Consider the following 72,089-nt stretch of genomic DNA (forward strand, 5'->3'; position numbering starts at 1 on the left):
CTACAGGACAGCAGCTTAAAGCTACAGTCTGGGATCTGGGAATAATGGTCATTTCAATTATTCAACCACTGAATATATTATTGGATAATATAATGTGTAAATGTACACCAAGGTAATTCTTTGTCATGCCTCATTTAAGGAGGTTCAGATGGTGACGGGTCTCAGCAGGGTCAGGCAGCCAGGGAAGACCAGTCTGTGACGGAGGTGAGGTGAATGTTTGCAGATACAATATTTTATTGTCTCTGTGCAGTAAACATTGGACAAGCCAGATGCTATTTTAAGGCAGCCTGACAAAACCTCCAAAGTTGATTTCCAAATTGTATCCAGTGTTGATAGAGGTGATAACACAAACCAGGAAGACCTGGTAGAAGCTATTGATGATGAGTAGATACAGATATGTTTGAAGGCCCAGTCATGTTCGTATCATCTCAGACATAAATTACTGCAGTTTAAGGCCATCCATAGAACGTACTATATGCCAGTGAAACTACATGTACTCAGAAGTGTCAGTCCTCTGCTGGAGGTGTTGTCACAGCCTGATCTGTTTCACCTGACTTGTGCTGGTCTCCACCCCCTACCAGGTGTCTCCCATTTGTCCCCATTATCTCCTGTGTATTTATACCTGCGCTTTCTGTTTGTCTATTGCCAGTTTGTCTTGTCCCACCAGCGTGTTCCCGTGCAGTAGTTTTTTCCCCCCCTAGTCTTCCCAGTTTTGACAATTCTGCCTGCCCTGAGCCTGCCTGCAGTTCTGTACCATTTTGACACTGCCCTGGATTACTGACCTCTGCTTGCCCTGACCCTGAGCATGCCTGCTGTTCTGTACCTTTCTGACACTGCCCTGAATTACTGACCACTGCCTGCCCATGACCTGTCATTTGCCTGCCCGCTGTCTGCATCTGGGTCTTATCCTGATTCCTGATAGGTGAAAAACACAAACGGGACATTTTTGCATATGTATGTTCTTGTGAAGGCTGGCTGAATTCTGGAAGAGAGTATGTTATTTTATTTCAGCATGTGTACAGATTCTCCCTTCTCCCTGTTTTTTTTGCCATGAAATGTTGATACTGGAGACTGTTATATTAAAAACTGACTAACCAAGCATTTATAGTGGCTAAGAAATGCATTGCCATTAATTGGAAGGTTGGTTATCCTCCCACAATGTCAAGTTATGTATCACTAGATTTGATTTATTACAAGGTATACTGGGCAACTTTAATAAAGTCTGGATGCCTTACATGGAATACAGTATGACTAAAGGAGTCTGTATTGAAAACATGCCCACGTCAGAAGAGATAACTATTTAGGCAATCCCTAGCTGCTGGGCTGCTCAGTCCTGGCCTTGGGGATTCTGCTGTCCTGTAGGTTGTCACTATGTGTTTTTTTTGTTTCCAAACCTTTCCCTTGGGAATTATATTTTTAAAAGTGTGAACTGGAAAGGAAATTGTTTTGGGGGAGAGTTGAATTATTGACTAGACTGTTCGGGGTCGGGCGTGCAGGTGGCTTGGGCTGACTGGTCGGTCAAATATGGCTATTTAAGAGATAGGAGGGAGGGATAGAATGGAGCTGAAGGTTGGGACTAATAACTAATAAGAACAAGATAACTGAAACATACTGTGACCGTAAAACGTACAGTTGAAGTCGGAAGTTTACATACACCTTAGCCAAATACATTTAAACTCAGTTATCACAATTCCTGACATTTAATCCTAGTAAAAATTCCCTGTTTTAGGCCAGTTAGGATCACCACTTTATTTTAGGAATGTGAAATGTCAGAATAATAGTAGAGAGAATTATTTATTTAAGCTTTTATTACTTTCATCACATTCCCAGTGGGTCAGAAGTTTACATACACTCAATTAGTATTTGGTAGCATTGCCTTTAAATTGTTTAACTTGGGTCAAATGTTTCGGGTAGCCTTCCACAAGCTTCCCACAATAAGTTGGGTGAATTTTGGCCCATTCCTCCTGACAGAGCTGGTGTAACTGAGTCAGGTTTGTAGGCCTCTTTGCTCACACATGCTTTTTCAGTTCTGCCCACACATTTTCTATGGGATTGAGGTCAGGGCTTTGTGATGTCCACTCCAATACCTTGACTTTGTTGTCCTTAAGCCATTTTGCCACAACTTTGGAAGTATGGTTGGGGTCATTGTCCATTTGGAAGACCCATTTGCGACCAAGCTTTAACTTCCTGGCTGATGTCTTGACATGTTGCTTCAATATATCCACAATGTTCCTACCTCATGATGCCATCTATTTTGTGAAGTGCACCAGTCCATCCTGCAGCAAAGCACCCCCATGTTTGATGCTGTCACCCCCGTGCTTTGCGGTTGGGATGGTGTTCTTCGGCTAACAAGCCTCCCCTTTTTCCTCATAACATAACGATGGGCATTATGGCCAAACAGTTTTATTTTTGTTTCATCAGACCAGAGGACATTTCTCCAAAAAGTACGATCTTTTCCCCATGTGCAGTTGCAAACCGTAGTCTGGCTTTTTTATGGTGGTTTTGGAGCAGTGGCTTCTTCCTTGCTGAGCGGTCTTTCAGCTAATGTCGAAATAGGACTCGGTTTACTGTAATACCTTTGTACCCGTTTCCTCAAGCATCTTCACAAGGTCCTTTGCTGTTCTGGGATTGATTTGCACTTTTCGCATAAAAGTACGTTCATCTCTAGGGGACAGAATGCATCTCCTTCCTGAGCGGTATGACGGCTGCGTGGTCCCATGGTGTTTAAACTTGCGTACTGTTGTTTGTACAGATGAACGTGGTACCTTCAGGCGTTTGGAAATTGCTCCCAACGATGAACCAGACTTGTGGAGGTCTGCAATTTATTTCTGAGGTCTTGGCTGATTTCTTTTGATTTTCCCATGATGTCAAGCAAAGAGGCACTGAGTTTGAAGGTAGGCCCTGAAATACATCCACAGGTACACCTCCAATTGACTCAAATTATGTCAATTAGCCTATCAGAAGCTTCTAAAGTCATGACATCATTTTCTGGAATTTTCCAAGCTGTTTAAAGGTCACATACAGTCAACTTAGTGTATGTAATCTTCTGACCCACTGGAATTGTGATACAGTGAATTATACGTGAAATAATCTGTCTGTAAACAATTGTTGGAAAATGTACTTGTCATGCACAAAGTAGATGTCCTTTAACGACTTGCCTAGTCTATAATTTGTTAACATGAAATTTGTGGAGTGTTTGAAAAACGAGTTTTAATGACTCCAACCTAAGTGTATGCAAACTTCTGACCTCAACTGTATATGTTAAGAACTTTTGTGAAAGAGCACACTTTGAAAGATATGTAAGATAGAAAATCAGAAATAGATGGGAGAGGTTGAGGGTAGAGGAAGGACAGGGGTAAAAATAAACAAAATATAACTATTGTAAAATAGACTGTGTCCAATAAATGTATATAGTATCTATAAACTGGAAATACAGGCCAAAGTGTTTTGCTCCAATTGGGGGAGGGATGGTAGGGTTGGAGGGTAATAAAGGATTTCCTTTATTTATTTATATATTTAAAAAAAGATATGTATGCATATGCTTTTAAATGTATGTACAGTGAGGGAAAAAAGTATTTGATCCCCTGCTGATTTTGTATGTTTGCCGACTGACAAAGAAATTATCAGTCTATAATTTTAATGGCAGGTTTATTTGAACAGTGAGAGACAGAATAACAACAAAAACATACATACGCATTAAACCGCTCTGCCAGACCAAATATATACCCACCTTTCTTGAAACAATATCTTAACAGCCTTTATATATATTATAGACATGTTTGCGCAGTGGCAAACCTATAGGCTTTCGGTATGTGACAGGTTAATGAATCTGAAAGGACAGCAACCGTTATACCAGCGCACTCATGTAGGATAGTGCACTTTTTGTAAAACCCAAAGGGACAGTGGTGTAGTGGAGGCTATACGCAGGTATAAACTGTATACCCAGTTATTGTTTTCAGTGGGCATTGCTTCATTTCTTAATCCCTACTGATGCGTATCAACGTAGTGTAGTGGAGGTATACGACTTATCAATTATGTAGTACAATGGAGAAATAATGCACAAAGTAGCCTACACAATCGCAAAGCAGCTTAAATATATTCACATGCGCCGCACACAGCCTAGTTTCAGCTAAATATCATCTGCAGGCAGCACGAGTGTGCAGCTGTCAACTGGTTTTGGCATGGAGCAGCTCACAGAAGAATGGCATTGGTAGCCGGTAGGGTAGGAAAGACGTTTCATCTTATGATATCTACCAGTAAATGCTAACTAAAGCAACAATGGATATGCAAACCAGGTATTGAAAAAGTTTAGTCAGAAATGTTGGTTAGTAGGCTGTTTGTGTTGAGCAATTGTCATCATGCACTATTTTCATCAGGGGTGTAGACATGGATGGGCCTGGGTGGACAGAGGCCCAACCACTTGGGAGCCAGGCCCTGAAAGGCCCACCCAATCAGATTGATGTGGTTTAAGAATTGTTTTGGACTTACACCATCAAATGTTTTTTATTTTTTCTATTAAAAAAAAGTGTGTTTTTGAGAGTGAATCTGAAGAAAAAAAACAGGATAGATAAACAGGATTTTTTACACATGGTGCCTTTACTTCGCTGGGTGGTCGGTTTTGGGAACTTTGGGGCAAATTTAGACGATACCCACTTCCACAGGCACCACTACACCACGGCATAGGGCCGATGGAAAGACAGCAGTCACACACAACATGATGTTAAAGGATAAGCAGCCCATAAACTCTGAAATAATAAGCCAGTTGGTCCCAATCGTAAAAATACAAAAACTTAAGCATTTCCCAGAAATGTACTACTATTACTTCCCACTGCACACAAAGTAACCAGTTACCTAAAGTTTAAAGTGGACTAGAATTACAGATGTTGTGTTTTGTGCTCGTGCACATAATTACATTACCCGACCTCCCCCACTTAAACGAATCCTGTCCGAATAATGCTTTTGTTGTTGTTTTTTGAAGGGATGGGCCCTAGACCGTCCTATTAGCAAACCAGGGCTGTGTGTGAAAATATCTAATTTCATGTTAAAATTATCAAAAATATATTTTGTATTTATATTTAAAAAATGTATTACACATAAAATGATTTAAAAATACTATTAAAAGGACTGCAAGTGGGCTTTAAAATCCAGGTAATTTGGCATGATTTACCAAAACACAGGGCCCTACATACCGTGCATTCGGAAAGTATTCAGACCCCTTGATTTTTCCCAGATTTTATTCTAAAACGGATGAAATAGTTTTTTCCCTCATCAATCTCCACAAAATACCCCATAATGATAAAGCAAAAACATTTGTTTAGATTTTATTGCAAATGTAAAAAAAAAAACTAAAATATGACATTAACATAAGTATAGAGACCCTTTACTCAATGCTTTGTTGGAGCACCTTTGACAGCGATTACAGCCTCGAGGCTTCTTGGGTATGACGCTACAAGCTTGGCACACCTGTATATGGGGAGTTTTTCCCATTCTTCTCTGCAGAGCCCCTCAAACTCTGTCAGGTTGGATGTGGAGCGTCGCTGCACAGCTATTTTCAGGTCTCTCCAGAGATGTTCGATCGGGTTCAAGTCCGGGCTCTGGCTGGGCCACTCAAGGACATTCAGAGACTTGTCCCAAAGTCACTCCTGTGTTGTCTTGGCTGTGTGCTTATGGTTGTTGTCCTGTTGGAAGTTAAATCTTTGCCCCAGTCTGAGGTCCTGAGCACTCTGGAACAGGTTTTCCTCAAGGATCTCTCTGTACTTTGCTCCGTTCTTTCCCTCGATCTTTCATCTTTCCCTCGATCCTGACTAGTCTCCCAGTCCCTGCCGCTGAAAAACATCCCCACAGCATGATGCTGCCACCATGCTTCACCGTAGGGATGGTGCCAGGTGTCCTCCAGACGTGACGCTTGACATTCAGGCCAAAGAGTTCAATCTTGGTTTCATCAGCCCAGAGACTCTTGTTTCTCATGGTCTGAGAATCTTTAGGTGCCTTTTGGCAAACTCCAAGCGGGCTGTCATGTACCTCTTACTGGGGAGTGGCTTCCATATGGCCACTCTACCATAAAGGCCTGATCGGTGGAGAGCTGCAGAGATGGTTGTCCTTCTGGAAGGTTCTCCCATCTCCACAGAGGAACTCTAGAGCTCCTTCAGAGTGACCATCATAGGTTCATAGTCACCTCCCTGACCAAGGTCCTTCTCCCCCAATTGCTCAGTTTGGCCGGGCGGCCAGCTCCAGTCTTGGTGGTTCCAAACTTCTTCCATTTATGTCACACCCTGATCTGTTTCACCTGCCTTTGTGCTTGTCACCACCCCCCTGCATGTGTCACCCATCTTCCTCATTATCCCCAGTGTATATATACACCTGTGTACTCTGTTTGTCTGTTGCCAGTTCGTCTTGTCTTGTCAGGTCTTACGAGCGTGTTCTCCCGTCTCTCTGCTTTCTCAAGTTCTGTTTCCTAGTTTCCCCGGGTCTGACCATTCTGCCTGCCCTCACTCCGAGCCTGCCTGCCATTCTGTACCTGCCCGACTCTGACCTGTTTATGGACCTCTGCCTGCCCTGACCCCTCTGATGTCCGGGACGGCACTCGCCTTGTGGGTGCAACAATCCACTGTCTGCATCAGTCTGGAGGAGTTCATGGAGGAAGTTCGGGAAAGTGTTTGATTCTCCGTTGTCCGGGAGAGACTCCTGTAGTGTGGGAGACTACGCGGTGGATTTTCGCACGTTGGCGTCTGATAGTGCCTGGAACCCGGAAGCATTGTTCAACATGTTCCTTCACGGATTATCAGAGGGGATCAGAAGATGAGCTGCCCATGGACCTTGACTCCCTCATAGCCTTGACCATCCAGATCGATGGGTGGCTTCGAGAACGTAGGAGGGAATCTGTGCCCTGTCGCCCTCGATTCCCACCTCGCCTCCGAAGAATCCTGGAGACCCCCGAAGTCTACATGTCTGAGTGAACCCGACGTCACCCGAGTTCTCTCGGGAATCACCTAGGGCTGCCGACTCGCCTCCTTCGGAGTCCATGCACCTGGGCAGGGCTAGCTTGACTCCACACACAGAGCTGTCAATATTGTGGAGCTACAGGACATTTCGTAGCTATATTCCCATTAAAAACCCAGGCTCTTCAGGAAAGGGCGAGTACTCTGGTGGGCCTTATGGAGAACTTTTCCTCTCCCCTTACTCGCACCCCTTTCCATGCCATCCTGCTGGGGGGAACCAGTCGAAATCTCTCCGGGTACTCATCGACTCTGGGGCCGATGAGAGCTTTTTGGACCCTACCCTGGCGTCAGAGCTGGGCATCCCCACTCAGCCCCTCTCCATTACCATGGATGTTAGAGCGCTGGACGGGCGCTCTATAGGCCAGGTCACTCACAATAACACTCCCATCAACCTACGAGTTGTAGAAACATCTCCAGGATGATCAATGTAAACATGATGCACCTGAGCTCAATTTCGAGTCTCATAGCAAAGGGTCTGAATAGTAATGTAAATAAGGGTTTTCTGTTTTTTCTGTTTAATAAATGTGGTAAAATTTCTAAAAAACCCATTTCTGCTTTGTTGTTATGGGGTATTGTGTGTAGATTGATATTTAAAAAAAATCCATTTTAGAATAAGGCTGTAAGGTAACAAAATGTGGAAAAAGCCAAGGGGTCTGAATACTTTCCAAATGCACTGTAGGGCTCTAGCCAAAAATAATGGCTATATAGGAAATTAGGGTGCCATTTAGATTGAGCTTGGCAATGACACAAGTAACTATGAAATGATGGTGTATGAATCTGATAATACAGTGTTATCATTGGTCAGAATATACTGAACATACTCTATATATAGGCCAATTCTGGATGTATTAGGCTAATAAACCTACACAAACTGTTTTGTCATTTGGGTCATTGTCAGCTACCTAGGTCATGTTCAGTATCCACAAAACTAAAGAAAGTGTTCCGAAGCGAGGAGGTACGATCTCAACGTCTCTAATAAGATACACACATTTTAATTTTCCATTGCAAAACCATTTAAATATTCCATTCCAAAACATTGTGATACAGTGTTCGCTAATGAACCAAACCCCCTCTAGATGTTTGATTTCCATGACATCATAGAAGTGTGCAAAATGCTGAGTTTGAAAACGTGGTAAGGGCAGGTGAGTACTCTGTCTCTGGTTGTGTCCCAATTGGCACCCTGTTCCCTATGGGCCCTTATCAACATTAGTGCACTAAATAGGAAATAGGATTCCATTTTGGATGTAGCCTCTGTGTGTCCATATGTCTGGCAGAGGGTTGGGGTGCCTGAGTAGCCTGGTTGGCAGACCTTGATAAAAAGATATACTGTTCATCGTAACGGCATGCGTAGTTTGGACTGGGCTCAGGACGGTGCTCACGCACGCACACGTAAACACACGCGCACACACACGCGCACACACACAGTCTCTCTCTCTGGCCCTCTTTCTCAGTTTTTTTCCGTCTCTGTCTCTACTTCTGTTGATCTTTCTTTCTTTCCTTCCATCTCACTCCCTCCTATCAGTTTGTGATGACGCAAAAGTCAAGTTGTGTGGGAGTCGTGCTTGTGCATAAATCAGTCTGGAAATTTGGGATGGCCCCAAAGAAGTGGTGCATGATCTGCAATGTAATGTAGCTGTTCACCATGGTCCATGGACACACACACACTGCGGTTGCTGTGTTTGGTCAGGAAAAGTGACACATCTGTAAACAACCAGAGGGACCCCTAGGGACAGTGTTGTCGTAGCCAGGGTTCAGGTGAGGATCCTTAAAACTGTGGTATCACAAGTTAATCAATGACTGAAATACTACAGTGTTTTATTCATAAAGTAGAAGTGTGTGTAATCTGTTTACTGTGACAATTAAAAAAAAAATGTAATTTACCAAAGTTTACCAGTAAGGCTGGTCTGAATGTCTCGTCACTTTTACATGTATCTAGTAAACACAATATAATTCACATTGTGTCCTATCTCACAGGCATAGCAGGTATTCATATGGTAGCATATATAATGTTACCTCATTAGCAGAGCAGGTATTTATATGGTAGTGTTTATAATGCTACCTCATCAGCGTAGCAGGTATTTATATGGTAGTGTAGGCTCGGCCCTAATTTATGTGTTCTCTGTCACCTGGAGCTGCATGGCAAATGGTCCAGGAACAAGGGACATTGCCCAAGGACTAGTCAGCCCCCCTCTGAGGGGCCAACATGTATCTCTTTGTTACAGTATCCAGAGGACTGACTATTGAATGTGATAGAATAATACTATATTATCCATGTCTGGTATCTATCTGAAACTTGTTCTTAGAGGATAACTGCTATCTATATGGATCTATTATCTCTGTGGTTACTTGTATCTGTACAAGGTGAACTATGAATTACTCTGTCTTCTCAGGAATTCTGTCTTATTTGCATTTGTCTCATCCCAAAAGTTGCCTTTAAATGCTGTGACACCCTGTGTAGATTGGGCCTGTGAGTGTTAGGTTACCGTAAACTTGGGATCGTTTGATTGGTCAATGGTGGATAGTTTGGTTGCACCTTAAGATGTTATAAATTGAATTAAATGCCTTTGTTCTCTCTCTTATCCTGTATCCAGTCTGTGGAGGAAGGTTGTATGATCAATTCTCATTTACTAGGCTTCTGGGCCTCTGATCTAGCCTAGCAAGCCGCTAGGGATCGCTATTTAACAGTCTGATGGTCTTGAGATAGAAGCTGTTTTTCAGTCTCTCGGTCCCAGCTTTGATGTACCTGTACTGACATCACCTTCTGGATGATAGCGGGGTTAACAGGCTGTGGCTCAGGTGGTTGATGTCCTTGATATTTTTGGCCTTCCTGTGACATCGGGTGCTGTAGGTGTCCTGGAGGGCAGGCAGTTTGCCCCCAGTTTGCCCCCCATCTCGACAGCCCTGTGGTCGCGAGCGGTGCAGTTCCTGTACCAGGCGGTGATACAGCCCGAGAGGATGCTTTCAATTGTGCATCTGTAAAAGTTTGTGAGGGTCTAATGGGCCAAGCCAAATTTCTTCAGCCTCCTGAGGTTGAAGAAGCGCTGTTGCGCCTTCTTCACCACACTGTCTGTGTGGGTGGACCATTTCAGATTGTCAGTGATGTGTACTCCGAGGAAATTGAAGCTTTTCACTTTCTCCTCTGCAGTCCCGTCGATGTGGATAGGGGCGTGCTCCCTCTGCTGTCTCATGAAGTCCACAATCAGCTCCTTCGTTTTTTTTTATGTTGAGGGAATGGTTATTTTCCTGGCACCACTCCGCCAGGGCCCTCACCTCCTCCCTGTAGGCTGTCTCGTCATTGTTGATAATCAGGCCTACTACTGTTGTGTCATCTGCAAACTTGATGATTGAGTTGGAGGAGTGCGTGGCCACACAGTCATTGGTGAACAGGGAGTACAGGAGGGGGCTGAGCACACACACTTGTGTGTTGAGGATCAGCGTAGTGGAGGTGTTGTTTCCAACCTTCAACAACTGGGAACGGCCCGTCAGGAAGTCCAGGACCCAGTTGCAAGGGCGGGGTTCAGACCCAGGGCCCGAGTTTGATGATGAGCTTGGAGGGTACTATGGTGTTGAAGGCTGAGCTATAGTCAATGAACAGCATTCTTACATAGGTATTCCTCTTGTCCAGATGGGAAAGGGCAGTGTGCAGTGCGATGGCGATTGCATTGTCTGTGGATCTATTGGGGAGGAATGCAAATTTTACTAACCTCTCAAAGTGCTTCATGATGACAGAAGTGAGTGCTACGGGGTGATAGTCATTTAGTTCAGTTACCTTTGCTTTCTTGGGTACAGGAACAATGTTGGACATCTTGAAGCAAGTGGGGACAGCAGACTGGGATAGGGAGAGATTGAATATGTCCGTAAACACTCCAGCCAGTTGGTCTGCGCATGCTCTGAGGAAGCAGCTAGGGATACCGTCTGGGCCGGCAGCCTTGCGAGTGTTAACACGCTTAAAACCTCTTTGTGCTAGGGGGCAGTATTTTGACGTCCGGATGAAAAGCGTGCCCAAAGTAAACTGCCTGTTACTCAGGCCCAGAAGCTAGGATGTGCATATAATTGGTATAGAAAACACTCTAAAGTTTCTAAAACTGTTAAAATAATGTCTGTGAGTATAGCAGAACTGATATGGCAGGCGAAACCCCGAGGACAAACCATCAAAAAAAAAGAATGTTCAGCCTACCACTGTTTTCAATGGCTGTCATGTTTATTATAAGGCGACATCCTCCCAGATTGCAGTTCCTAGGGCTTCCACTAGATGTCAGTCTTTAGAAAGCGTTTCAGGCTTGTTTTTGGAAAAATTTGCTAGAATCTGTAGTTTTTCTAAGTGGCTCCCATTTTGGCTGTAGTGTTTTCATGCGTGTGGATGAGAGCGCGTTCTTTGTTGTTTATCTCCTGTAAAGACAATTACGATTCTCCGTCTTAACCTCTCTGGGCCAGAGGGACGCTTGCGTCCCACCTACTCAACAGCCAGTGTAATCCCGTGGCGCGATATTCAAATACCTTAGAAATGCTATTACTTCAATTTCTCAAACATATGACTATTTTACACCATTTTAAAGACAAGACTCTCGTTAATCTAACCACACTGTCCGATTTCAAAAAGGCTTTACAACGATAGCAAAACATTAGATTATGTCAGCAGAGGACCCAGCCAGAAATAATCAGACACCCATTTTTCAAGCTAGCTAAATGCAGCACTAACCTTTGATGATCTTCATCAGATGACAATCCTAGGACATTATGTTATACAATACATGCATGTTTTGTTCAATCAAGTTCATATTTATATCAAAAACCAGCTTTTTACATTAGCATGTGACTAGCATGTGACTAGCATGTGACTAGCATTCCCACCGAACACTTCCGGTGAATTTACTAAATTACTCACGATAAACGTTCACAAAAAACATAACAATTATTTTAAGAATTATAGATACAGAACTCCTTTATGCACTCGCTATATCCGATTTTAAAATAGCTTTTCGGTGAAAGCACATTTTGCAATATTCTGAGTAGATAGCATCACAGGCTAGCTATTTTGACACCCACCAAGTGTGGTACTCACCAAACTCCGATTTACTATTAGAAAAGTTTGATTACCTTTGCTGTTCTTCGTCAGAATGCACTCCCAGGACTTCTACTTCAATAACAAATGTTGGTTTGGTTCCAAATAATCCATAGTTATATCCAAATAGCGGCGTTTTGTTCGTGCATCAAGACACTATCCGAAGGGTAAAGAAGGGTGACGCGCCCGACGCGTTTCGTGACAAAAATTTTCAAAATATTCCATTACCGTACTTCGAAGCATGTCAAACGCTGTTTAAAATTAATTTTTATGCTATTTTTTTCGTAAAAAAGCGATAATATTCCGACTGGGAGTCGTTGTTTTCGTTCAAAGAGAGAGAAAGTAAACATGGTGTCGGCTCGTGCACGCGCCTCCAGTCTCATCGTCCTCAGATCGACCACTTACTAAATGCGCTAATGTTTTTCAGCCATGGCCTGCAAAGCCACCATTCATCGTTCTGGCGCCTTCTGAGAGCCTATGGGAGCGTTAAAAAATGTCACGTTATGCCAGAGATCCCCTGTTTTGGTTAGAGATGATCAAGAAGGCCAAGATGTAGTCAGAGAGCGCTTCCTGTTTGGAATCTTCTCAGGTTTTGGCCTGCCAAATGAGTTCTGTTATACTCACAGACACCATTCAAACAGTTTTAGAAACTTCAGGGTGTTTTCTATCCAAATCAAACAATTATATGCATATTCTAGTTACTGGGCAGGAGTAGTAACCAGATTAAATCGGGTACGTTTTTTATCCGGCCGTGCAAATACTGCCCCCTATCCCCAACAGGTTAAATTGTATCGTTTATTTACGTATTAGGGTAGCTGAGGTTTGATTATAAACGTTGTTTGACTTGTTTGGAGAAGTTTATTGGTAACGTTTGGGATTCATTTTGTATGCATTTTGAAGGAGGGAAACTGGTGGATTATTGAATGAAGCGCGCCAGCTAAACTGAGTTTTTGGGGTTATAAAGAAGGACTTTATCGTAGTTGGGACGTTTTGGAGTGCCAACAGAAGATCTTCAAAGGTAAAGCTTTTATTATATTCCTCTTTCTGACTTTCGTGGTGCACTTGCCTGGTTTAAAAATGTTTTTCATGCTTTTGTATGTGGGGCGCTGTCCTCAGATAATCGCATGGTGTGCTTTCGCCATAAAGCCTTTTTGAAATCTGACACAGCGGCTGGATTAACAAGACGTTAAGCTTTATTTTGACGTATGACACTTGTATTTTCATGAATGTTAAACATTTCTATTTCTGTAATTTCAATTTTGCGCTCTGCAATTTCACCGGATGTTGTCGAGGTGGCACTAGCGGAACGCCTGCGCCAGAAAGGTTAAATGTCTTACCCACGTCAGCCACAGAGAACGAGAGCCCACAGTCCTTGGGAGCGGGCTGCATCGGTGGCACTGTGTTAAGTGGGCGTAGAAGGTGTTTAGCTTGTCCGGGAGCAAGTCACTCACCCACCATTGCACATTGTACCAAATGGTAGGTTGGACCTCACTTTATATGCGCAGAAAGATACATACATTTGTATGTGTTCATCAACAAAGCCCTTTGGGTAAACTCGCTCTTTACCTCTGTAGTCTGGTCTCCTTCACCACCAGCAGTTACCATACCCGGTCTGTTAGGTGGTTGCTACTTAAAGTCCCCAGGACATTCACAGTATTAAGCAAGACTGCCTTCTCTTCTTGTGCACCAGTAGCATTGAATAATCTACAATCCATGCTTCATCTAGATATGTTAGTGCCACTGAATGAATTTAACATATTGATGGGAGACTCTGTTACAGAGGAGTGTAAATGCTTTTTTAGGCTGGATCATGTTGTTGTATTGTATTGTTGTATGTTTTAATTGTATTAATGATTGCTGCCTTCTTTGCCAGGTCTCACTTGAAAAAAGAGACTCTGGGTCTCAATGGGATTTCCTGGTTAAATAAAGGTTAAATTAAAAAAAAGGAGGTCGGTGTCCGCGACGTGGCTGGTTTTCCCTTTGTAATCCGTGATTGTCTGTAGAACCTGACACATATGTCTTGTGTCTGAGCCGTTGAATTGCGACTCCACTTTATTTCTGTGCTGACGTTTTGCCTGTTTGATTGCCTTATGGAGGGAATAACTACATTGTTTGTATTATGCGCGAATGCTGCCATCTATCCACGGTTTTTGGTTTGGGTAGGTTTTAATAGTCACAGTGGGAACAACATCCCCTATACACTTCCTGATGAACTCAGTCACCGTGTCAGTGTATATGTCAATGATATTCTCAGAGGCAATTCGGAACATATCTCAGTCCACGTGATCAAAACAATCTTGAAGCATAGATTTTGATTGGTCAGACCAGCCTTGAATAGAACTTAGCACGGGTACTTCCTGTTTGAGTTTCTACCTATTGGAAGGGAGGAGCTGGATGGAGTCATGATCTGATTTGCCAAAGGGTGGGCGGGGGAGGGCCTTGTTGCCATCCCGGAAGGGGGAGTAACAATGGTCGAGAGTTCCTGATGCGTGAGTTCTACAGGCATCCCTAATTTGCTTTGTTATAATCCCCAGCTACAATAAATACGGCCTCAGGATATGCGATTTCCAGTTTGCACAAAGTTCAGTGTAGCTCCTTGAGGGCCGTCATGGTATCGGCTTGAGGGAGAATATAAATGGCTGTGACTATAACCAAATACAATTATCTTGGGAGGTACTATGGTCGACATTTGATTGTGAGGTATTCTAGGTCGGGTGAACAAAAGGACTTTAGTTATTGTACGTTATCACAATCACTCCATGAGTAGTTAATCATGAAACAAACACCACCGCTTTTCTTCTTCCCGGAGAGTTCTTTATTTCTGTCTGCGTGATGTACTGAGATCCTGGCTGTATGGACGGGGAAAGTATATCCAGAGAGAGCCATGATTCCGTGAAACAGAGTATGTTACAGTCCCTGATGTCTCTCTGGAAGGAGATCCTCGAATTGCTCTTCTCCACCGGCGACATCTTGGAGAAGCCTTCAGGATAAGTTCAATTGCCCTGGGGGATACGAACAAAGGATCCAATTCGGGAAGGTCATATTTCTGGTCATAATGCTGGCGAGTTACCGCTGCTCAGACATCCAAAGGTTATTTTGGACTGTATATAATAAACACAAAAACCGTTCTGGGCTATTAAGCCTGTACTCGATTGAAGTGAATTTAATGAAAGTAGCTTAATTTTAGAATGTATGTGTCACAGGCGTCGTAGAGAATAGACCAAGGCGCAGCGTGTTGAGTGCTTATCTTTTACTTTTAATGAAGGCACTTCACAAAGTAAAAAACAAACGACAGCCAAACAGTTCTGTCAGGTATACTAACATACTAAACAGAAAGCAACCATCCACAAAACCCAAAGGAAAACAGGCTGCCTAAGTATGGCTTCCAATCAGAGACAACGAAAGACACCTGCCTCTGATTGGAAACCATACTCGGCCAAACATGGAAAACGAAACATAGAAATAGAAAACTAGAACAAATTCCCCTAGAAAAAAACAAAAACAAAAAAAACACACAAAACAACCCCCTACCACGCCCTGACCATACTACTATGGCAAATGACCCTTTCTACTGGTCAGGACGTGACAGTATGTCAATGTTCACACATTTTCTGTTCACATATTTCCTTTCCAGTGGTTTGATGTTATTTGAAGCTGAGAGAGTTGCCTATTTCTCTTCTTCCCTATAGTGTAGTACTGTATAGTGATTTAGGGTAGTGAGGCTAATGTAAACCCTCTTCAGTTTGTCACCAAGGCTAAACACTGAGTGTACAAAACATTAGGAACACCTGCTGTTTCCTTGACATGCGTAGACTGACCAGGTGAATCCAGGTGAAAGCTATGATCCCATATTGGTGTCACCTGTTAAATCCACTTCAATCAGTGTAGATCAGTGGTCACCAACCTTTTCTGAGTCAAGACTACTTTCGCAGTCAAAAAGCAAGCCGAGATCTACTACTCAGAATAAAAATAAAAAAAACATGACATAAAAAGTCAACAACCTAATAAAAACAGTTCTGTAGGAATTAGGTTTGTGCAGTATATTGGCTATATGCCTGGTCTGCCAATATTGTTCTTCTCAGACCATATCATATTTTATTTCAAAACATAACCTTTGTAGCACTTGCAAGGCACAGCTGAGCATGAATTGAAATAATTAGCTTTTTTTATTTTACTAGACTGATGGTACATGCATCTCATTGTCATGGTGCTTTCAAGACAACTGTGAACTTCGATTTCTTTGGGGGTAAAATCATGCACAGGGATTCTGAATGAAGTGCACCTACCACCAACAGTGTAACCAATTTTTTTTTTTAAAGAGCTCAAGCCTTTTTCGTTTTTCTACAAAAAATGCCTTGAAGATCGACCAGTTGGTGACCACTGGTGTAGATGAAGGGGAGGAGACAGGTTAATTAAAGAACCATTTTTAAGCCTTGAGACAATTGAGAGATGGTATGTGTGCCATTGAGGGTGAATGAACAATAGCCAATTAAATGTTTGTATGTTGGTTTGAGCGTGTCAAGAAATGCAACGCTGCTGGGTTTTTCACATTCAACAGTTTCCCATGTGTATCAAGAATGGTCCACCACCCAAACAACAGCCAGCCAATTTGACACAACTGTGGGAAGCATTGGAGTCAACATGGGCCAGCATCCTTTTGGAACGCTTTCAACACCTTGTAGAGTCCATGCCCTGACGAATTGAGGCTGTTCTGAGGGCAAAAGGGGGTGCAACTCAATATTAGGTAGGTGTTCCTAATGTTTTGTATACTCCGTGTAACTCACCTGTCAGTTTACATATGGGCTTTTATAAACAAGCTTGGGTTTGCACACACATCTCCCCTCCACATACACATCCCCCCACACACAGTTACCTCAGCTTGGTCTCCTAGCAACCCACAGTGAGTGGTTCCACCTTGGGAGCGGTGCTCTTTTCACCTCCTCCATCAGGTGTTCTGTTCACGCACCAGGAAACGGAATTACCCCCCACTGACCCTGAACCCCCCCCCCCCCCCAAAACAACACACAGTGACCTTTAGACCTTCACCTGGTCATCCCAAGAAAGTTGTTAACAACCTGCAGCATAGCTGTTTCTTTCAACCCTCTCTTCTAGATCTGCCTTTTTCTCTCTCTCTTGCATTTCTTTGCCATACAGGATGAAGTGAAATTCCAAAGGCCACCCACCAAAAATGTGTTGTTTTGTGACCCAGAAAATGAAACTGATAAATTTCAGCAACATTATGAACATGAATACTGTGTGATAAAAAAAAGTAGCATATCATTTATTTAATCTTTAATCAAAGTTATGATATTCAGCATCGAAATCACAGTTCATCTTGGGTAATTTCCCAACAACATTCCAAGGTTTATTTATTTATTATTACTATAATTTTTTTATTGAATGTTTAAAACATACTTGCAGTGAAGCCGCTCAACACATTAGTCATCTAACAGACTCCCATCCAGGCGACACACAGAAGATAAGTGTCAATTCATATACCCTGTACCATGGAATCGGTACATCAAAAATCTCTTCCCAACTATTTTGCAATCTGAATGGCACAGCTGTCAACATCCTGGTCCTCAAATGAAACTGGTATACTTTCCTATTTATGCTATTTTTATTCCTCCGCCAGTTTTGATCCTTTATATCGGGCAGACAGACCAGTTCCCTTCCTCCTCCCGCTGCCACCTGCATCCTCCATTTTTGGGGTAATGCTGTAATTGTACTCTTGGATTGAGCAGACCTTCCCAAACAATTCTGATAACTCCACATTACACTACCATTCCAATATCATTAAAAAATAAAATACCATTTTCAAACATCTTTCCCATAAATACAGGTATTTTATCAACCAGCACATTTGAGTTCAGCCATAATATTTGTTCTATCTTTTCAGGGGGATGAAATGGAAATTGTAGCCAGCTCTGCAATGCTAGTTTGAAAAAGAGATACTTTGAAAAAAGTATAATTTCCATTAATCGAAAATGAGACATGGCAATCTGCACAAAGGCAAAAAGGCCATTTTTAAACAATGGACGAGTTTCTTAGAAATCTACATTAGAACCATTTAGGGTTCAAAGAAAACTTGAGTAAGTGAAACTTTTAGAGAGGTTTAGTGCTTTTATATTTAATAATCTCAACCCACCCAATTCATAATATAGATAGGCACGCTTAATTTTGCCTGGTTTAACATCCCAGATAAAGCAAAATATTTTTTTTTGAATCATCAGGAGTAGGCAGTGTCATAAGTAAACTGAGATATGACTAAGGAGTTAATCAAGGCAATTTTTCCATAAACAGACAGGTATTTACCTCTCCATTGTTGCAGAATCTTGTCTATTTTTACAAGTTTTCTATTGAAATTCATTATGGAGAGCACATTTATATATTTTGTGATATGAATACCAAGTATATCTACTTCACCATCAGCCATTTTGTGGGTAAACTGCAGGGTAATGTAAAAGTTGTATTTTTTTAAGATCCAATATATAATATTGTACACTTATCATAATTAGGTTTTAGTCCAGAGGTCCAGAAAAGTTATCTAGATCTTCAATGAGACATTGCAGGGATCTAGCTTGCGGACTTAATATAAGACATTGCCATACATGGACACCTTTTTTTTAAGCATTGAATTTCTAATCCTCCAATGTTGTTATTTGATCTGATTTTAAATAGCTAGCATTTCAATGGCCATTACAAATAGATATGGTGACAGCGAACACCCTTGTTTAACTCCTCTTGACAATTCAAAACTCTGAGAAGTAGCCGCTATTTACTCTTTTACACCTAGGGGTTGTTATACATTACTTTTACACAAAGGCCTTTTCAAAATCCACAATAAATACCAGGCCTGGCTTCTTAGATTTTTCATGATGTTCTATTATTTCTAGTAGTTGTCGTATATTATCTCCAATGTAATGTCCATGTAAAAAAACCTGTCTAATCAGGATGAACAATACCTGGTAAAACCGTTTTAATTCTGAGTGCAATGCATTTCACTAGTATTTTTGCATCACAACATTGAAGTGTACGAGGCCTCCAGATAGACTGGATCTTTATATGTGCAATCTGGGTCTTGTTTTAATAATAGTGAAATCAGACCTTCCTGCTGAGTACTTGACAGACTACCATTTATATAGGAGTCGTTAAAACAAGCTAGCAATGGAGCTTTGAGTATATCAAATAAAGCTTCATATATACTACCGTTCAAAAGTTTGGGGTGGGGATTTTAAAGCTGGCAAACTAAAATCCATTTTACCTCATTTCTACTAGCATGTCAAATGTGCAACTGGAGGGAAAAAGACTCTAGACCACCTTCACTCCACACACAGAGACGCATACAAAGCTCTCCCTCGCCTTCCATTTGGAAAATCTGACCATAATTCTATCCTCTTGATTCCTGCTTACAAGCAAAAACTAAAGCAGGAAGTACCAGTGACTCACTCAATACGGAACTGGTCAGATGATGCGACGCTACAGGACTGTTATGCTAGAACTGGAATATGTTTCGGGATTCATCCAATGGCATTGAGGAGTATACCACCTCAGTCACCAGCTTCATCAATAAATGCATCGATGCCGTCGTCCCCAGAGTGACCGTGCGTACATATCCAAACCAGAAGCCATGGATTACATGCAACATCTGCACCAAGCTAAAGGCTAGAGCTACTGCTTTCAAGGAGTGGGACACTAATCCGGACGCTTATAAGAAATCCTGCTATGCCCTCTGACGAACCATCAGACAGGCAATGCGTCAATACAGGACTAAGACTGAATCCTACGACACCGGCTCTGATGCTCGTCGGATGTGCCAGTACTTGAAAACTATTACGAACTACAAAAGGAAGCCCAGCTACGAGCTGCCCAGTGACACAAGCCTACCTTACAAGCGAAATGCCTTTTATGATTGCTTCGAGGCAAGCAACACAGAAGCATGCATGAGAGCACCAGCTGTTCCAAACGACTGTGTGATCATGGTCGCCGTAGCTGATGTGAGCGAGACCTTTAAAACGGGTCAACACAGACGAATTACCAGGACATTTTCAACCCCTCCCTGATCGAGTCTGTAATACCTACATGTTTCAAACAGACCAACATAGTCCCTGTGCACAAGAAAGCGAAGGTAAGCTGACTACTACCCTGTAGCACTCACGTCGGTAGCCATGAAGTGCTTTGAAAGGCTGGTCTCATGTCTCACATCAACACCATCATGCCGGAAACCTTAAATCCACCCCAATTCGCATACTGCCCCAACAGATCCACAGATGAGGCAATTTCAATCGCACTCCACACTGCCCTTTCCCACCTGGACAAAAGGAAAACCTATGTGAGAATGCTGTTCATTGACTACAGCTCAGCGTTCAACACCATAGTGCCCACAAAGCTCATCACTGAGCTAAGGACCCTGGGACTAAACTCCTCCCTCTGCAACTGGATCCTGGACTTCCTGACGGGCCACCCCCAGGTGGTAAAGGTAAGCAACAACACATCTGCCATGCTGATCCTCAACACAGGGGCTCCTCAGGGGTGTGTTCTTAGTCCCCTCCAGTACTCCCTGTTCCCCCATGACTGCGTGGCCAAGCATGACTCCAACACCATCATTAAGTTGCTGACGACACAACAGTAGTAGGCCAGATTACCGACAACAATGAGACAGCCTATAGGGAGGAGGTCAGAGACCTGGCAGTTTTGTTCGAGGACAACAACCTCTTCCTCAATGTCAGCAAGACAAAGGAGCTGATCGTGGACTACAGGAAAAGGAAGGCCGAACACACCCCCATTCACGTGGAGGAGGCTGTAATGGAGTGGGTCAAGAGCTTCAAGTTCCTTGGTGTCCACATCACCAACAAACTATTGTGGTCCAAACACACCAAGACAGTCGTGAAGAGGGCACAACACCTTTTCCCCCTCAGGAGACTGAAAAGATTTGGCATTGGTCCCCAGATCCTCAAAAAGTTCTAGAGCTGCACCATTGAGAGAATCTTGACCGGTTGCATCACCGCCTGGTATGGCAACTGCTCGGCATACAACCTTAACGCGCTACAGAGAGTAATGTGTATGGCCCAGTGCATCACTGGGGCCAAGCTTCCTGCCATCCAGGACCGAATCAGCTAGCATAGTGGATCTGGGCCAAATCCGGCAGAGAGTTGGGGCAGACTCAGAGTCTGAGAGTCAGACTCAGCTGATGTCATGTGGCTCGAGTCTGGCAAGCCTTCGGCAGTATTGCTTATGGCTAGGATGCGGGGATTGAGCTCGGGCCAATTGCTGTGGGAGTCATCTAGCCCAAATGTATTACTTGGGGCTCGGGCCGATTGAGGCTACTCTCTGGCAGATGATTACACGGACTGCGTGTAATTAACATTTCATTATTTTTCCATATTTTCTCATTGTTTTTGTGATCAAAAAATAAAATGTAACTCTTAGAATTTAATTTAAGAGTCTTTCCTTTTTAAGTAGTATTTTCGTATTTTGATACTTTGTGCAAGGTAATTGATCAGCAATAAAAACTTAGTGAATGGGGCCTCTCGAGTGGCGCATCGGTTTAAGACACTGCATTGCAAGCAGCGTTGCTACAGATGCTGGTTCGATACCCGTCTGTGTCACAGCCGGCCGTAACCGGGAGATCCATGAGGCGACGTACAATTGTCCCAACTTCGTCTGGGTTAGGGGAGGGTTTTGTCGGTCGGGATGTCCTTGTCCCATCACGTTGTTGCGACTCCTGTGGCTGGCCAAGCGAATATACGCTGACACGGTCGCCAGATGTACGGTATTTCCTCTGACACACTGGTGCTGCTGGCTCCGGGTTAAGCGCATTGTGTCAAGAAGCAGTATGGCTTGGCGGGGTTGTGTTTCGGGGAAACACGGCTCCCAACCTTCCGCTTCCACAGAGGCCATACATGAGTTTCAGTGATGGGACAAGACTGTAACTACCAATTGGATATGACGAAAAGGGGGTTAACTTCTATGGGAAACGTGGGACGTCAGCGTCCCACTCTATTCAACAGCCAGTGGAATCGCATGGCGCGAAATACAAATACCTCAAAAATGCAATAATTTCAATATCTCAAACATATGACTATTTTACACCATTTGAAAGATAAGACTCTCGTTAATCCAACCACGTTGTCCGATTTCAAAAAGGCTTTACAGCGAAAGCAAAGCATTAGATTATGTCAGGAGAGTACCCAGCCAGAAATAGTCACACAGCCATTTTCAAAGCGAGCATATATGTCACAAAAAACCAAACCACAGCTAAATGCAGCACTAACCTTTGATGATCTACATCAGATGACACTCCTAGGACATTATGTTATACAATACATGCATGTTTTGTTCAATCAAGTTCATATTTATATCAAAAACCAGCTTTTTACATTAGCATGTGATGTTCAGAACTAGCATACACACCGAAAACTTCCGGTGAATTTACTAAATTACTCAGCATAAACGTTCACAAAATACATAACAATTATTTTAAGAAATATAGATACAGAACTCCTTTATGCAATCGCGGTGTCAGATTTTAAAATAGCTTTTCGGCAAAAGCACATTTTGCAATATTCTGAGTACATAGCTCGGCCATCACGGCTAGCTATTCAGACACTCGCCAACGTCGAGGCTCAGTGAACTCAGAATTACTATTAGAAAAATTGGATTACCTTTGCTGTTCTTCGTCAGAATGCACTCCCAGGACTTCTACTTCAACAAATGTTGTTTTGGTTCCAAATAATCCATAGTTATTATCCGTTTTGTTCGTGCGTTCAGGTCACTATCCGAAGGGTGACGCGCGGGTGCATTTCGTGACAAAAAAAATCAAAATGTTCCTTTACCGTACTTAGAAGCATGTCAAACGCTGTTTAAAATCAATTTTTATGCGATTTTCCTCGTAAAAGAGCGATAATATTCCAACCGGACAACCTTGTATTCATTCAAACAGGTGAAGAAAAAAATGGAGTTGTCTCATGCCCGCGCATCTCCTGTCTCTGAGCCACTAGGCTGACCACTCACAAACAGAGCGCCTAAACCTTGCCCAGAGACAGCAGACGCCCCAATCCACTTTCTGGCGCCTTCAGAGAGCCAATGGAAGCCTTAGAAAGTGTCACGTAGCAGAGATACTGTATTTTCGATAGAGAGGCAACAGAAGGACCAGAAATTGTCAGACAGGCCACTTCCTGTATGGAATCTTCTCAGGTTTTGGCATGCCATATGAGTTCTGAGATAGTCACAGACACCATTCAAACAGTTTTAGAAACTTTAGAGTGTTTTCTATCCAAATATACTAATTATATGCATATTCTCATTTCTGGAAAAGAGTAGTAACCAGTTTAAATCGGGTACGTTTTTTATCCGGCCGTGAAAATACTGCCCCCTAGCCCCAACAGGTTAAAAAAATTATAATAAACTTGGTGGATGGGTATAATTTGTATGTATAAAATGTTGTACACATTTATTTACATCGGGCCGCTTCTGGGGGATTCTGGTAAAATGCCGGCAAAGTCGACTGAATTCCGGTAGACAGAAATGGCCCGATGTACTTGGGACGATTCTGGGCAGTCATTCATTTTGATTTCGGGCCGAGTCCGACACCCGATTCCGTGCCGATTCAATCAGTTCCGGCCCCCCGGAAGAGGGACGCTTCTGGGCCGATTCCTCATTGCTAGCTAGGTATATACTATGCGGTGTTAGAGGAAAGCGCAAAAAATTGTCAAAGACTCCAGTCACCCAAATCATAGACTCTTCTCTCTGCTACATGGCAAGCAGTACCGCCATGTAGCGCCAAGTCTAGATCCGAAAGACTCCTTAACAGCTTCTACCCTCAAGCCATAAGATTGCTGAACAATTAATAAAATGGCCACCCGGACGCAATCCAAGAGTGAGCCGAGCCGGAGATGCCCAACTTGGAGAGGAGGATCTGATGGTTCACAGTATCAAAGGCAGCAGATAGGTCTAGAAGGATGAGAGCACAGGAGAGAGAGTTAGCTTTAGCAGTGCGGAGAGCCTCCGTGACACAGAGAAGAGCAGTCTCAGTTGAATGACCAGTCTTGAAAACTGACTGAATTGGATCAAGAAGGTAATTCTGAGAGAGATAGCAAGAGAGCTGGCCAAGGATGGCACGCTCAAGAGTTTGAGAGGAAAGAAAGAAGGGACACTGGTCTGTAGTTGTTGACATCGGAGGGATCGAGTGTAGGTTTTTTGAGAAGGGGTGCAACTCTCGCTCTCTTGAAGACGGAAGGGACGTAGCCAGCGGTCAAGGATGAGTTGATGAGCGAGGTGAGGTAAGGGAGAAGGTCTCCGGAAATGTTCTGGAGAAGAGAGGAGGGGATAGGGTCAAGCGGGCAGGTTGTTGGGCGGCCGGCCGTCACAAGTCGCAAGATTTCATCTGGAGAGAGAGGGGAGAAAGAGGTCAAAGCATAGGGTAGGGCAATGTGAGCAGGACCAGCGGTGTCATTTGACTTAACAAACGAGGATCGGATGTCGTCAACATTCTTTTCAAAATGGTTGACAAAGTTATCCGCAGAGAGGGAGGAGTGGGAGGAGGATTCAGGAGGGAGGGGAAGGTGGCAAAGAGCTTCCTAGGGTTAGAGGCAGATGCTTGGAATTTAGAGTGGTAGAAAGTGGCTTTAGCAGCAGAAACAGAGGAAGAAAATGTGGAGAGGAGGGAGTGAAAAGATGCCAGGTCCGCAGGGAGGCTAGTTTTCCTCCATTTCTGCTCGACTGCCCGGAGCCCTGTTCTGTGAGCTCGCAATGAGTCGTCAAGCCACGGAGCAGGAGGGGAGGACCGAGCCGGCCGGGAGGATAGGAGACATAGAGAGTCAAAGGATGCAGAAAGGGAGGAGAGGAGGGTTGAGGAGGCAGAATCAGGAGATTGGTTGGAGAAGGTTTGAGCAGAGGGAAGAGATGATAGGATGGAAGAGGAGAGAGTAGCAGGAGAGAGAGAGCGAAGGTTGCGACGGCGCAATACCATCTGAGTAGGGGCAGAGTGAGTAGTGTTGGAGGAGAGCGAGAGGGAAAAGGATACAAGGTAGTGGTCGGAGACTTGGAGGGGAGTTGCAGTGAGATTAGTAGAAGAACAGCATCTAGTAAAGATGAGGTCAAGCGTATTGCCTGCCTTGTGAGTAGGGGGGGGACGGTGAGAGGGTGAGGCCAAAAGAGGAGAGGAGTGGAAAGAAGGAGGCAGAGAGAAATGAGTCAAAGGTAGACGTAGGGAGGTTAAAGTCACCCAGAATTGTGAGGGGTGAGCCATCCTCAGGAAAGGAACTTATCAAGGCGTCAAGCTCATTGATGAACTCTCCAAGGGAACCTGGAGGGCGATAAATGATAAGGATGTTAAGCTTGAATGGGCTAGTGACTGTGACAGCATGGAATTCAAAGGAGGAGATAGACAGATGGGTCAGGAGAGAAAGAGAGAATGTCCACTTGGGAGAGATGAGGATTCCAGTCCCACCACCCCGCTGACCAGATGATCTCGGGGTATGCGAGAACACGTGGTCAGACGAGGAGAGAGCAGTAGGAGTAGCAGTGTTTTCTGTGGTAATCCATGTTTCCGTCAGCGCCAAGAAGTCGAGGGACTGGAGGGTAGCATAGGCTGAGATGAACTCTGCCTTGTTGGCCGCAGACCGGCAGTTCCAGAGGCTGCCGGAGACCTGGAACTCCACGTGGGTCGTGCGCACTGGGACCACCAGGTTAGAGTGGCAGCGGCCATGCGGTGTGAAGCGTTTGTGTGGCCTGTGCAGAGAGGAGAGAACGGTGATAGACAGACACATAGTTGACAGGCTACAGGAGAGGCTACGCTAATGCAAAGGGGAAGCGAGAGAGCAGGGCCTCCCTCACTAACCATTCGCTGAAACACTCAAATATAACTATTCCAACTTCCACTTAGAAATTATAATTGATGTAAACTACAGTGGTTCAATGTTTCCAGGAATAGGCTCAAACTTAGTTTATTCAGCTAGATAACAGTATTCTTCCATGAAACCCACCCAGTGCACCGTGTCCTATGACGCCGTAGCTAACTAGCATGCTAGCATCCAATAACACACGGTTAGCACCAATACTTGGTTACAACAAACTACCAATGGATCATTCGCGTCCATTCACCCTCAAAACAACAATTTACTTTGATTACTTTTTCAAATGTCCGATGGGTTTTTTGGTGGGTGGTCCTTGCACTATGTAGGCTGATCTTCCTTTGAGATTTCGCTCCTTTGCTTGTTAGTGGAGAGATTGAGACCTGTAGTGGTAAAGTGAAATGAGCGGAAGTAATCATATGAAGCCTCAGGGGTTTAATTATGCTCATCATTTGTAAAGGGATTGAGTTGATAATTAAATCCAATTGTAGTCAAATGCTGGTCGTTAGCCCAGTCGTTGTTTCACACAGACTGAGGTAGGAGAGTGATTTACTGTGTGTGTGTGTGTGTGTGTGTGTGTGTGGCATGTATGTGTGTAGTGGACTCTTTTCTGCTTGGCGGCCTGTGCTTGAGTGAATCTCCTCAGCTGCCTTGTGTGATCTGGTGATCGATGCAGGTCCTCTGGAGGTGCCTTTCACACACACTCCCCTGCTCTCTAGACTACACCACGTCTGTCTCCACTGAAGGTTACACACACACACACACACACACACACACACACACACACACACACACACACACACACACACACACACACACACACACACACACACTCCCCTGCTCTCTAGACTACACCACGTCTGTCTCCACTGAAGGTTACACACACACACACACACACACACACACACACACACACACACACACACTCCACTGAACTGTGCATACAGTGCATTGGCAGCCAGGCATTTTGAGGTACTTACCCTGTCATAATGCAGTTAGAGGAGGTTGTGTCCCCGACTAAGGTTAAACCCTGACAACCAGCCTCCCAATTCAAACAAAAGGCATCCCTAAGGTCTTCACACACAAAGAATGCAGAGCACATTTCAAGATAGCTCACCTTCAGTGCTTAATTTGTAAATCGGGAGGTGCCGGAACAAAAAGTGAGCTTGAGAGGGTGGTTACCTGGGGGGCTCCGAGGTACCGAAACACATGAAAAACAACTTTATAAAGTATTTCCTGGATATCATTGCATGTGTGTAGTGGCATAGAGCAATAGAGTAGAGGCGTTTGCAGAAGTTGCACACATGGGGAATATTATTAGTGTAACCGATGTGAAATGGCTAGTTAGTTAGCGGTGGTGCGCGCTAGTAGCATTTCAATCGGTGACGTCACTCGCTCTGAGACTTGAAGTAGGGTTTCCCCTTGCGTCGCAAGGGCCGTGGCTCTTGTGGCGCGATGGGTAACGGTGCTTCGGTGGGTGTCAGTTGTTGATGCGTGCAAGGGTCCCTGGTTCGAGCCCGGGTTGGGGCGAAGAGAGGGACGGAACCTACACTGTTACATTAGTCTATAGGTGTCATGTCCTGACCAGTAAAGGGGTTATTTGTTATTGTAAGTTTGGTCAGGACGTGGAAAGGGGTGTTTGTTTTATGTGTTTCGGGGTTTTTTGGTTAATGTTCTATGTTAGTCTATTTCTATGTCTGTGTCTAGTTATTCTATTTATATGTTTAGTTATTGGGTTGACCTTCAATTGAAGGCAGCTGTTCCTCGTTGCCTCTAATTGAAGGTCCTATTTAGTAGGGGTGTTTTCTCATGGGTTTTTGTGGGACGTTGTTCCATGTTTAGCGTTTAGCCTGACAGGACTGTCTTCGTCATCATTGTTTGTTATTTTGTTTTGTGTTCACGTACCTTCAATAAAAGAAGATGAGTTCACACATTCCCGCTGCGCCTTGGTCCCATCTTTACAACGAGCGTAACAATAGGCTCCGGGAGATATCAACGTCATGCAGTTCTACGTCATTTTACATGACTGGAGACTTAGCAGAATCTTTTTAATACAGCACAAAAGATTGAAATGACAGGCTACTTTGACACTGACAAACTGAGAATCTGAAATCAATAAAAACAACCTTGTCTTGAATCCATTAATAGCCTGGGCCTAGGTGTGAGGAGACACACATATTGTACAATATGAGTAGGAAATTATAGGCCTAAAAAAGCTTTCCAGTTTCACTGACTCATTCAATGATGCGCAGCTTACTCACCGGCGATGACCAATGCACTCGTGCCAAAAGCCTATCTCCCTCTTGTTTTACTTTGCACCTGTAAAACTTTTCCCTGTAAATTTACAGTATTATACTGGTGCCAGGATTGCCAGCTTAAAACTGAAATGTTGCTTTACAGTGGAGATGCTGTAAAATAAATGTTATAGCACTATTTTCCTTACTGTAAAACATTACAGCATCCCTACTGTAAATGTATGTTTTACAGTAAGAAAAATAGTACTGTGAAATATATACTGAACAAAAATATCAACGCAACATTTTCATTGATTTTACTGAGTTACAGTTCATATGACGAAATTAGTCAATTGAAATAAATTCATTAGGCCCTAATCTATGGATTTCACATGACGGGGAGTACACATACTCATTTGTTGGTCACAGATACCTTAAAAAAAAGAATGGGCCTCACAATGGGCCTCGTTCTCGTCACTGTATTTTTGGCCATTCAAATTGCCATTGATAAAATGCAATTGTGTTCGTTGTCCGTAGCTTGTGGTGGTGAAATATTTTTTGCATTGGGAAGTAATAGTTATACATTTCGATTGAAAAATGCTTAATGGTTGTGTTTTGCATTATGATTGGGAGCTACTGGCTTATTATGTCTGAGTTTATGGACTGCTTATCTGTTGCATTGTCGACTAAAGGAGGAAAACTATGCTCAGAATCTTGGGAGTTCCACCAAAGGGTTATGAAATGTAATATTTGAAATTGGAAATAACTGTCTTAATGTTGCTGGACCCCAGGAAGAGTAGCTGCTGCCTTGGCATCCTTAATAAATACAAAGACATAATGCTGTGTGAGACTGTCCTTCCATTGGCCCTATGCAGTGGTGTAGTCGTGCCTGGAGATGTGGATATACTCAAATCTTGCCCCCAAAAAACCCCACACGCTCAGCGAAGGAAAGGCACCCTGTGTGAGCTTTTTAGATTCAAATTCACACTTTCTATAGAAAAAATACAAATGTGATCTAAGTCCACAACAATGCTTGAACCACATAAATCTGTTTGGGTGGACCTGTCAGTCCACCCAGGTCCATTCATGTCTACGCCCCTGATGCAAACACATGATGAAAATTGCATGTCACAAATAGCCTACTAACCAACACTTCAATTCCTGGTTTGCGTACCCATTGTTGCCTTAATTAGCATTTACCGGTAAGTTGAAATGTCCCCACGCGCTCTGGTAGCTTTCATGGCTGGGATCAGTTCTTTCTTCTTCTGGCGCACAGCTTCAGGATAGTCCTTGTTGAGGAAGATATACAATCCTCTTAAGTTCTTGGCTCTTTCCAGAACAGCTACCTTGTCCTTGAACCTCAGGAACTTGACTATTGGCCTGGGCCGGTGGTAGGGTTTCCAGTTTGTCATGGTAGCTAGCAACGTAGGTTACGCCTTGCAGTTCCAGACAGAGAAGATTGAAAACAACAAACAGCAGGGCTCTAGACAGCCACAAACTCGGGAAAATCTGCAGTCACAGCCAGAATGGCTAACCATGTCGTGGGATGTGTTCAATCCCACAAAATCTTGCTAGCTTGATATGCAGCTAGCTAGCATCTAGGCTAGCTGCAATGCCAAATAGCTCCTCAGACCTGTCCTTGGTCATCTGGATCAATGGACAAAGACTAGCAGTCCCAGCAACTGATGCCAACTGTGTCACAGGATCCCAAATAAGAAATTATCTAGCTACTAAGAACTTTTCAACAAACTTTCAAAACAACAAACTTTTTAAAACAACAAAACAGAGCTCTTCCTCATTCTGCATTCAAAAGGAAGTGACGTGTTATAACATGTCAAGGTAGGGGTGGTATACAGAAGATAACAGAAGGAACAGAGTGCTAGATAAATGGTAATCAAGGTAGTAATGAAGTACAGGTGTGATTGATGGTGCGCAGGTGTGTGTAATAATGGCTGTCAGGTCTGTGTAATCATGGGATGCCAGGACTGGTGGTTAGTAGACCAGTGATGTAGAGCGCCAGAGGCAGGTGAGCGGGAGAAGACGTGACAAGGTTAATGAAAGTTCACAGAAGTAGGAGATTAAGGGTCCCAAATGGCTTTAAAGTATTTTTTCTAGCCAACTATGTTGTAGGTAGATAAGTGATAGATAAGTGATAATGCACTGATGTATCATCTTATTATGAAGTCATTTTTATGCATATCAACCATGACCACTGATTTGACCTATGCAGATGCTTCCCTCAGCCTTTGTATGACCTTAAACAATCATATGGGTAATACAAAGGCAAAGTGCAGTATCTACAATCTAAATATGTTTATCCAACTTTCTTGTTTTTTTTCTGTTTGATGGAAACAGTTTGAGAGTTCTAACTACATTCCAACTGTATTTAATGGTTTTATATAGTTATGTTTTCATGTTTTGAATGTTGTATTTTAATAACCCTCAAACTTTTTTGCGCCATAAGTTAAGGACTATTTCATCACGCAGAATGTTTATGCTTAAAAAAAAACATTTTACTATCTTCAATCTAAATCTGTTTATCCAACTCTCTTGTTCTTTTTCCGTTTGACTTTGTATGGGAATTTATTTGACTGATATGCATTAACAATTACTACATAATAAGATAATACATCAGTGCATTATCACTTATCTACCTACAACAGAAAATCAACTTTAAAGCCATTTTTCTGTGATTCACTGTTTGTGTAGTTACTGCTCTTTGCCTTTGTATGGCAGAGCTGGTACATGCAGTCAACACACAGTGGAACAAAACCAAAGTGCAGTACCTTCAGTTACTGCTGTTTGCCTGGCTTTTCACTTGGATTTTGTAGTTACTGCAAATATCACACTCCATTTTCAATGAAACGAAACATAATTGAACCAAGACACTTTGTCACAAGATAAAACATATTCGATAAAGCCTGATTTCAGTCTTAAATATTTTGTTTTTGCAAAAGTGTAGTTACTGCATTGTGCCTTTGCAGGGCAGTATAGTACAGTACTGTACAGTAGTTTATTACAGAGTTTAGTACAGTATAGCACACTAGAGTACAGTATAATGTACTATACTTTACGGAACTATATGTACTGTACTGAACTCTACTCTGCTGTGCTGTGCTCAACTGTGATGTCCAAACTTGTGAAACATAGACATGTATGATTGTTCAAATTTGGTCCGATCTGTACCAACCACATTTGGTCTTGTTTGGGAGGGAGCTCATTAGAATAATAGCCAATGTGTTGAATAATACCCAAACATGCCAAGGAGGATATTGTGCTTTTCTACCTATTCAGGATACATCACAATGAATACATCACATATCCATAATTATGCATTTCTGTATAGTACATATCAGGGACACATGATGTCATTATGTTACCGTCATTCTGTTATCAGGTGTTAATCCACTTCACTTACTGTAGCTCAAAACCCGAAAGAGATTTTTTCGAACTCCAGGTGTCCTTATAGTTAAGTGATAATGCCCGTGAAGCCAGTGTTTGGAGGATATATTGGCCCTGGGGCATTAGCACATTCATACAATGGGTTACCAACATATTCAAATAATGATTGACATATGTTCATTACAAACGTTATTTTGATGAATTTATTCATACTATTACATCCTTCCACAAGGTATAGTCCCAACACAAATCTAGGGTTGCTACCCAAGCCGGCTGGTCGTTCGTTCTATTGGTTCGGTTGCTAGAGACGTGACCCAGTTGTTCAGTCTTTTTGTTCTGTATCTACGTTCGTTCTAAATGTTCCATTGCCGTACTGGCTGGCAACGTTCTTATCCCTTGCTTGCTAGCTAGCCAACTACGGCTAACTTATAGTCAAGTCAAAAAGTGCAGCCAGAATAACAGCAAAGTAGTCACATTTGTTTAAGCTGTTTACTAGTGAGATTTATTTGGATACATCCATAACAATGAGCTAATGTGTTACGATTTCGCCTGACATATAAAATTTGCTCACTCGTCAGGACACTGTTGTTCAAAGGAGCTAGCCAACAACACAGCTAACACAATCACTTCAAACTGAAGCTAGAAAGACTGCAAACTAGCTGCACTTCGTTTCGTTTGACCCTTTTTCAACTGACATTCCTTTGTATATATCCATAAACATTATGCCAGCTGATTCATGATTTCGAACTGGCTGAGAAGCGCTTCCTGCATGTCTGTCTGTCTCGTCCCCGACACTTTCATTACTACGGGACAGCTGGAGATCGAATTTGAATATTGAAACAGTGTTGCAAATGTCAGAGAGACAGACAGCAAGGTTTATACAAATCTCTGCTGTTGAAAACTAAATGTGAGATAACCCTTAGTTATGATACCCTCTTCCCTCCCTATTCCCTTCCCAACCATCGAATGGGTGTAACTGTTGCTGTTGACACTGATCTTGTTGCTCTCTCTGCCCCGTACATAAACCATTACACATTACCCCATATCTCTATTGTAGGGGTGTCAAACTCAATCAGCGCACGGGTCATATTGAGAGAACACAACGAATTGGTGGGCCAGAAATGGCCTATTAAGTTTGTTTTTACAAAATAAACATGTATACAACTGTCTGCAACCCAAACTGGCCATTGTTTTATTATAAAAAATATGGCCCTTTATAATGTCGATACAGCATTGCTTGTAGGATGCTCTATAATAAAAAATTATTTAATAACTCCAAATAACTAAAACGTAGAAAGGTACACTGCATGGCTCACCAGCAGTTGAATGCAGCATTGCTGTAAGGTGCACTACATGGCTCACCAGCAGTTGAATGCAGCATTGCTGTAAGGTGCACTACATGGCTCACCAGCAGTTGAATGCAGCATTGCTGTAAGGTGCACTACATGGCTCACCAGCAGTTGAATGCAGCATTGCTGTAAGGTGCACTACATGGCTCACCAGCAGTTGAATGCAGCATTGCTGTAAGGTGCACTGCATGGCTCACCAAGCAGTTGAATGCAGCATTGCTGTAAGGTGCACTACATGGCTCACCAGCAGTTGAATGCAGCATTGCTGTAAGGTGCACTGCATGGCTCACCAAGCAGTTGAATGCAGCATTGCTGTAAGGTGCACTGCATGGCTCACCAGCAGTTGAATGCAGCATTGCTGTAAGGTGCACTCAAAATCTCTTGCAGTTGAGTAGCCAGCCTAGACTTTTGCTCAAATGTTGCTGTAATATTCCTTCATGTTTCTCCTTTTAATAGTGTTTTGTTGCAGGTTATTTCATTTTTTGGTTATTGATTGTCAAGATTTTAAAACCGAAGCCAGAATGCAACATTTTAGTAGCTTAGGTAGGACTGTGGCATATGTCAGTAGTAGCCTACACTTTCTATCCACTTTGCTATAAACAGGACACACAAAGCAGCGTAATTGCTGTTGAATTCACCAATGTGAGCATATCAGGCTGTAATTTCATAAAATAGGCTAGATGACTCAACTAACTCATTTATACTTGCTTGTGTGTCCTTTGTCCTTTAATAGTAATTTATACCCACGTGTGAATCCTTTATATTATAACTCAATGACAACCAAGATTACGTTTTCTGTCGGCTACTGCTCCTGTTACATCAATGACACATTGGAACCCGAAATGAGTCATGGACATTTAGCCTACAACAAGTTTAAACTTTCAGTCTGGTAGAAGGTTGTTCAGTGCCATCAGTGATGATATGATACAGTGCACTGGCTGGCTCATGTTTGGGTGGGTGTGTGGGTCTGTGAGGAGGGGTGTGTGTGTGTGGCAATGCACTGCCGTTTGGCGTGCAGGATGTTGGAAGTTGTTGATGTTACTTGTAGTGCAATGCATCGCTGGCGGTATGCAAGCGGGCCAAAATTAAGATAGAAATCTGTGGGTCTTGTGTTTGACACATGCTCTACTGTATCTCTACTGAGCATCTCTAATAATCTGATTATCATAGAGACAATGATCCCCTAATGATGCCCAGCTAATGAGAAGTTCACTAACCTGATAACCTTATGGAACCAAAGTTTTACACATCGTTTAAAAGCATTCTCCGTTTCCCTCTCTGATTCAATCTCCTTTATTAGCCTGAGGAACGGAACTGTGTTTCCCATGCAATTATTTTCACTGGCCCCACCAATGGAGTGAGAGTATGAGGAATCACAGATGTATTTGTTTCTATGCTGGTTGTGTGTGTGTGTGTGTGTGTGTGTGTGTGTGTGTGTGTGTGTGTGTGTGTGTGTGTGTGTGTGTGTGTGTGTGTGTGTGTGTGTTAGAGTATTATTTTTCCACAGTATGCATGTTAAGGGTGATGGAGCTGCGGGAGGTGGAAGTCCCCCTATGTGGGTGGGAGGTGTATCTCTCTCTCCCTCTCTTTCTCTCCCCTTACTCCTCTGTGTCATCTCTGCTACTCAGGGTGGGAATGGAGAGAAGAATGGAGGGAAGGAGTGGGTGGAGGTCTGGACCAGGATTAGCTCAGCTCTGTGTGGTGGAGATCCCAGCACTGCAGCCCGACGGCTGGATACGGTCAGGCTCGTCTACTGCTCTCCTTCTGGAGCTCAGGACTTGTCCGTTAATGTAAACACCATCAATGTGTTTGTCCTCCTCAATCCCACAGATGTCACACCCTGATCTGTTTCACCTGTCTTTGTGCTTGTCTCCACCCCCCTCCAGGTGTTGCCCATTATTCCCAGTGTATTTATACTCCGGCTCCCCTCTATTGTCTCGGGCAGAGGGTATGGCTGTCTACACGGGACCTTCCTGTAAACCTTCCCCCGTTTTTTTGGTCCTTTCCCCATCTCTAAAGTCCTTAGTCCCACTGCTGTTCGTCTTCTGTTGCCCCGTACCCTCCGTATACATCCCACTTTTCATGTGTCCAACATTAAGCCCTTGTCTCACAGGCCTTTGTCTCCTGTTTCCAGGCCCACCCCTCCTCCCCATGTCATCGATGGCCATCCGGCGTACACGGTGAGATGCCTCCTGAGTGTTCGACCATGGGGCAGGGGTTTCCAGTACCTGGTTGACTGGAAGTGTTATGGCCCGGAGGAGAGGTGCTGGGTTCCTGCTAAAGACATCCTGGACCCGGCCCTCATCGCCGAATTTTACCGCCGGCACCCCGGTCAACCAGGTTTGCGCCCTGGTGGGGGTGGTACCGTCACACCCTGATCTGTTTCCCCTGTCTTTGTGCTTGTCTCCACCCCCATCCAGGTGTCGCCCATTATCCCCAGTGTATTTATACCTGTGTTCTCTGTTTGTCTGTTGCCAGTTCGTCTTGTCAACCAGCGTGTTTTTTCCGTGCTCCTGCTTTTTTCTAGTCTCTGTTTTCCTAGTCTTCCCAGTTCTGACCTTTTGCCTGCCCTGACACTGAGCCCGCCTGCCTGACCATTCAGCCTTCCCTGACCTCAAGCCTGCCTGCTGCCCTGTACCTTTTGGACTCTGACCTGGTTAATGAACTTCTGCCTGTCCTCGACCTGCCTTTTGTCTGCCCCTTACTTTTTAATAAATATCAAAGACTCAAACCATCTGCCTCCTGTGTCTGCATCTGGGCCTCACCCTGTGTTGTTATAACAGAACTATAAGGAGCAGAACTCAGACCAGACAAGGCTTAAATCCTCTCTCTTTTCTTTTTTTTCCTGGCACCATCTCTCTCCCTGTACAGATCAATTGTAATGTATTTTTCTTTCACTGTATTGTCCCCCCCCTTTCCCTTGCTGTGTAAGATCACTATAGCTTTCCAATTTTCTCATACATTTTTTCTCATCCGCTCTGTGTATACCACTCTTCCAAGCTTTAGTGAGTCTAAGCTCTCCCTCCCCCCACTCTCTCTCTCCCTCCCTCCCTCTCTCTTCTTCTCTCTCCCCATCTCGCACCCCATCGCTGTCTCTGTCTACATTGGAGGATAAACCGCATTCAGGTCTTTCTGGTGTTACCCAACACTGAGAGACGTAGGGAATCTTCTCTGTCAGCTCTCCTGACAAATCAATGAGCAACGCTAGCCCACTAATTGAGTTGACTGTGTGTTTGTGATGTGGCTCAGGATCTAGTTTTTCTACGTTGTTAATGGCCCTGTTTCATGCCTCGGTATCCCTCCTCCTCTCTCTCTCTTCAAAAGACAAATCCAATAATCCATAATCCGGAAAGACTTGTGTCGTGTTATATTTTTATGATACACACACAATCACACAAACACATACTCACACTCAAACCCACACACCAACAAATAGAGTTTTGGACCACTGAGGGAGGATCAAATTCATATTTTATACGTTTTTCAATGTTGGTTTGCTGCATGTGAGAACTACAGGCTTTTTACTTTGGCCCATCAAGATACAGCCTTCAAGTTTTTGTGCATTTTGATTTAAGTTGATGGTCGTCCATATTCTCTCTCTCTCTCTACTCTCTTTCTCTCTCTCTGTCTCCTTCTCTCTCTTTGTATGAGAACAGATGTTTTCTGAGAACTTAATTTTATTTTTCACATCCTTGGAGGGCTTTTGTTTCAGAGGTTCATAGAGTACTATTATGTCAGAGCTCTATACAAAGATTTTGAAGGACATTTGTGACTCGTTTCAGGAAATTAGGCGTATGTCGCGCGTCACTACTTCACAGGAGAGCCATTTGAACTTAAACTTTTTTTTAAATCAAAATGCCTTCTGGAACATGTGAACTTTCATGTGCCCTAATATCAAACGTGTATGCCATCTGTAAATACGAATAAAATGGTTCAATTACGAGCCTATTTGGTTTAGCCACAGAAAAGACAGGAACCTTCCCGCTAGCCATGATTGGCTGAGATAATGGGTGGTAGGCTGGACATGCCGAGAAATTAGTTCGGATTGGTCTGCCATGTAGCACGCTTCTGTCTATAACATGAGCTAGTCAGTATGTGTAGGTAATCCTTTAAAATACAACTTTAAAAAAAAGATTTCACACAGTTGAACCGAGTTTTGCAATCCGTGGAATGTCCAGGGGAATTAGAGTATGATACCTAAGGAGATTCCACTGCTAGCTAGCTAACATTGAGCCTAGTAGTTGGTTAGTTACCTGCAGATTCATGCAGGGTAGTAACGTTATGAGTTTGGATTATGGTTAATTGTTTAGCTATATAGCTAGCTACATGTCTAAACAAAAGACTCCACTATGCAAGTAACCATTTCAATAGAATATTCAAGATGCTACTGTGACAACTGTCGATATACGTAGCAGGTAAATTTGCTCTGGCTATCTACTCCGATTTCAGGGCACTCTCGTTTGAGTGTGCCAGAGTGCAGAATAACTGACAAATTTACGAACGCTCAACATCTGTTGAATATGTCCGGTGTCAGTAAACGTTGGCAAAAAAGCATAATTACATTTTTGCCAGCAGCACTGTTACAGTCACCAACGCTCTGGATAACATAAAAACAGCCTAACCAGCTCTGCTAGGGCAAGTAAAATTGTGTGAACTGTTCTCTCATTTGTGTCTAGAAGTAGCTAGCCAACGTTAGCTAGTTAGCTGTGGTGCTTGACTGCTGATGTTAGGTCAGAACTCTTGGATCAACCCTACTCCTCGGCCAGAACGTCCAGGGTTCGCTCTAAACGCTCCGAGACAACACTTTGAGTTTACGAATGCCCAGAGCGAACTCTGTCACTCCAGATTGAGTTTACGAACACAACCGTAGTATAACCTGTTCGGGATAGGGGGCAGTATTTTCACATTCGGATGAAAAGCATGCCCAGAGTAAACTGCCTGCTACTCGGGCCCAGAGTCAAATATTTGCATAATATTAGTAAATTTGGATAGAAAACACTCTGAAGTTTCTAAAACTGTTTGAATGATGTCTGTGAGTATAACATAACTCATATGGCAGGCAAAAACCTGAGAAAAATCCAACCAGGAAGTGGGAAATCTGAGGGTTGTAGTTTTTCTTTCTAATCCCTATTCAAACTACAGTGTCTGTGGGGTCATATTGCACTTCCTAAGGTTTCCACTAGATGTCAACAGTCTTTAGAACCTTGTTTTATGCTTCTACTGTTACTGGGCAGAGAATAAGAGCCCAGTCAATCAGTGGACTGCCTGGGAGCAGTGAGTTGTTTACTGCGCAGGCACACAGGCAAGCTGCTCCTTATTTTTCTTCTGTAATGAATACACTATTGTCCGGTTGGAATATTATCGAATATTTATGTTAAAAAGACACTAAGGATTGATTGTAAACATCGTTTGACATGTTACTACGAACGGTAATGGAACATTTAGATTTTTTGTGTCTGGTTTTCCGCTCGCGCATTTTGCCTTTGGATAGTGATCTGAACGCACGAACAAAATGAGGTATTTGGACATCAATATGGAGTTTTTCGAACAAAAATAACATTTATTGTGGAAGTGGGAGTCCTGGGAGTGCATTCCGACAAAGATCAACAAAGGTAAGTGAAGATTTATAATACTTTTTCTGAGTTTAGTTGACTCCAGAACTTGGTGGGTAACTGTATAGCTTGCTTTGATGGCTGAGCTCTGTACTCAGAATATTGAAAAATGTGCTTTCGCCGTAAAGCTATTTTGAAATCTGACACAGCGGTTGCATTAAGGAGAAGTGTATCTATAATTCTTCCAATAACTGTTGTAAAGTTTATCAATGTTTATGATGAGTATTTTTGTAAATTGATGTGCTCATTCACCGGAAGTTTTGGGAGGCAATACATTTTCTGAACATCACGCGCCAATGTAAAATGGGGTTTTTGGATATAAATATGAACTTTATCGAACAAAACATGCATGTATTGTATAACATTGAGTCCTGGGAGTGTCATCTGATGAAGATCGTCAAAGGTTAGTGATTAATTTTAGCTGTATTTCTGATTTTTGTGATGCCTCTACTTGCTTGGAAAATGGCTGTGTGGTTTTCTTGTCAAGTTGATGTCCTAACATAATCTAATGTTTTGCTTTCGCCGTAAAGCCTTTTTGAAATCGGACAATGTGGTTGGATTAACGAGAGTCTTATCTTTAAAATGGTGTAAAATAGTTGATTGTTTGAGAAAATTGAATTATGGTATTTTTGTTGTTTTGTATTTCGCGCCCTGCTATTCCATTGGCTGTTGGCTAGGGGTCCCGCTAGCGGAACTCCTGTCCATAACAGGATAACCAAGCCTTTTAGTCTTGAAATATTTGGTTGTTTAGTACATGGCTTAAAACCTTTTAGGGCTAGGGGGCAGTATTGTCACTTTCGGATGAAATACGTGCCCATATTAAACTGCCTCCTACTCAAACTCAGAAGCTAGGATATGCATATTATTAGTAGATATGTATAGAAAACACTCTAAAGTTTCCAAAACTGTTTGAATGATGTCTGTGAGTATAACAGAACTCATATGGCAGGCAAAACCCTGAGAGAAATCCAACGCCGAAATGAAAATCTGGTTCCTGTAGTTTTCTCAAGTCCTTGCCTTTCTGACACACAGTGAATTAGGACTCAAATAGCATTTCCTAAGGCTTCTACTAGATGTCAACAGTCTTAGAAAGTAGTTTGAGCCTTTTGCGGTAAACACAGACCGAAGGAGAACGCTGGTAATCAGGTGCCTGAATATCACATCAGTTCATAGGGCGCGTTCAACTCCCTTTGCGTTCCAAAACGTTTTTCAAGGCAATGCAAACGTCCGGTTGGAATATTACTGACGTTTCACGTTCTCAAGGCCCTAAAGATTGATGCTATACAATGTTTGAGATGTTTGAACAAACGTAAATATAAAAATGTTTGACTTTCCGTTGTCACATTTTTGAGTAGCCCACAGAACGCGCGAACAACATGGAGTTATTTGGACATAAATCATGAACTTTATCGCACAAAACAACATTTGTTGTGGACCTGGGATTTCTGAAAGTGCCTTCTGATGAAGATTATTAAAGGTAAGTGAATATTTATAATGCTATTTATGCGTTTAGATGACTCCAAGATGGCCGGTGTCTATAATTGCCTGCTGTTTTTTTCTGACCACAGTACTCAGATTATTGCAAAGTGTGCCTTCCCAGTAAAGTTATTTTGAAATCTGTCAACGCGATTGCATTCAGGAGATGTTAATCTATAATTCTTTGAATAACAGTTTAATATTTTATCAAGGTTTATTAATTGTATTTTGTAATTTGTTGTGCTGATTCACCGGCATTTTTGGAGGCAAAAATATTTTCTGAACATCACGCGCCATTGTAAAATGCTGTTTCTGGATATAAATATGAACTTGGTAGAACAAAAAATGCATGTATTGTCTAACATAATGTCCTAGGAGTGTCATCTGATGAAGATTGTCAAAGGTTAGTGCATAATCTTAGCTGGTTTTCTGCTTTTGGTGACGCCTGTCCTTGTATTTGAAATGGCTGTGTGTAATGTTTTGTCAATGTACTGCCCTAACATAATCTAACTTTGTGCTTTCGCCGTAAAGCCTTTTTGAAATCGGACGACGTGGTTAGATTAAGGACATGTTTATCTTTCAAATGGTGTAAAATAGTTGTATGTTTGAGAAATTTGAATTATGAGATTTTTATGTTTTGAAATTTGGTGCTCTGATATTTCACTGGCTGTTGATAGTGTGTACCGCGGGTGGGACGTTGCCCATAGAAGTTAAGAGGGTGTGAACAATGTTGAATGGGTGGAGACAAAGAAGAGCTCTCCAGTAGGTTTACCAAAACATTCATTCCATTTTCTCAAAAGTGAGTTTATCAACTTTAACAGCAGAATTACTTTCCCATTCTTCCTCAACAAGAGTGTATGATATTCAATTTTCTAACTCTGAGTCTGTACTTTTATCCAAAGTAAAAAACACCATTTAAAATGGTGCTACATAAGACCGAATCGAGCCGGTTGGTCACATTTTAGTCTTAACCTTTTTCCATTTTCGTTGAGTTATTATTATTCGATGTGTAACAGGCATAGAGTAGTGGGCCAGCAATTAGTGTATGGACCCTGTGTGGGACAGTATGGACAATGACCCTCACCCCCCTAAATTCTGTTTTCTTCTCTCCTACAGTGTGACTATATTGATATTGCATTCAGTTAGATTTTTTTTTATTGAAAAACCTTTTTACATAATTATTCAGACCCTTTGCTATGAGACTCGACATTGAGCTAAGGTGCATCCTGTTTCCATTGATCATCCTTGATGTTTCTACAACTTGATTGGAGTCCACCTGTGGTAAATTCAATTGATTGGACATGATTTGGAAATATCAGGTCCCACAGTTGACAGTGTACAGTACGTCAGAGCAAAAACCAAGCCATGAGGTCGAAGGAATTGTCCGTAGAGCTCTGAAACAGGATTGTGTCGAGGCACAGATCTGGGGAAGGGTACCAAAAAATATTTGCAGCATTGAAGGTCCCCAAGAACACAGTGGGCTCCATCATTCTTATATGGAAGTTGTTTTGAAACCACCAAGACTCTACAACTGGCCGCCTGGCCAAACTGAGCAATCAGGGGAGAAGGGCCTTGGTCAGTGAGGTGACCAAGAACCCGATGATCACTCTGACAGAGCTCACAAGCTCCTCTGTGGAGATGGGAGAACCTTACAGAAGGACAACCATCTCTGCAGCACTCCACCAATCAGGCCTTTATGGTAGAGTGTCCAGACAGAAGCCACTCCTCAGTAAAAGGCACATGACAGCCCGCTTGGAGTTTGCCAAAAGGCACCTAAAGACTCTCAGACCATGAGAAACAAGAGTCTCTGGTCTGACTAAACCAAGATTGAACTCTTAGAGCTGAATGCCAAGCATCACGTCTGGAGGAAACCTGGCACCATCCCTGCGGTGAAGCAGGGTGGTGGCATCATCATGCTGTGGGGATGTTTTTCAGCGGAAGGGACTAAGAGACTAGTCAGGATCGAGGGAAAGATGAAAGGAGCAAATTACAGAGAGATACTTGTTGAAAACCTACTCCAGAGCGCTCAGGACCTCAGACTGGGGCAATGGTTCACCTTCCAACAGGACAATGACCCTAAGCACACAGCCAAAAACAATGCAAGAGTGGCTTCGGGACAAGTCTCTGAATATCCTTTAGTGGCCCAGCCAGAGCCCGGACTTGAACCCGATTGAACATCTCTGGAGAGACCTGAAAATAGCAGTGCTGCAATGCTCCCCATCCAACCTGACAGAGCTTGAGAGGCTCTGCAGAGAAGAATGGGAGAAACTCCCCAAATACAGGTGTGCCAAGCTTGTAGCGTCATATCCAAGAAGACAAGATGCTGTAATCGCTGCCAAAGGTGCTTGAACAAAGTACTGAGTAAAGGGTTTGAATAATTATGTAAATATATTTTATTTATTTATACATTTGCTAACATTTCCAAAAACCTGTTTTTGCATTGTCATAATGGGGTATTGTGTGGACTTATGAGGTACAGTTTTATTTAATACATTTTAGAACGAGGCTGTAATGTAACAAAATGTGGACAAAGTCAAGGGTTCTGAATAATTTCAGAAGGCACTGTATGTGACCTACCGGCTTGTGTTTTTTTACATTGGATAAAAGTAGAGACAGAGCTAGAAAATTGCATATCATACACTACCGTTGAGGAACAATGGAACAATGGGAAAGTAATTATTCTTTTTTCATGTCCCTTGAATGTTTTGGTACGCCTACTGGAGAGCTCTTCTTTGTCTACACCCATTTAGCATCATTCACACTTAAACCTTAGCCCAACCCATATCTTTAAGGATTTACATGTGAGGCCATGTGCTAAGCAGTGTGAGTACGATAGTGTACTAGACAACCAAAGATTTCAAGACTAAAGGCTGTCTGTTGACATGTCTGTAGTGACATTATGAACATTCTATTGCCGTCCAACATCAAACTTGTCGTTGTCGTTATGAAAAACTATTTTAACACCAATAAACCCATCCGTTTATATATGTCAATCTAGCAAACCAGGCAACTAAAAGTAACTTTCTAAACAATGTTTTGGTTTGTTTCTAGCATGTTAGTTAGTTAGCTAATGTTAAGTTAGCTGGCTAGCCAGTTCAAATAATGACTGTATCATATAACTGACAATGTCTTAACTCTAGCTAATTTGTATTAATTATTACAGGAAACTAAATTCACAACAAGATCCTTATTTACAAGTTAATGGCGAGCTAATTACAGAAAATTGCTTAGGGTTGTGAGTGTGACAAAATAAAAAGTAGGACATTCTACAGGAGAATTTTATAACTTGGACACTGTCTCGTTGGCCTAACGTTATATCCTAATTCGACTTTGGTTAGGTTTTGTTGTTCTTCACAATACCGTCTCTGGTAAACACACACAATATCAAATAAAATCAACGTTCATTTGTCACATGCACAGGATACAGAAGGCGTAAACGGTACAGTGGAGTCTTTTGTTTAGACATGTAGCTAGCTAAACAATGAACCATAATCCCAACTCATAACGTTACTACCCTGCATGAATCTGTAGCTAAAGCTAACCAACTAGGTTCAATGTTTGCTAGCTAGCTAACATTGGGCCATAACTTGCAACGCAAATGGCTCTGAGATACAAATGATATTACTACACGGATCATACATGTAATGTTAGCTAACTAGCGAGCCAGCTAATGTTAGCTAGCTAGCTAACAGCACGCTTTAACTTGCAAAGAAAACAACTTTCTGGAAAAATTTGAAATGTATATTATCTGTTTGCATCGCCAGGGTTTGGGTTCGATTCCCACGGGGGGCCAGTAGGAAAAAAAAAAAATTATGAAATGAAATGTATGCATTCACTACTGTAAATCGCTCTGGATAAGAGTGTCTGCTAAATGACTAAAATGTAAAATGTAAATGTAAAATGTAGCTAGCTAGACTCTCTTACCTGTATACATGGATGAACGCTTCTCCCTCTGCCACGGATGCCATGGTTGCCCTTAGATTAAAAATATGATCCTGAGACAGATGTTTTATACAACAGCCTTCTGTGTGTTCTCTTTTCAACTCCCTCCACATATTTGCAATAAAACACTTTTGCAGTTCTTCGTAATATCTTCCAAGAAAGCTGCGTTAGAAAGGATTACCTACACATACTGAGCAGCTCATGTTACAGACAGAAGCGTGCTACATGGCAGACCAATCCGAACTCATCTCTCGGCATGTCCAGCCCATTCATTACCTCAGCCAATCATGGCTAGCGGCAAGGTTTCTGTCTTTTCTGTGGCTAAACCAACTAGGCTAGTAATTTAACAATTTTATTTGTATTTACAAATAGCATACAAGTTTGTTATTAAGGCACATGAAAGTTTACATGTTCCAGAAGGCATTACTGCCCAAAAATGCATTTTGATCAAAAATAAATATTTACATTCAAATGCCTCTCCTGTGAAGTCGTGACACGCGACATATGCCTAATTTCCTGAAACGAGTCACATATACTCATGCTCTGACCTTTCTTTAAAGTTACTATTGTACATGGTTCCCCTTAGCCCACTGTACATCACTTTACCGTATGTATACTCATATATCCATAGCTGTGAATCAATATCTATTGACTTTAGCACAATGCTATTCTCTTGCTGTAGCCTACTCTTTCACGCACTGGGTCGTGTTCAGTAGGGAAAAATCGTCCAGAAACAATGAGGTACTACCTAAACTTGACCATAAAGAACACAGAGATTTGTTTTAAGTTGCAATACGTTTTGCAATGTTTTGTCTCACTGAATACCACCCTGGTCCTTCCTTTGCTCTGACTTGTTTCACACTGTACTCTAAATAATAATCTCTTGCCTCTATACAGTAGTTTCCTACAACATCCTGCCCGGTGAAGCATTTTTAAAGGTTCAACTGCTTATCCCTGCTTCTCCCCGCTCTATCTTTAGGGAATTCAGCTCTGACAGTGGAACAGAGCGTGGAGAGATGGATGGAAGGAGCGCTGGGCTTGTCCGTGCTGTGTGAGTACGTATCCCAGGAATATTTGTTTTCCTGATCCCTCGATATGTGTGGGATGAATGGATCCCTCCCTGGAGGACCATAGTCTGTTTGTCTTCTCTCACATTATCTTTCTTTCTCTCATTTTGTCATTCATTCTCCCTCTCGCATGTCATCATCTCATTTGTCCTTGACAAATTGCAAATTGATAAAGAAAAACCCTGTAATATCACATTTACATAAGTATTCAGACCCTTTACTCTGTACTTTGTTGAAGCGCCTTTGGCAGTGATTACAGCATCGAGTCTTCTTTGGTATGACGCTACAAGCTTGGCACACATGTATTTTGGGAGTTTCTCCCATTCTTCTCTGCAGATCCTCTCAAGCTCTGCCAGGTTGGATGGGGAGTGTCCCTGCACAGCTATTTTCAGGTCTCTCCAGAGATGTTTGATCGGGTTCATGTCCGGGCTCTGGCTGCGCATCTCAAGGGCATTCAGAGACTTGTCCCAAAGCCACTCCTGTGTTGTATTGGCTGTGTGCTTAGGGTCGTTGTTCTGTTGTAAGGTGAACCATCGCCCTAGTCTGAGGTCCTGAGCGCTCTGGAGCAGGTTTTCATCAAGGATCTCTCTGTACTTTGCTCCGTTCATCTTTCCCTCGATCCTGACTAGTCTCCCAGTCCCTGCCGCTGAAAAACATCCCCACAGCATGATGCTGCCACCACCATGCTTCACCATAGGGATTGTGCCAGGTTTCCTCCAGACATGATGCTTGGCATTCAGGCCAAAGAGTCCAATCTTGGTTTCATCAGACCAGAGAATCTTGTTTCTCATGATGACATTCCTTTAGGTGCCTTTTGGCAAACTCCAAGCGGCTGTCATGTGCCTTTTACTGAAGAGTGGCTTCCATCTGGACACTCTACCATAATGGCCTGCTTAGTGGAGTGCTGCAGAGATGGTTGTCCTTCTGGAAGGTTCTCCCATCTCGACAGAGGAGCTTGTGAGCTCTGTCAGAGTGATCATCGGGTTCTTGGTCACCTCACTGACCAAGGCCCTTCTCCCCTGATTGCTCAGTTTGGCCAGGCGGCCAGTTGTAGAAAGAGTCTTGGTGGTTTCAAAACAACTTCCATATAAGAATGATGGAGCCCACTGTGTTCTTGGGGACCTTCAATGCTGCAAATATTTTTTGGTACCCTTCCCCAGATCTGTGCCTCGACACAATCCTATCTCGGAGCTCTACGGACAATTCCTTCGACCTCATGGCCTGGTTTTTGCTCTGACATGCACTGTCAACTGTGGGGCCTTAAATAGACAGGTGTGTGCCTTTCCAAATCATGTTCAATCAATTGAATTTACCACAGGTATTTTTCAAGTCTCATAGAAAAGGGTCTGAATACTTATGTCGATAAGGTATTTCTGTTTTAAATGTTATAAATTTGCAAACATTTCAAAAAATCTGTTTTCTCTTTGTCATTATGGGGTATTGTGTGTAGATTGATGATGAAAAAATTGTATTAATCAATTTTTGAATAAGGCTGTAACATAACAAAATGTGGAAAAAGGGAAGGGGTCTGAATTCTTTCCAAATGCACTGTATTTCGATCTAGCTTGTATCATCTGTCTCTCTCCCTCTCATCACAGTGCTGTGCATCTGTTATCACGTGAAAACGTCCCACACACATACCCATTAGGAGAATAATGAGCGCACACACACACACTCCCCAGTGTCTGTGCCATCTGAGGAGGTGTTGTATAACATGTAATTACAGGTCTTTCCATATAGATCACGGGCTGACAGAACACACTGATGACAGACAGCAGTAACCAGAAGATTTCCACTGATCATATCTGGGAATAGTCACTTAGCACAGAGTATTTTACACACATACCCGAGTGAACGCACACACATACATGAACGTGCGTACACACACACACACACACACACACACACACACGTACACACACACACACACTTACATACATGCATGCATGCAGACACATACAGTGAGGGAAAAAAGTATTTGATCCCCTGCTGATTTTTTACGTTTGCCCACTGACAAAGAAATGATCAGTCTATAATTTTAATGGTAGGTTTATTTGAACAGTGAGAGACAGAATAACAACAAAAAAATCCAGAAAAACGCATGTCAAAAATGTTATAAAATTATTTGCATTTTAATGAGGGAAATAAGTATGTGACCCCCTCTCAATGAGAAAGATTTCTGGCTCCCAGGTGTCTTTTATACAGGTAACGAGCTGATATTAGGAGCACACCCTTAAAGGGAGTGCTCCTAATCTCAGCTTGTTACCTGTATAAAAGACACCTGTCCACAGAAGCAATCAACCAATCAGATTCCAAACTCTCCACCATGGCCAAGACCAAAGAGCTCTCCAAGGATGTCAGGGACAAGATTGTAGACCTACACAAGGCTGGAATGGGCTACAAGACCATTGTTGAGACTTCTAGCTCACTCAGGAAAATAAAAAAATGAAAATATATATAAATAGATAAAAGAGAAGCAAATGGGTCTGATGTGTTCAATTAAATGGGGAACGAGTGATTTCTTTAAGTTTCTTAGATGCTCAGATATGTTACGTTATGTGCGCATGCGCAGCTTCACTAGAGACTTAAATTACAGCACCTGGTAATCACTTGACCGCAGACAATCATCAGGAGCACACATCCCATTGGTATGTAACTGCGAACTACTCAGTCTAGCATTAATGTTTAAGTCACTTATATGTTTGTGCACTGAACGTTTACCTCACTGTGTCGGTGTTAGTTGGCCGGGAGTAACTTGTAGCTCGCTGGGTGCGGTAGCTCAGCGACCCAGATGCTATATAGCATTAGGCTATTATTATCAGCCATTTGCATTGTGCTGATTGTTCAGAGCACTCTGCTGGTTTCTGGTGGCGGTGGTGATAGCGGTGGTTTGGTTTGGTGATCCATGGTGGAGTGCCGCATTATGTTGCGTTTGTGCGTGTGTAAATCCTTTGGACGAGGCATGTGGTGGCATGGGTTCTGTGTCCTGTGACAGCGTCCATAACAACCTGTGACGGCAGAGTCACTGTGCGCATGCTCCTCTGGCGCTGGGCATTCTGGGTGATGTAGTCGGTGCTGTTTTAAGCCAGATTTGCCACATCTTTGATGGTGTTGCAGGCTTATTTGATTTTCATTATTTACATTATTATTATATTACTTGAATAATATATTATATCTGAATAATATATTGTCATTATTTGTTTGTTGTATTTCAGGTTTATGACCTGTGGTCATTTGATTTAAAATAAAATTAGGACAAACACGAGTCATGACATTGTGTGCTTCCTGGTGAGCCTTTTCGGAGGGCTAAATAACGAAAAATCCGAACAGTCATAAACCACGGTTCTCCTTTACATGGATAATGCAAGGGCTAGAACATTCGTCACGAGACTAACTTCTGATAAGCAAACAGTCCACCCATAAAGCTGTCTGCTCATCTGCTGACTTACTAGGCAAATCATTAATGAGTGAAAGCCAAGAAGAGGATAGAGTCTACAGTTAAAGGACTACTTAAAACCCAGTTGGCAGAAAACACTTGAGCTTGAGTTAAACTCTAGAAAAGTTGGCAAGATGGCAGCATCAGAGGAGGAGCTGGAGAGGCTAAAGCAGAAGCGGTCAGCAGCCCAGACTGCGTTCACTAGAAGAGCCAATTACCTTACCTCCAGAGCTAGTGCACTGGGGGAAAGTGAAATGAGAAGTGAGTGGAGGAACTTTAAAGTGGATCACTCCAGAGTCAGAGATGCAGGGTTTGAGTATGCCACGGCCCTGAGAGAAGTGGACGATGATGAAGCCAAAAAGAAGGCGGAAAACATTGACGGAAAAACAGCAGAATGTGACTGTAAGTTTGATGAAACTGAACAAATCATCCTGATCAGCTTCTGGACAAGGTTCGCTGAGGCGTAAATTACCACCCTCACTGAAGAGGCTGGATCAGCCATGGACCAGGCCGAGGACACCGATCACCACCATATGACCAGGAGGGAATGTGAATTGATTCATAGGAACCTGGAACGGGAGGTCAACAACTTCGAACGAGGATCGGATGAGTGGAAAGATTTGATCCCTCGGTCCAAGGCAACAGAGTCAAAGGACCAGATCCGGAAGTTGAAGAAAAGGCGTGAAAAACTGTGGGATGAGTGGGCATGGAAAGGCGGTTCTCAATCCGACGACAAAGAGAAACTGGGAAAAGTGAAAATTATTGTGGAGCAGGAGGAGCCAGTTGGGACTTACAACTACAGGCCCCAGATCAGCCTAGAACGTGCACGCTTGCCCATGTTTGCTGGTAATATGAGGGATTACTACCGCTGGAAAGCTGAATGGGAGGACTTGCAATGTCTGGGAAACCCTCATGGATTGGAAAATGTGAGAAAATTCCATCTCTTGGGAAGCCTAGATGAAAAAGTCAAGAGGGACCTTGTATTGTCCAGCTGTGGATCTGCCAACGACGTGTTCAGGCTCCTGGACAACAAGTATGGAAATAAGCCAAAAATAGTGCTGCTGATTGCACAAGAAGTGCAAGGATTTTGCCCCATCAAAGGAAACCATCCGAGGAAGACAATCAAACTGATTCAAGCCGTGGAGAGAGCTCTTCGTGACCTACAAGTCTTAGGGGAGGAAGATGCTGTAAAGAACCGAGTGGTTGTGCAGTCGATTGAAAGTAAGCTTCCTGACTCCCTGAAAGAAAAGTGGTTAACACACAAAAATGACCCTGGAAGCGGGTTTTCACCACACAACCACTTTGACTGTCTAGTGCAATACTTGAAGAAGCAGGAGGACATTCTCGAGGAGCTAGACCAGCTACAGCCTAGCCCGGCGGACAATACTGAGAGGTTGAGCGAGAAGAAAAAAGAAAGGAGGGCATTCACCAGAGCCACCTCAGGAAACACCCTAAAGGGCGCTCAACCAAGCTCATGCATCACATGTGGAGACAACGAGCACGGAGGTAGGCTGTTCGCCTGCAAGGTCTTCAAGAAGCTCAATCTGACAGGCAAGAAGGCTCAGCTTAGGGGAGCAGGAGCATGCTTTAAGTGCTTGCGCCTTCATGGTGACGATGGCGGCTGCACACAAAAGTATCTATGCTCAAAGGATGACTGTCAGAAAGAGGGTTCTTCAGACCACAATTACTTGCTCTGTCCAAAGTCACAGATCAAGAAGAAAGAGGAAAAGAGCAGAGAGCAGAGCGATGCAAAATTGGGGAAAAGGGGGCTTGGACTAACCAACAAACAGGAGGAGCTCCTTGCCAAACTTTCTCCAGAGCTGCGAGCAGAGTTCAAAGAAGCCTTTTCAAATAAGATCACGACAAAAGTGTGTGCTAGCATTGGTTGTGAGCCAAAAGAGTGCCCTGTCATAATGATGCTGTTGGATGTGACGACAAACTCTGGCCAGCTAGTCGGTACGTCGATTGATCTCGCTTTATCTCACATGGCACATGTGGCACATGTGGGACGAACTCGTCCCACCTACGTAACAGCCACTGAAATCCAGTGGCGCGATTTTTGAATCGTTAGAAATACTATTACTTCAATTTCTCAAACATATGACTATTTTACAGCTATTTAAAGACAAGAATCTCGTTAATCTAACCCCACTGTCCGATTTCAAAAAGGCTTTACAACGAAAGCAAAACATTAGATTATGTCAGCAGAGTGCCCAGCCAGAAATAATCAGACACCCATTTTTCAAGCTAGCATATCATGTCACATAAACCCAAACCACAGCTAAATGCAGCACTAACCTTTGATGATCTTCATCAGATGACACACCTAGGACATTGTGTTATACAATACATGCATGTCTGTTCAATCAAGTTCATATTTATATAAAAAAACAGCTTTTTACATTAGCATGTGACCTTTCAGAAAAAGCATAACCCCCGCAAACTTCCGGGGAATTTACTAACAGTTTGCTAAATTACTCACGATAAACGTTCACAAAAAGCATAACAATTATTTTAAGAATTATAGATACATTACTCCTCTATGCACTCGAAATGTCCGATTTTAAAATAGCTTTTCGGATGAAGCACATTTTGCAATAATCTAAGTACATAGCCCGGCATCACAGGGCTAGCTATTTAGACACCCACCCAGGTCAGCCTCCACCAAAATCACATTTCCTATAAGAAAAATGTTCTTACCTTGCTTGTTCTTCGTCAGAATACACTGCCAGGACTTCTACTTCAATAACAAATGTTGGTTTGGTCCCAAATAATCCATCGTTATATCCAAACAGCGACGTTTTGTTCGTGAGTTCTAGACACTATCAGAATGCTACATCACGGTCTTGCGCATGGCGCATTGGCGTGACAAAAAAATTCTAAATATTCCATTACCGTACTTCGAAGCATGTCAACCGCTGTTTAAAACCAATTTTTATGCCATTTATCTCGTAGAAAAGCGATAATATTCCGACCGGGAATATGCATTGAGCCTAAACAGCCGAATTAAATTTCTCCTCAGGAGCGAATCGTGCACGCGCCTCATTCAAAGGTCCTCTGATCCGCCACTTACCAAAGGCGATAATGTGTTTCAGCCTGAGGCTGCCTCGTCAACCTTCAGGTATTTCCCGGGTTCTGAGAGCCTATCGGAGCCCTGGGAATTGTCACGTTACAGCTAAGATCCTTACTTTTCAATAAACAGATGCAAGACGCACGACTCCTTGTCAGACAGGGTACTTCCTGCATGAAACCTTGTCAGGTTTTTGCCTGCCATAGGAGTTCTGTTATACTCACAGACACCATTCAAACAGTTTTAGAAAATTCAGAGTGTTTTCTATCCAAACCTGAACAATAATATGCATATTCTAGCTTCTGAGTTGGTGTAGGAGGCAGTTAAAAATGGGCACATATTTTTTCCAAAATTCTCAATACTGCCCCCTATCCCAAACAGGTTAAAAGAGCTCTTAACCTGTTTGGGCTAGGGGGCAGTATTGAGAATTTTGGAAAAAATATGTGCCCATTTTTAACTGCCTCCTACACCAACTCAGAAGCTAGAATATGCATATTATTGTTCAGGTTTGGCCCGCAAGGTCCGCCTGCTCAAGAAAGCACATATACATGTCCATCTGAAGTTTGCCAAAGAACATCTGAATGATTCAGAGGACAACTTGGTGAAAGTGTTGTGGTCAGATGAGACCAAAATGGAGCTCTTTGGCAGCAACTCAACTCACCGTGTTTGGAGGAGGAAGAATGCTGCCTATGACCCCAAGAACACCATCCCCAACGTCAAACATGGAGGTGGAAACATTATGCTTTGGGGGTGTTTTTCTGCTAAGGGGACAGGACAACTTCACCGTATCAAAGGGACGATGGACGGGGCCATGTACCGTCAAATCTTGGGTGAGAACCTCCTTCCCTCAGCCAGGGCATTGAAAATGGGTCATGGATGGGTATTCCAGCATGACAATGTCCCAAAACACACGGCCAAGGCAACAAAGGAGTGGCTCAAGAAGAAGCACATTAAGGTCCTGGCTAGGCCACTCCAGTCTCCACACCTTAATCCCAGAGAAAATCTGTGGAGGGAGCTGAAGGTTCGAGTTGCCAAACGTCAGCCTCGAAACCTTAATGACTTGGAAAAGATCTGCATAGAGGAGTGGGACAAAATCCCTCCTGAGATGTGTGCAAACCTGGTGGCCAACTACAAGAAACGTAGGGTTTTGCCACCAAGTACTAAGTCATGTTTTGCAGAGGGGTCAAATACTTATTTCCCTCATTAAAATGCAAATCATTTTATAACATTTTTGACATGCGTTTTTCTGGATTTTTTTGTTGTTATTCTGTCTCTCACTGTTCAAATAAACCTACCATAAAAATTATAGACTGATCATTTCTTTGTCAGTGGGCAAACGTACAAAATCAGCAGGGGATCAAATACTTTTTTCCCTCACTGTATACTACATACACACCGGAAAAAGGTATACATATGCGAGCACACGCAGGCACACATACAGAAACCAAATCACACCCTTACGAACATGTATGCAAACACACACACACACACCTCTGGGATATTCCCTCCAGTTGTTATCAATGGAGCATTCCTCTCTACTGTGTGACTCTCACAACCCAGTCACTAGATCACTGTCAGATTAACCCGTTTCCTGGTTCCCCATGGACGCCCCATGGGTGCTGAGCCCCAGTGTGTGTGTGTACGTACCTCTATATGTGTGTGTGTGTGTGTGTGTAATGGCAAGGAACACAGTGATTTAAAAAAAAATAATTATTTCACCTTTATTTAACCAGGTAGGCAAGTTGAGAACAAGTTCTCATTTACAATTGCGACCTGATTAACGCTGGGCGCACGTAGCGGTTGCCCCTGGTGCTGACACTAGTCATAGGGGAAAGCTGAGCCATGTAAGCACCTGCTTTATCCCCTCCCAGCGAGATGCCAGGATAAAAGACATAAAGTAGAACACACACACTCAGTCTCTTTTTTCTCTCTCTTTCTCGTTCTCTCTCTCTTTCACACAAACATTTTATCTTTCCTCTTTCTCTCCCTCTCGTACACACACACCTAGGCTGTTACCGCTGCAACTGGAGATATTTAGGCTGCTTGGCGCCATGGCAACCAGAAGGAAAAGTCACATTGGGCCTTCCTGGAATATATCACTCACATCCGCCTTGACCCACACAGGCTGCTAGGGCTCTGCTGGGCTGGAACCAGTTAGCCATAAATGGACAGTAGGGCTCTGCTGGGCCAGAACTATGGAACTTAAATGGGCCCTTACTCAGGACCAGGGGCGACCCAGCTCCGGATCTAGTCCATGTTGTTCTGTTGGATCAGAACCAACAAGTGCTTGGCCTGGGTATGCGTCAATCTTTGGCTTGTCCCACAAGTGTGTGTGTGTGTGTGCGAGAGAGAGAGTGTGAGTGTGTTTGTGTGTGCGCACTTGTATGCATGCACGCTAGTGTAATACTGTAATACATACATCACAGGATACAAAGGATAAGACAACAGGCCCAGTTGTGGTGGCTCTGAACAGTAGGTTTACAGTGGGGGAGCCACAATGGATTCATAGCTTCCGTCTGTTCCATAGACAGACTGAACGCAACAGAGGCAACTGAAACACAAAAAAACACATCTCAAATGGCCCAATATTTACTGCCAAGTTCCTCGGAGATGTAATCCTAGTGTAAACCGTCTTTATTTATTCAGAAACGTTCTGTTGCTTTCGGTTATGTTTTCTAAATGATCTGTATCATAATAACCAGTGAGAAAGGTCCATTGATGTAGAGAAAGTACTGTATAGTTCTGAAAAGGCATTTTTTTGTGTGTGAAAGAAACAGATGCTCTTTTGATGTTCTTTTTCCACGATAGTGTTGAACTTATATCTTACTTACGCTTACTTTCTGAATGACATTGAGGTCTGTTTCATTTTACAGTTTCAATTTCATTTTACAGCCTGGTATCAGTTTATATGTACCACATTGACGTTTTTTCAAAAAGGCTTGAATCACAACTGTTTGTGCCATTCTGACCTGAGGCTCCAGTAGAATCGCTATGGCTCAGCGACATCCTGAGTTCCAGGATGTTATGTATCTGACACAGAGAGGGCCGGATCTCTCGTGTCACTGAGAGCTGTCGCCACACAATTGATACAACCCAGATTATCAACAAATACTAAGAGTTCAGCCATTCAGAAGGAGTCAAGTCAATGAATCTGATCTGCCGTTGAATTTCTTACTGTACTCTGATAGATGCTTTGGTGAATGATCTACAAAGGGAAATTAGTTACTAACTGTACTATATAGATGTAACCCAGTAAACACAAAACGTTGTGTTTTGTGTGGATATTTGTGCAGATGTGTTTTTGTGTGTGCGTGTGCACATGGGTACGTGCATTGTGTGTGTGTCAGTGCACGTCTCTTCTCCTCTGGCTTAAATCATTTGTTGACCGAGGCCCTAGACAGAACCCAGTGTTGATCCGCCCCTGCAGCTAGCCCACGCTAATCTGTGTGTGCGCTTGTCTGTGTGTGTCTGTGTACGTGCAGGTGTGTCCCGCTACGCTTACTAACGAGTCAAAAGGAAATACTCTCTCTGCACTGTAATGACAAAGAACATGTTGTCCCTACTGCTCAATCAAAAACAGAAAAAGTCATGGCACCCAAAACAATCTATGAGAGAAAGAAAGTGTGACAGCCAGAGCAGAAAACTTCAGAGAAAGGCAAAAAAACAGAAAGCTCAGTGGCACAAGAAACTTAGACTTTGAGATATTTCAAATGTGTGTTTATTATTTTCATGGGGCAGGGGGTCACGATTGAATGGCAGAATCACAGTTTGTTTGTTTATCTATTTTAACACAAATTCCTCATTAAAACCGGTCTGAGGCGGCAGGAGACCTTTGATAAGAAGCGGCGCGGTGTTTGCTTTACTTCTTCCACCACGCTGTCTTCTGGCTCCGTCTGCTCAGCCTACTGTTTTTGTTGGCTACAGACACCAGGAGACTATTGATTTAGCTTGAAAACATGTATAATGTTTGTATAATTTTCATAAAATGATCATTATCTGTGTGAAGATTTATAATTACAACACCATTATAATCCGCTGCATGAGAATATTAAGTGCTTGGTCAGGAGCTAAAAAAGCCCAAAGGTTGGTGAAATAGGGTTACGAAACACTACCACCACCTCCCCTTTGCCTTGGCCTCTCCTCTCTCTCACATCAAATGCTGATCCCTTTCATCACATTACTTCACTGCGTCTGCACGTGTGGTTTGTGTATGTGCATGTGTGTGTGGACGTGTTTAACTATACTTGTGGGAACCAGAAGTCCCCACAAGCATAGTAAACAAACAAATATTTGACCAACTGGGGACATTTTGTTTGTCCCCACAAGGTCCAATGCTATTTCTAGGTTTAAGGTTCGAATTAGTCTTAGGGTTAGAATTAGTTTAGGGTTAGGAGGTAGAGTTAGGTTTAGGGTTAAGGTTAGAATTAGTGTAAGGGTTAGAATTAGTTTAGGGTTAGGAGCTAGAGTTAGGTTTAGGGTTACGGTTAAGGTTAGGTTTTGGGGTTAAGGTTAGGGAAAACAGGGTTTTGAATGGGACTGAATTGTCCACACACGTCCACTTGTTCAATCACTGGGGGCCCCACAGACGGCTTTATATCCAAAATTAGTTTGCTGACTAGGAACCTGTCCCCTCGCATCCGTGTATCCCAGTGAGCCTGATTTATGAGTGCCCAACCCAGGAAATACCACAGACCTCAATCTCCTCGGCCCTTTAAACTTTGGAGATTGATTACTTTGTTACTTCATTACGCTGTCTCAAGTCTCTCTCTTACACTCATTCTCTTTTTTTATACCACTCTCCTTCTCACCACTCTCTCCATTCGTCCCCAGTCTCTATCCCCCTCTCCCTGCTTCTCTACCCTCTTTATCACTCTCTACAACATACTCCTTCTCTTCACACCTCCAACGTCCATTATTTTCTTCAGCCTTCTGTTCCTTTCTTTCCTCTCTTTAGACAAATCTTTCTCTCCTCTGGTTTGAAACCTTCAACCACAAAGCTAGCTAACTTATAGATGCAGTCATGTTAGCTGCAATGGCTATCCAACCAGGGAGCTTGCTAGTCCATCAGTTTCACCTGTTAACTGTGCATATGTAACAGAGATTTTAGTCCTAGTCTATCTGACCCAGGATTCGAACCCTTGTCAACAACAACTCAATTGTTGTTGTTGGGGCGGCAGGTAGCCTAGTGGTTAGAGCGTTGGGCCAGTAACCGAAAGGTTGCTAGATCGAATCCCTGAGCTGACAAGGTAAAAATCTGTCGTTCTGGTAGTTAACCTACTGTTCCTAGACTATCATTGTAAATAAGAATTTGTTCTGAACTGACTTGCCTAGTTAAAATAATTCAACCATACTGCTGACGGAGCAAGATGCTAGCTTGTTACTCTGAGAGTGACAGTTGACATTTAGATCTCAGGGCGGGTAGCTAGCTAGCTTCAGTAACCTGCTAGTTCCCATCTGCTTTTGTAAAGACTGATGCTGGAGAGAGAAGCAGGTACCGGAAGTCAACATTTAATTGGAACAGACATGAAAACAGGACAGGGACAGAACCGGGTAATACAGACAGACGTAAGACATTTAATGCAGAAGCGGGGAACGAAGCTGGGGAACAGACAGATATAGGGGAGGTAATGACACAGGTGATTGAGTCCAGGTGAGTCCAATAATCGCTGATGCGCATGACGGGGGAAGGCAGGTGTGCGTAATGATGGTGGCAGGGGTGTGTAATGCTGGGGAGCCTGGTGCCTTCTAGTGCCAGGGAGGAAGAGCGAGAGGAGACGTGACAGCTTTACCTGTTTTATTTCGTTACCTGTCCTCTCCATGTGGGTTCAGTAATCCCATAGAGTATTCCCGGTATTCAGTATCCCCCCCCCCCATTAAGTGTTCACTCTATCGTAGAGGGTTTGATCATTAGGACAGTACAGATCAGATCAATCCTATGAGCTGATTCATATGACATCCATGGCTTCTGTCATGGAAATTCAGTACTGAGAGAGACTTGGTCATTTCTTCAAACAATCATCTTTATTTCATTATTTCATTATTAATGATTGCAATACTGAAACCGTCGACCCAACAGTCTTGACTGCTGGGCCGAGAGCCTACCCTTTACAGACAATGCACAGTTTATTTAGCTGATACCCAGAATGCTTGGTTCCACCCCTCCCATATAGATTTGGGGGCATCATAAGCCACTTTGGGTTCATCCTCTGGTCATCTGCCACTGGTTTTGTTTCCCAAATTCCAGGATAATTAGGAATACTGAGGCCTTTGTTCTGTTCCTCCAGGCTATCTCTATCTCGGTGACACCAATCACATCTGATTTATGGAATGCCAGCTGTAGGTTTTTTTATCACCAAGCCGTCACTTAATCAGTTGCCAGCCCAAGCTCCATGAAGACTCCTCTCAGTTAACTCAGAAAGGGAGAGAGAGTCCAAAGAACCTTACTCTATTTCATAAAACAACCATTTGGTGCATGAAGATAACATAATCTTGTAATCCTGCTACCACACTTCAATGACCTTGACTGCTGGCTTATCCTGGTGTATATATAAAGTAGGTGGGGTGATATAGAGTATGTGATGTGTAGATGAGGTGTTGCATATTAAAGTAACGGTGAGATGGGAGTCATGGGAGGTTGCCTAATTCAAAGGTATGTTAAGAAGTTCCTGGAATCAAAAGACTCAAGAGACTTTTCTTGTTACAGCCTCGCGTGGCAAGCTTCTAGGTTCTCCTATAATAGCACTGGTAGTCTCCTGTGACAGACTGGTTCTGGGTACTAAGATTATAGCGTTGGTGACGGGAGCTTCAGTATTGTACAGTATTGTAATGGTCACTGATTTGAGGTTGTGGAACAAGGATAGTGTGTGCGTGGCTAGTTCTCTGCTGGGTGTCATTAATTTACATGATGTGTTTTCTCATTATCTTAAAGTAAAAAATACCTGGTTGAGCTGAGTGGGTTATGAGTGTTAGTTAGAAACTATGCAGGTGTTTGTCACTGACCCACCTGATCCGCCTGAGTATATAAATAAATGAGCTACCCATTAGATCTGATAGTGTCATCTGTGTGCGTCTCAGCTACTTGCACTGTAGGTAGGAAGAGATCTCCATAGCCAGCAGTTCTACAGGCAAAATGCAGCTGGCTGGAAGGTAATAAGACAAATGTGTTCCAGACTGGGGCAAATGTCAGTGTTTCATAACTGAAGAGTAATAACTAACTACATTATGTGGTCCAGCTCCTTCTGCACTGTGCATAGACTGAGAGACACCGGGACACACTGTTTCAAAGGCTGCTTCTTCTCCTCTTTTCTCATTTTGACTGACTTATGCAGAGAGAGAGAGAGAAGAGAGGGAAAGAGAGAAGAGGTGTCTCTCACGTCAGACTTTTTTCATTGTCTTTTTTTCATCACGACACAGATTCATAGTGGGAGACAAGATGGTGTCCTCAGACTGTGATTTGGCAGCTCACATTATTGTTAGAGCCCAAACCACCTTTCTTTCTTTCTCTCTCTCTCTCTCTCTCTCTTCCTCTCTCTCTCTGGCCTTGGTATCTGGAATTTTCCTGAGCATATTTCTTCTTGACCAAAACTCTGGTTCCTATCCCTAGTAAGAGCCGAAAATTGTTTTCCTGGTCTGGTCATGTGATCAGGAAAACATCCTGACCCTATCACCCTCTAGGCTCTGAGAGAGCCCTACTCTGCATAGCATTTTTTACATAATTGTTTATGTATGTAATTCGTATTATTATTTATTCAATTTATTTATGTAGCCAAGTGGTAAACACATAGCTTGTATTCATTACAGTATAGCAACAAAGTCATAAACCCCGGCCATTTAAAAATGTGTCCTCAAATTTGATTTTAACCTCTCTAGGGTATGTGGGACGAAATCGTCCCACCTACTCAACAGCCAGTGGAATCCCGTGGCGCGATATTCAAATACCTTAGAAATGCTATTACTTCAATTTCTCAAACATATGACTATTTTACACCATTTTAAAGACAAGAATCTCGTTAATCTAACCACACTGTCCGATTTCAAAAAGGCTTTACAACGAAAACAAAACATTAGATTATGTCAGCAGAGTACCCAGCCAGATATAATCAGACACCCATTTTTCAAGCTAGCATATAATGTCACATAAACCCAAACCACAGCTAAATGCAGCACTAACCTTTGATGATCTTCATCAGATGACACTCCTTTTTACATTAGCATGTGATGTTCAGAACTAGCATTCCCACCGAACACTTCTGGTGAATTTACTAAATTACTCACGATAAACGTTCACAAAATACATAACAATTATTTTAAGAATTATAGATACAGAACTCTTTTATGCAATCGCGGTGTCCGATTTTAAAATAGCTTTTCGGCAAAAGCACATTTTGCAATATTCTGAATAGATAGCTCGCCATCACGGGCTAGCTATTTTGACACCCACCAAGTTTGGCACTCACCAAACTCAGATTTACTATAAGAAAAATTGGATTACCTTTGCTGTTCTTCGTCAGAATGCACTCCCAGGACTTCTACTTCAATAACAAATGTTGGTTTGGTTCAAAATAATCCATAGTTATGTTCAAATATCCTCTGTTTTGTTCGTGCGTTCAAGACACTATCCGAAGGGTAACGAAGGGTGACGCGCCAGCGCGTATCATGACAAAAAAATTCTAAATATTCCATTACCGTACTTCGAAGCATGTCAAACGCTGTTTAAAATCAATTTTTACGCGATTTTTCACGTAAAAAAGCGATAATATTCCGACCGGGAAACCCTGTTTTCATTCAAAGACTAAAAATCTAAAATGGACTCTTCACGTGCATGCGCGCCCCTGTCTCATTGTTCTCAGATCGACCACTTACCAAATTCGCTACTGTTTTTCAGCCTGGGACACCAGAGTCATCATTCAACGTTCTGCCGCCTTCTGAGAGCCTATGGGAGCCGTAGGAAGTGTCACGTTACAGCAGAGATCCTCAGTTTTCAATAAAGAGAGTGTAGAAGGCCAAGAAATGGTCAGAGAGGGCGCTTCCTGTTTGGAATCTTCTCAGGTTTTTGCCTGCCATATGAGTTCTGTTATACTCACAGACACCATTCAAACAGTTTTAGAAACTTTAGGGTGTTTTCTATCCAAATCAAACAATTAAATGCATATTCTAGTTTCTGGGCAGTAGTAATAACCAGATTAAATCGGGTACGTTTTTTATCCGGCCGTGCAAATACTGCCCCCTACCCTAGAGAGGTTAAACTCTAAACTTAACCCTAACCTTAACCATTCTGCTAACCTTGTGCCTAACGCTAACCCTAACCTTAATTTAAGACCAAGTAGCTCAAATGTTTAGCCAATTTTGACTTTGTGCTGTGGAATCTGACTTTGTCGCTATAGAAGCTAACGGAAACCATTTGTATGTAACGGCTGTCGTTATGTAGAGAGGACCAAGGCGCAGCGTGTTGCATGTTCAACATATATATTTATTAAATAAATGTGAACACGAGAAAAACAAGAAAACAAAGAACGACAGACTGACAGTTTCACAGGCTATACTTACAACAGCAGTGCGAAATGCAACTACCCACAAATGACAAACCAAACACACACCTGCTTATAGGACTCCCAATCAGAGGCAACTAAAAACACCTGCCTCCAATTGAGAGTCCAGCACCCAAACCTACACATAGAAAAACTAACCTAGAACATACTAATTCAGAAACATACACCCAAAACCCAGGAACACAAAAATAACACACCCCCATACAAAACAAACATAACTCTGCCACGTCCTGACCAAATATAATACAAATAATACTGGTCAGGACGTGACATTACCCCCCCCCCCCCCCAAAAGGTGCTGGAGGCAGCTTCCGAGGCTGCCTCCAATCTTTAAAATGATTCATTCTATATCTAGAGGACTCCTGATAGCTCCAGGAGTGATAAGTATAATTTTTGTCTTTATCTGTTGTTTTGGTAAGCAGTGGCTGTATTGGATTGGCAGTGGTTTCACCACTTTTCTGACTAACCACCTTCTTAGGATCAATCTCAGTGTGCTTCATTCTATATCAAATCAAATTTTATTGGTCACATACACATGGTTAGCAGATGTTAATGCGAGTGTAGTGAAATGCTTGTGCTTCAAGTTCCGACCATGCAGTAATATCTAACAAGTAATCTAACAATTTCACAACAACTATCTTATGCACACAAGTGTAAAGGAATGAATAAGAACATGTACATAAAAATATATGGATGAGCGATGGCCGAATGACATAGGCAAGATGCTGTAGACGGAATAGAGCACAGTATATACATATGAGATGAGTAATGTAGGGTATGCAAACATTATATAAAGTGGCATTGTTTAAAGTGACTATTGATTACATCCAATTTTTAATTATTAAAGTGGCTAGAGATTTGAGTCAGTATGTTGGCAGCAGCCACTCAATGTTAGTGACGGCTGTTTAACAGTCTGATGTCCTTGAGATAGAAGCTGTTTTTCAGTCTCTCAGTCCCAGCTTTGATGCACCTGTACTGACCTTGCATTTTTTTTATTTTACCTTTATGTAACTAGGCAAGTCAGTTAAGAACAAATTCTTATTTCAATGACAGCTTAGGAACAGTGGGTTAATTGCCACTGCCAAAAAATATGTATGAAATGTATGCATTCACTACTGTAAGTCGCTCTGGATAAGAGCGTCTGCTAAATGACTAAAATGTAAATGTAAATGTTGTTCAGGGGCAAAATGACAGATTTGTACTTTGTCAGCTCGGGATTTGAACTTGCAACCTTTCGGTTACTAGTCCAACGCTCTAACCACTAGGCTACGTTGTTCACACAACAACCAGGATTAAGGGGCAGGGCAATTAGCAAGGCAATAAGCAATTAGTACTTCAGTCTCTCCTGTTTTCTCAGCGGCGGCCAAGTTAGCGGTGGTCTGGTCACAAAACTAATACCTCCGTCAAAAGAAAGACTGTTCTACCGAGTTATTTGAGGAAGGAAAGCGAGGAAGGCTCCACACCTTCCTCGCTTTCACTTGAGTATCTTACCTAGTTATTTTCAGATTCTCATTTTGCACTTTTGTTGCTTTGGCAACTGTGGACCATGCCTTCGGAAAGTATTCAGACCCTTTGACTTTTTCAACATTTTGTTAAGTTACAGCCTTATTCTAAAATGAATTTAAATAAATATTCAATCAGCAACAATACCCCATAATGACAAAGCGAAAAACGTTTTTTATTTTATTTTTGCAAATGTAATTACAAATAAAAAGCAATACCTTATTTACATAAGTATTCAGACCCTTTGCTATGAGACTCGAAATTGAGCTCGGGTGATCCTGTTTCCATTGATCATCCTTGAGATGTTTCTACAACTTGATTAGAATTCACCTGTGGTAAATTCAATTGATTGGACATGATTTGGTAAGGCACACACCTGCCTATATAAGGTCCCACAGTTGACAGTGCATGTCAGAGCAAAGACCAAGCCATGAGGTCGAAAGAATTGTCCGTAGATCTCTGAGACAGGATTGTGTCGAGGGACAGATCTGGGGAAGGGTAACAAAAAATATCTGCAGCATTGAAGGTCCCAAGAACACAGTGGCCTCCATTATTCTTAAATGGAAGACGTTTGGAACCACCAAAACCCCTCCTAGAGGTGGCCGCTCGGCCAATCTGAGCAATCAGAGGAGAAGGGCCTTGGTCAGGGAGGTGACCAAGAACCTGATGGTCACTCTGACAGAGCTTCGGAGTTCCTCTAAGGATATGAGCGAACCTTCCAGAAGGACATCCATCTCTGCATCGCTACACCAATCAGGCCTTAATGGTAGAGTGGCCAGGCGGAAGCCACTCCTCAGTAAAAGGCACATGACTGCCCGCTTGGAGCTTGCCAAAAGTCAACTAAACACTCTCAGACCATGAGAAACAAGATTCTCTGGTCTGTTGAAACTCTGGTCTGATTGAATTCTTTGGCCTGAATGCCAAGCGTCACGACTGGAAGAAACCTGGCACCATCCCTACGGTGAAGCATGGTCTTGGCAGCATCATCCTATGGGTATGTTTTTCAGCAACAGGGACTGGGAGACTAGTCATGATTAAGGGAAAGATGAACGGAGCAAAGTACAGAGAGATACTTGATGAAAACCTGCTCCAGAGCGCTCAGGACCTCAGATTGAGGCGAAGGTGCACCTTCCAACAACCATAAGTACACAGCCAAGACAACAGAGGAGTGGCTTCGTGACAAGAATCTGAATGTCCTTGAATGGCCCAGCAAGAGCCCGGACTTGAACCCGTTCGAACATCTCTGGAGAGACCTGAAAATCGCTGTGCAGCGACACTCCCCATCCAACCTGACAGAGCTTGAGAGGATCTGTGGAGAAGAATGGGAGAAACTCCCCAAATACACGTGTGCCAAGCTTTAAGCGTCATACACAAGAGAATCAAGGCTGAAATTGCTGCTAAAGGTGCTTCAAAGTACTGAGTAAAGGGCCTGTCTGCTTTGTCATTATGGGGTATTGTGTGCAGATTGATGAAGAGAAAAACTATTTAATCCATTTTAGAATAAGGCTGTAACGTAACAAAATGTGGAAAAAGTCAAGGGGTCTGAATACTTTCCGAATGCACTGTATATTTCAGCTTGGATGTCGTCCCACCACCTCAAGATCAAGCTCAACCTCGACAAGATGGGGCTGCTCTTCCTCTCTAGGAAAGCCTGCCCACTCAAATACCTCTCCATCACAGTTGACAAATCCACAGTGTCCCACTCCCAGAGTGCAAATAACCTTGGTGTGACCCTGGACACCCTGTAATTTTCTGCAAATATGAAAAAAAAGTGTCTCGCTCCTGCAGGTTCATGCTCTACAACATCCGTAGAGTATGACCCTACCTCACACAGGAAGTGTCTCAGGTATGAATCCAGGCACTTGTCATCTCCTGTGTGGACTACTGTAACTTGCTGTTGGCTGGGCACCTCGCTTGTGCCATCAAACCCCTGCAACTTATCCAGAATGCTGCAGCCCGCCTGTTGTTCAACGATCCCAAGTTCTCCCATGTCACCCCGCTCCTCCACACACTCCGCTGGCTTCCGGTCAAAGCTCGCATCCACTACCAGACCATGGTAATTGCCTATGGAGCAGCAAGAGAAACTGCCCCTCCCTACCTTCAGGCTATGCTCAAACCCTACACCCCAACCCGAGCACACCGTTCTCTCTGGGTAAGTCTCTAAGAGCTTGCACACCTTGATTGTACAATATTTGCAAGCTCTGTCGAGTTGGTTGTTGATCATTGCTAGACAGCCATTTTGAAGTATTGCTATAGATTTTCAAGCCAATTTAAATCAAAACTGTAACTAGGCCACTCAGGAACATTCAATCTTGTCTTGGTAAAAAAACTCCAGTGTATATTTGGACTTGTGTTTTAGGTTATTGTCGTGCTGAGTGGTGAATTTGTCCCCCAGTGTCTGTTGAAAAGTAGACTGAACCAGGTTTTCCTCTAAGATTTATCCTGTTCTTTTTCATCCTAAAATAAATCCCTAGCCTTTGTTGATGACAAGCATACCCATAACATGACGCAGCCACCACCATGCTTGAAAATATGAAGAGTGGTACTCAGTGATGTGTTGTGTTGAATTTGCCCCAAACACAATGCTTTCTATTCAGGACATAAAGTTAATTTCTTTGCAGTTTTACTTTAGTGTCTTATTGCAAACTGGGTGTATGTTTGGAATATTCTGTACATGTGTCCTTTTCATACTGTTATTTAGGTTAGGATTGCGGAGTAACTAAAATGTTGTTGATCCATCCTCAGTTTTCTACTATCACAACCATTTAACTCTGTAACTGTTCTGCAGTCACCATTGGCCTCATGTTGAAATTTTTACCAATCTACCAATAGCTGCCCTTCTTTGCGAGGGGCCTTACAGATGATTGTGTGTCTGGGGTACAGAGATGAGGTTGTCATTAAAAAATCATGCTAAACACTATTATTGCACACAGAGTGAGTCCATGCAACTTATTACGTGACTTGATAAGCACATAAGGGGTGTGAAAAAACATAAGGGGTGGGAATACTTTCTGAAGGCATTGTAACACACACTTTTTCTAGCACTCGCACTCCCTTACAAGCTCTGACTTTGCTGATAGCTACTTTCTATAAAATGTATTTACTATGACTGTGATATGTGGTTGTCCCACCTAGATGTCTTAAGATGAATGCACTAACTGTAAGTCACTCTGGCTAAATAACTCAAATGTAATTGTAAAATGTAAAATGTTACCTAAGGTACAGTATCTGGTATTAGTGTACCAAGTTTGATACTTTTGATCTGGGGTATATTTGGGTCTTATCTGCTGCACTATATGTCCTGTGCTGGGTTTACATTCGCTAGGCTACACATTTTGATTTGGGAGGATACAAACCCTCACTCCTTCATTCCAAACAAACGAGGTGATAAGGCAAGATGCCGGCTTGTTTTAACTAGGCTCATTAGCCAGGGGGAAACAACTCCAGTTAATGAAAATAATTTGCTGTTATCGTGGCTGCTTCTTCAACTGCTTTGGTCAGCCAAACGTTACTGGGGGGAGTTCTGTTCAGAGGCTGCCTGCCACTCTCTCACTGGCGACACCTATCCACCAGTGCTGCCGTTTCTCAGGCTAATTAATGACAGAGGAGGACAGCTAAAGGATTACAGCTAAATTAAAATGCTGCGCTTCGACCCGTGCTCTAATTTATGATCCTGCTTCTGAGGGTGGGAGGAGGAGAAGAAGAAGAAGAAAAGCGTGCTGAGGAAAAAGAAGAGAAAAAGAGTGCTTGTTCGGCTCGGGAGTTTAGAAGTAGAAGCATGCACTGAATATTGAGTCATTTTGTAATTAGCGAGTATCAAGAAAGCTGCTTGTTTAGCAGGTCGAGTTTGGTTGATTTTTATACTTGTGGCGTAGTCACCCGAGGGAGTGATTTGGTTATGTATTTATATGAACTCACACTCATTGCATAAATGAAATGGGAGCATAAGAAGCGTATGGTTAAGGTTGGAAGGCTGCCATAGTAACTATATCCCCAGTGGATAGTCTAGTCTATCAACCCTCAAATTCGTACTTACACAACCTAATATGTTAGCTTGGGTAACATACTGTATAACTACAATGGTTAAATGTCACAATTATTTTCATATTTTAATGAGGCCATGGACCTGGGCTTCATTCTGCTCTGAATCAGTTTCAGAAATTGACAACAGCCAGGCTACTGAGCAACAATGACTACAGGCCCATCTCTCACCATTATTTCCGTCTGAATAATTAGCACAAAAAAGATGAGCACATGTTTTTTTTATGACGCTGTTCACACCAATTGCGAAATAGCCATGAATAATTTATTCAGAAATGGGACACTGCCACTGACAGGTCTGTGGGTTCCTTGTGTGAATGAATGAATGAATGAATTCATTCATTCATTTGTAATGCATCAGTGCAGCAATGTATCAATTTAGCCAATGTGATCACATCACACCAGAGCTACACATCGCTCTCGCCATTCAAACTTCCGCGCCAGTTCATTGCCAATGCTGTTGCCTATTTTATAGCCATTCAGCAACAAAAGGATTGAATGACACATCTCTCCTTGAATAGGCCTAGGCCTATGAGTTTAAAATACATTTCAAACTATATTGATGTTCATATACGGTTTAGGCTACTTGAGAGTGTGGAAAGAGATAGGCCAGTGGAGTGTAAGTTAGAAGTTAATTAATATATTAATGCATCATTCATATAGCCTATATATTAGGCTATATATTATAGTGCTAAAGTTAAACTAGGCAACCACCCGTGCTAAAAGCAACTAGCTCGCAGTCTCACGTCAGAATTATACATTCATCCATGTCAAATTTAGAAGTTGTTGCAAACATCAAATTTAGAAGTGTTTAAGGTTCATTTTAGGCTTTAACCCTTTAGACCCCAATAGAATTCTAGAATGCTGCTGTAGATTACTGAGCATTTTCAAGATAAAGTTCATTTTCTCACACATTTCAAACAAAAAGACATAGCCCAAAAACAATGTGCAAACGAAAATGACAAGTTAACTTAGATTTAAAGAGAACAATCTCTTCTTAAATTTGACACCACATTCGTGTCAATAGGAATAACACTCATTTTGTCTTCCATTGTGTAGACACTCACTATCAAAAACTGTTAACACTCAACACAACAACACGAGAGAATTTAAATTGTAGTAAATTTGACTAAATTACTCACTTAAAATGTACCAAGTATAATATATTATACTTAAATATTATTTACATACAAATAAAACAATTATCCAAATGTGACCAGAGGACAATATTCAGAAAGTTTTTCAAAACCCACACAAGGTAGGCTATTTGATTGACAACGATTCTTACTTTTGTAACAATGTAAAAATGCAAACAACTATTCAGAGACTATTTCAAAATGTAGGTAACCTCGCTCAATAAGACTTATTACTGACCAGGCCTGACACAAAATGTAGAAATAGTAGCCTACTTTGACAACAATTCAGTGAATGCAACAAGTATCAGATAGAGACAGATAAGAGAGATAAAATACAAAACAACAACTGTTCAGAGACAATAAAATATTTGCAGGACAAGTTCATAATTCACACTGTCACTTTAATGTTTGCATTTAGCCTACAACATGTCATGGAACTTCTGGAAGCACGGCCCTATCCTGCAAAGTGACACAGAACACGTAGAGCACCCAAAGGAAACTCTACGTATTCTGTGCCACACGTTTCCCACTTTTTGGCCTGCTGGCACTACGGATGCACACCAAACACCCTCCCTTGCGCCCTTCAAACTTCACCTGCTTTCAAGTGAGTTACAACTCGGCCCTGGTGCCACACTCTTGTCTCCCCTCTTCCTGCCACTGTAGCCATATCACAAAGTGAATGCACAAGCTGCATTTTGAATGCCTTCAAGGACCAGCACCTGCGGTTTCTGGGAAGGTGCGTTTGCAGGGTCCCCCACACAATGCACGCATTTATGATGGCAATGTTGAGCATCCCCCAAAACGTACTTCCACCATTTTCAGCCTGTGCGTCCAACATTGTAATACCTCCTCAGTTGGTCAAGATGGACAACCCTACCCATTCTCTTGTTGTAATCCATTACAAGCACTGGAACAGATAGATATAAGTTCCTACCACTTTTAAAACAACTCCAAAACCCCTGGCACTGTCACTTTAGGCCCAGGCTGTGTGGTACAAGGGTGAATGGTGGGACTTAGGGCAGGCACATGCCATGGATACGTAGGCTCCCATCTCGGGTGTGCTTTCCCTCTTCCCCTCCCTCCTCCTCTCCCTATGCTTCCTCCTGTCCCATTGCTTCGTCCTCTCCTTCTGCTTCGTCCTCTCCTTCTGCTTCTTCCTCATCACTCTCCTCTTCATCTTGTTAGCTGGTAAACAAATATCCAACTCATCATATGAACTCTACTGCGTGTGCATCTACTACCCTAACATGACAGCTAAGGTGTAAAATAGTAGGAAAACGAGGCAATGTATAGCCTATGAATATCTTCACCTAGTAAACATGACAAACCATAACCTAAGCCCAACAGATACACACACATTACTCTAGCCTTCATTTCAGTGGCTAGTTAGCTGGTTGTCTGTGTGGCTAGCTAGTGAAAGTGACAGCTGAGGTTGATGCTTCGTGAGCGCAGCCCAAATTTACCACTACACACAACTTTTCTTGCCTGACTAGTTAGCTAGCTAGCTATAGCAAGCAGCTTGGGCCGTTTCCATATGAATTATATCGGTAGAAACAAGACAAAACAACCAACTAGTTAGCTGACTATATACAGCTAAACACTGCAACTATTTCCATGAATCAGAGAGCAATCATTTGAGCTCCACCACTGTTGTGCTCATCTGTACCAACCAAGTTATCATGACATGACAGGACTTGCTAATCTGTGAGCTATTCCCCAAGTTTCCCATCATCAAACATCGACAACTCCAAACATATATCTGCTGTTTACTTATTTCACTCACCTCGACATCATCACTTTTCAAAGTACAAGGACGTGTGTGAATCCGTATCACCCACCAACATAGATAATGTCTGCTTTGGCGCTGTCATTTAGAGTAATGAAGTTAAAAAAACATGAAAAGTCAAATGACAGCATACCCTGTTTCCGGTTTCTGGTTGATGACAACAGCCACGTGATTAAGACAACAGGATAATTTGGTGATATTGACACAGATATTACTGTTAGAAAAACAAGGCCGCTATAGTAATTTAAAGAAAGGCCATCGACGGCCGCTGTGGGTTCTAAAGGGTTAACTCAGATTTTTTTAAGTTTGGGGTTAAGTTTAGGCATTAACACAGAAATGTTAAGGTTAGGCATTAACTCCAAATTGTTCCGGTAAAGGTTCATGTTTGGGATAGACTTAAAACAAAAATCTCAAAAATAACTTTCTATCGCTGGATTCAAAATTGAAACTTTTGGAATCAGAGGTAGATGCTTACTCCCACGCGCCATCACCGTATACAACACCCTAGGAGAAGCAAAACCTACTTGAAGCTAACAGCGCTCACTGTTGCCCCTAGTGGCCGGTGTCCACGACATCTCCCGACGTCATCACATGGATGGATGTCGAACACTGACTTGTATCACAGGTGACCTGACTGGCTAAAAGACAGATAAAAAAACATATCTGCCGGAGCTACCCTTATCATTAAGTGGTTGGGCAGATTTTGATGCACTCACTCAAATTAAAATGTAGTATCAACAGGTGATCATTAGGCTATGGAAAGATTGCATGCATGTGTTTCTGTTTTCTAATGGTTGTCAATTTCATTTTCATATAACATATATCACAGCTGTCAATTTCATTTTCATATAACATATCACAGCTGTCTCTATAGCCTATCTCCCCCTTGAAATGTTCCTCGTCAATTTATATGATAGATTTAGCATTATCCTATAATGTAGCATATACTCGATTTTGATATCCTACAGAAAGGATTTGAAGCCAAGGCAAGGTTTATAATATGTTTTGTGGAAAGTAAAAATGTGATTTGCCAACCTGGTCTCAGAGCATTTCGTAATGTTCTGTATGTAAATCTGATGGACTCCATTTAGTATGATATGTTACGTTTCGTATGGTATGTATTCATTTGTGGATGTCCATCACCCATTTTGTATGATATATTACGAATTACAAATCTTATTATCTGTTACGAATTTGCTAAACATATAATTTGTTTAAAAAATGACAAAACGTATGATATGTTACGAATTCTAGCTAGTTGGCTAATGTTAGCTAGGCTAGGGGTTAGGGTTAAGTTTAGGAGTTAGGTTAAAGGGTTATTAAGTTCAGGGTTAGGGGAAGGGTTAGCTAAAAGGGTTAAGGTTAGGGTTAGGTGAAGGGTTAACTAAAAGGGTTAGAGTTAGGGTTAGGAGGAGAGTTAGCTAACATGCTAAGTAGGTAAAAAGTAGTAAGTAGTTGAAAAGTTGCTCTAATAGCTAAAATGCTAAAGATTCGAACTCATAACCTTTGGGTTGCTAGACATTTGCAATATATGACTCCACCCTCTCCGAGTTGGGCATCTCCGGCGCGGCCCACGCTTGGATTGCATCCTACCTGACAGGTCGCTCCTACCAGGTGGCGTGGCGAGAATCTGTCTCCGCACCATGTGCTCTCACCACTGGTGTCCCCCAGGGCTCTGTTCTAGGCCATCTCCTATTCTCGCTATACACCAAGTCACTTGGCTCTGTCATATCCTCACATGGTCTCTCCTATCATTGCTATGCAGACGACACACAATCTTCTCCTTTCCCCCTTCTGATAACCAGGTGGCGAATCGCATCTCTGCATGTCTGGCAGACATATCAGTGTGGATGACGGATCACCACCTCAAGCTGAACCTCGGCAAGACGGAGCTGCTCTTCCTCCCGGGGAAGGACTGCCCATTCCATGATCTCGCCATCACGGTTGACAACTCCATTGTGTCCTCCTCCCAGAGTGCTAAGAACCTTGGCGTGACCCTGGACAACACCCTGTCGTTCTCCACTAACATCAAGGCGGTGACCCGATCCTGTAGGTTCATGCTCTACAACATTCGCAGAGTACAACCCTGCCTCACACAGGAAGCGGCGCAGGTCCTAATCCAGGCACTTGTCATCTCCCGTCTGGATTACTGCAACTCGCTGTTGGCTGGGCTCCCTGCCTGTGCCATTAAACCCCTACAACTCATCCAGAATGCCGCAGCCCGTCTGGTGTTCAACCTTCCCAAGTTCTCTCACGTCACCCCGCTCCTCCGCTCTCTCCACTGGCTTCCAGTTGAAGCTCGCATCCGCTACAAGACCATGGTGCTTGCCTACGGAGCTGTGAGGGGAACGGCACCTCCGTACCTTCAGGCTCTGATCAGGCCCTACACCCAAACAAGGGCACTGCGTTCATCCACCTCTGGCCTACCCTTTGACGTGTACGATCACATATTTGAGCTCATTGTTGAGTGGTCCGTGCAGCATACGATCTCAAATATGTGATTGGAACATTAGTAACAGAACGTATGACGCAACAAACGCATCTAAACACCATTGTTATCTGAAAAGCATCTAA

The sequence above is a fragment of the Salmo trutta genome, chromosome 12 (assembly GCF_901001165.1).
Source record: "Salmo trutta chromosome 12, fSalTru1.1, whole genome shotgun sequence".
Lineage (NCBI taxonomy): Eukaryota > Metazoa > Chordata > Actinopteri > Salmoniformes > Salmonidae > Salmo > Salmo trutta.